This window comes from Rana temporaria, chromosome 12, assembly GCF_905171775.1.
Source record: "Rana temporaria chromosome 12, aRanTem1.1, whole genome shotgun sequence".
Classification (NCBI taxonomy): domain Eukaryota; kingdom Metazoa; phylum Chordata; class Amphibia; order Anura; family Ranidae; genus Rana; species Rana temporaria.
This window is the reverse complement of record NC_053500.1, coordinates 105,036,404-105,108,492: the sequence shown is the minus strand read 5'-3', so window position 1 is coordinate 105,108,492 and position 72,089 is coordinate 105,036,404. Positions and strand designations below refer to the sequence as shown.

The following is a 72,089-nucleotide window of genomic DNA, read 5'->3' as shown; positions in this document are numbered from 1 at the left end:
GCTCTCACAAAGATACATTTGCCAAACCCATCAAAAGCCGTTGAGGTTTAACAAGCCATAAAATGGCTGAAACCATACAAACGCCCAGGTCCAGATGGCTTTTTGGCTACTTATTACAAAATGTTTGCAGACCTTCTCACCCCTCCACTAGTGGAGGCTCCTAACTCCCTACTCCAAGATCATTCCTTTTGCCCAGAATCCCTCATAGCATCGATCTCAATTATCCCGAAAACAAATACAGATGACACCACCTGGTCCAACTATAGGCCAATTTTGATACTCAACCTAGATATAAAACTGTAGCTCAGGGTTTGACAAATTTGCTTGGAATCTAGGAGCCAGCTAAAAAAGTTAGGGGCCAGAAAACGCGCCCCGTCCCACCAAGCTCGCGCGCAGAAGCGAACACATACGTGAGTAGCGCCCGCATATGTAAAGGGTATTCAAACCACACATGTGAGGTATCGCCGTGATCGTTAGAGTGAGAGCAATAATTCTAGCCCTAGACCTCCTCTGTAACTCAAAACATGCAACCTGTAGAATTTTATAAACGTCGCCTATGGAGATTTTAAAGGGTAAAAGTTTGACGGCATTCCACGAGCGGACGCAATTTTGAAGTGTGACATGTTGGGTATCAATTTACTCGGCGTAACATTATCTTTCACAATATAAAAAAAAATTGGGATAACTTTACTGTTGTCTTATTTTTTCAAAATGTCAATACTTTCAAAATTCTCTACCTTTTCAGGGTACTGCCCATAAAAGGTCCCATCCTTTTACTTGCGTATTCTCCAACTCAGAACCTTAAATTACATATTGATTAAAATCAAGCCATCAAGCCTTGTCTACCTAAACCAACTCTATATACACCCAGAATAAGAGGTGGACTTAGCGTGCCTGACCTCGCTAAATACTACGATGCAGCACAACTCCCCAAATACCATGTCACAAAGGAAATACCACTATGGATAGCTATCGAAATAGTGGATAGCGACCCTCTCGCCACGGCAAACCTCCTATGGTTGGCCGCACTGTTTAAAAAGGGAAAAACGTCTTTACCAATTAAGTATAGACCTGTTAGTTTAACTTCTATAGTTGGGAAGATACTGGAGAGTTTAATAAAAGACCACATAGACGAGTTCTTGTTGTAAAAAAAAAAAATGTAAGCAACAGACAGCATGGATTCATGAAAGACAGAAGTTGTCAGACAAACCTGATTTCTTTTTATGAAGAGGTAAGTAAAACCTTGGACAGAGGGATGGCGGTGGACGTGGTATACTTGAATTTTGCAAAAGCATTCAATACAGTTCCCCACACACGGCTAATGTGTAAGGTAAAGTCTAAAGGCTTGGAAATATCAGTTTGTAAAATGGATAGAAAACTGGCTAAAAGACAGAATTCAGAGAGTAGTGGTTAAAGATTCTTACTCTGAATGGTCTAAGGTTATCAGTGGTGTACCCCAAGGTACAGTGCTGGGACCCTTACTTTTTAATATCTTTATAAATGATATAGGGTTTGGGATCAAAAGTAAAATTTCTGTCTTTGCAGATGACAAAAGCTATGCAGTGGAATAACGTCCTTACAGGATGGGCCAGATCCACGTAGATCGGCGTAATTTTAAGCAAGCGTAGCGTATCGTAGTTACGCTACGCCGCCGCTACTTTGAGAGGCAAGTGCTGTATTCACAAAGCACTTGCGTCTAAAGTTACGGCGGCGTAGCATAAATGTGTCAGCGTAGGGGCGCGGAATTCAAATGACAAAGATGTGGGCGTGTTTAATGTTAATTCAACTTGACCCCACGTAAATGACGTTTTTTTTAACGGCGCATGCACCCTCCGTGGGGGTATCCCAGTGCGCATGCTTGAAATCACGTCGCAAATAGTCAATGCTTTCGACGTGAATGTAATTTGCGCAAAGTCTTATTCGCAAACGTTTTACGCAAACGACGGAAAATTCTACGCTGGCCCGACGTCCATACTTAACATTGCGTACGCCTCATAGACCCAGGGGTAACCTTACGCCGGACGTACATTCTGAGAATCGGCGTATCTAGCTAATTTGGATACTCTAGGCGGAAATCAACGGAAGCGATATCTAGCGGCCAGCGTAAATATGCACCTAAGATCCGACGGCGTACTAAGACGTACGTCATTCGGATCTAGCCCCCATTCAGTCGTATCTTGTTTTGTGGATACAAAACAAAGATACAACGGGGCATCCTAGAAGTTACGCCAACGTAACTTCTTTGTGGATCTGGCCCGATGTCTCCTATTTACAAGCCGACCTCAATGCACTGTCTAATTGGGCGACTAAGTGGCAGATGAGGTTTAATGTTGATAAATGTAAAGTTATGCACTTGGGGGCTAAGAATATGCATGCATCATACATGCTAGGGAGAGTACAACCGAGGGGATCCGTAGTAGAGAAGGATCTGGGGCTTTTGGTAGATCATAAGCTCAATAATAGCTAGAATATAAGTATCCTTAAAACCACTCTCCTTCCTTAACCGGTTAAGACCCACACCAATATGCAGGTTAAGAACCTTGCCCCTTTTTGCGATTCGACACTGTGTCGCTTTAACTGACAATTGCGCGGTCGTGCGACGTGGCTCCCAAACAAAATTGGCGTCCTTTTTTTCTCACAAATAGAGCTTTCTTTTGGTGGCATTTGATCACCTCTGCGGTTTTTATATTTTGCACTATAAACAAAAATAGAGCGACAATTTTGAAAAAAAATCTATATTTTTAACTTTTTGCTATAATAAATATCCCCAAAAAAGATATAAAAAAAACGTTTTTTTCCTCAGTTTAGGCCGATACTTATTCTTCTACCTATTCTGATGATTATGATGTACTTATCACAAATTGTACTATTTTCTCGATGTACTGTACTGAACTGTTTCATCAATAAAATATTTTAACCAGAAAATGCTTAAATAGAAGTACAGCCAAAGCTCCTTTGGCTGTACTTTTCCTGTGGATCACAGGAGTGCGGTTCATTCAGCAGTCCTATGACCATTTTCAGCAGACAGCAGGCTGAAGTCCGCTTTCTGCTGACGTCACAAAGCCAGTCCAGGCTTGGGCAAGATCATGACACTGGGGTTGGAATCCACCCACATGCCTGGACCGGCACCTGGTTCAGGCTCTCAGCGAGCCGATAAGAGCATGAGCTGGCCGCTCCCAACCCCTCCACAGCCCAGTGCTCCAATGAGCAAGGAGGGGACAGAGCAGAGAGCGGTGACTGACAGTCAGCAGCTCTCTGCTCAGGGGGTTTTGAGAACCGAGCAATCTGCAGTCTTAGATCACTTGGTTCTCAGTATTATATGTAGCATCAGACCGATGCTGCACCCATCTAGGTAAGTATGAATATGAAAAAAACTCAAACCCCATACTTATCTTTTAAAAAACTAACGGCTTAATATACTATAGATAATGATATCGGGCCAGATTCTCAGAAGAGTTACGACGGTGTATCACAGGTAACACCGTCGTATCTCTGTTTCTGAGCCCGGGTATCTATGCGAGTGATTCCTAGAATCATTTTCGCATAGATACGGCCAAGATCCGACAGGTGTAAGTCACTTACACCGTCGGATCTTAGATGTAATGCGACGCCGGCCTCTAGGTGGCGTTTACGTTCAGTTCTCATTTGACTATGCAAATGAGCCTGATACGCCGATTCCCGAACGAATTTGCGTCACGTAGTCGTCGTTTCCGTAAGCGTAAGGTTACCCCTGCTATATGAGGGGTAACCTTACGCCAGTCCGCCGTATGCCATGTTAAGTATGGCGTCGGGTCAGCGTCGTTTTTTTCCGTCGGTTATGTCGTTTTACTAAGTCGTCAGCGAATACGACTTTACGTCAATGACGCTCACGTCGGCGTCATTGACGTTTTCCGTCGTGAGCTGGAGCATGCGCACTGGGCTATTTTTCCGCCCGGCACATGCGAAGTTCGATCGGCGCGGGGGCACGCTTAATTTGAATACAAGCCGCCCCCTTTGAATTACGCGGCCATACGCCGGGCAATTTACACTACGCCGCCGCAAATTACGGAGCAAGTGCTTGGAGAATACGGCACTTGCTCCTGTAAGTAGTGGCGGCGTAGTGTAAATAGCTTACGCGACGCCAAAGCAGGATGTACGGGAATCTGGCCCATCATCACTAACATAAAAGTAATTGCAACATTTAATATCTTAATAAAAGATACCTTTGAACCTCGTCCAATGTATCATATCCTTATAAAATTCCTGAACTCCTAATATGAGGAGGTAGAAAGAGACAGGGAACAGGAATATATAGGCAAAAGAATGGAGTAGGCAAGAGGGTAATGAGGAAAGAAAAAGGGGAAAAATTTAATGAAAGCGGAAACCATAGACCAACAAACATACCCCACCTAAGAATGAATGACGTATGCAATCCAGATCCATTAAAGCTGAACTCTAGGCAAACAGCTAAATTCATATATAAAAACATAGGGCCAGATTCACAAAAGGGATACGACGGCGTATATGCTGATACGCCGTCGTATCTCTGTTTCTATCTATGCGACTGATTCATAGAATCAGTTACGCATAGATATCCCTAAGATCCGACAGGTGTAATTGTTTTACACTGTCGGATCTTAGGATGTAGTACCGCGGCCGCCGCTGGGGGGATTTTGCGTCGTAAACCAGCGTCGGGTATGCAAATTAGCAGTTAGGGCGATCCACAAAAAATTTTCCCGTTGTTACGTCGCCGCAAGTGTTAGTTTGTCGTCGCAAAGATAGGGCTGCTTTTACAAAGTGTAAACTTAGTACACCATGTAAAAGTATACCCGTCTTTCCCGCGTCACTTTAGATTTTTTTTTAAATTTTTTATTTTTCCCGGCGCAAGTCTTTTTTACCCGTCGCGATTCACAAAACGTCAGCGCGTCGTAACTTCGCGCAAAGCACGTCGGGAAATTTGCGACGGGAGCATGCGCAGTATGTCCGGCGCGGGAGCGCGCCTAATTTAAATGGGACTCGCCCCATTCGATTGGGCCCGCCTTGCGCCGGACGGATTTAGGATACACCGCCGCAAATTTCCAGGTAAGTGCTTTGTGAATCAGTTACGTTACGCTGCGCCGCCTGGCTGTGAATCTGGCCCATACCTCCCAACTTTCCGAGATGGGAATGAGGGACACCTATCAGCAAAAGTATGCAGGCATAGGACATACCCCTTGCCACGCCTCCTTAAAGGAGAATTGTACAAAAAAATAAGATTGGCTAAACCCACAAGTGCTTTTTTTACCACTATTGCTTTATATTGTTTTTTGGAATTTACAAATGCAGCAATTTAGAAATCAGATGAAAGGTTTAGCTTTGGAAAACACTTTTTAATAGATAACAAGTTATAAAAGCATTTTATTTATGTAACGCTATCAGTGACCAGTCCTGGCACATTTTGCTCTACTGATGCCCAATAGGTACATGCGAATGTCCCAGACCCACTTACTTGGCGATAAATGTCCCAGGCACATTCCTTCTCAGAGTGAAAGTCCTTTTTTCGGGTGGTGGTGGATTAATTGAGGGCGCCAGTCACTTTGAATATGTTTTAATAATGAACATGCATGAAGAGTGGGAAGGAGGGTGGAGGGAACACAGGATACTTGAGGGGTTCCATTAACAGTACACAGTCTCTGATCTCATACATGGTCTTCTCACTAATAAAAATCCTTCTGTAACAGAATTCTGCTGGATGGAATACATCTCATAAATGTGGCACCTTGTCCACTGAGGTTCCTGTGTATTCTCAGTCTTGGGATACAAGGCAGGACAGCAGTGGGAAGGTTCATGTGGTGCTTTCCAGCTCAGTCGGTCACTCACCATCCCTGTGGTAGGACAAGTGCAGCTTTGCTACCCCAATGGCCAGTAGCACTTCATCTCATCAAGCAGCTTAGGGACACCTCCCATGACAGGAGATCCCTCAACACTCCATAACTCTAGGCCCTAAGGCCTGAGGCCTAGATAAGTGGATTACACAGACATCCTCTCAGGGGAATCCCTGGAGGGAAAGAGAAAGAGCAGGAAGTGACTCAGATATTTAATAGTTCTCCCAGCATGCACAGCAAGCTCCCCAGGCCTGTTGATTGGCCAGGTATTAAATATCTATAATGTGCAGTAATATCTCTAGCACACCCTGCTGGAGAACACTCACACAGCATGTGACTGAGAATAATCACTGGACACTAAAGTCCACAGCCAGCATACAGCTGAGCTGACTAATACTACACTAAGGCCGCGTACACACGATCGGTTAACGATGAGAACGGTCTGATAGACCGTTTTCATCGGTCCAAACCGATCGTGTGTGGCCCCCATCGGTTATTTATCCATAGGTTAAAAAAAGCAATCTTGTTTTAAATTTAACCGATGGATACCTAACCGATAGAAAAAAAATGATCGTTTGTAGGCACGTCCATCGGTTAAAAATCCACGCATGCTCAGAATCAAGTCGACGCATGCTTGGAAGCAGTGTTTTACGTCACCGCGTTCTGACACGATCGTTTTTTTAACCGATGGTGTATAGGCATCTGACCGTTTTCACCGGATGGACCGACCGTGTGTACAGGGCTTAACAGATCACAATACACAGCAAAAAAAAAATATATATATATATATATATATATATATATATATATATTTATATATATTTTTTTTAGCCATTCAGTTCTAAGATGTAAACAGCTCGGCCACACTGCACAGTTCTTTCTGGTAGGGTAGAATACCTGTTTTTTCTGTGCTGCAGTTAAAGTGGAACTTTAGTCAGGAAAATAAGGCCTGCTAGATCACTTCAGGCTGGCTCCTTTTGCAGGTATAGCTAAACATTAAAAATAAGTGTCTATACTGTTTAAAATCCAGTAATAAACTGTCTCCCTCTGCTCTGCACATGCTCAGTTGCTCTCCATTTTTAGGCACTGCCGAGTTTGCAGAGGCCGATCTGCTGACAACCTTAAAGCGGAATTATACCCTCCTATCCTTTACAGCTAAGGAGCTGCTTCTGTTTGATCTACAACTGCCATGATGTTGCAAGTGTGATCAGTTATGACACCAGCCATTTGATGGTTTGACAGTTTGGTCGAGGACACAAGCAAATGTGACAGTTAGCCATCCAGTGTTTCATCAGATTCTGCGATTCTGCGGTCCGTCGCGGCCATCTTGCTACACCCTGCACTCAGTCACAGTAAGTATACAGTGAGAAGGCGGCAAGCAGACATCTTGTTACACCCACTAGAGTCTTGCATTTTACACTTATTTTTAACAGTAAACAGAGCTTATACAAAAAGATTCAGTATTTGGAACCCCCTGCAGGCCTTGGAGTCCCCAGAGAAACGGGACGAAGTTGGCAGTTGTAGTAAATGTGTGGCTGCGACTGCGACCAGGATAGGTGCAGCCGCCGATTGTACTTGAGGTTGCTGACTCGGGGTTCCCAAGGAGGCCTGAAGCTGCTCGAAGTGGGAAGCCAGATCCTGGAAAAATCGCATCACCTGACTGTTTTGAAGTTGAATTTTCAAAGCAGCAGTGTTCTGTCAGATTAGCAAACCTGTGAGATCAGCAGGCTTTCCGCTGCTTTTAAAATTCAACATCCAAACTGTCAGATGGATTTCAAGATACTGAATTTCACTATATAAGCTCTGTTTACTGTTGAAATGCAAGACTCCGGAGGGTGTAACAAGTAGTCCACTTTTCGCCTTCTCACTGTATTGTCATTGTGGATGAGTGCAGGGTGTAGCAAGATGGCGGCGATGGAATGTCACTTCCGTTACAAAATTCATTTTGGTAGCATAATTATAAAGTGGAATGTATGTTCTTTGCTAAAGAACATTATTTTTTATAAGTTGTTATGGGTAAAGTTCCACTTTAAAGCAGAGGTTTGGCTTTAAAAAAAAAAAAAAAAGTCAGCAGCTACAAACAGTAGCTGCTGACCTTTAATAATTGAATAAGCACACTTACCTGTCCAGGTTGCCCGCGATGTCGGCCGCCTGAGGCAGATCCATCCCTTGGAACGGGTCCCGGCGCCACCATCCTCACTAAGGGAAACTGGCAGTGAAGCCTTACATCTTCATTACCCGTTTCCTACTGCGCATGCGCGAGTCGCGTGACTATTTGTGAATGTGTGTGTCCCAGAAGGCAGCATGCCTCCATTTCCCAGGAGGCTTCGCGAGGAGGAGAACAGAACCTCACCGCGGAAGAGGCAGATTAGGACGATCTGCCTAGTAAAGGCAATATCTGGTAAGTATAAAATATTTTTTTTTTGGGCCTTTTTAGACATTTTTTTTGGCTGGACCTCCACTTTAAGTAAACTTACAGTTCCTGTCCTTCCAACAGGTTGTGACTGGGCAGTGAAAGGAGATGTAGATAATTGAGCTCATTCTTTGCTGCTCTGCTCTTAAAGTGGAGTTCCACCCAAAAATGGAACTTCCACTTTTTGGAATCCTCTCCCCCTCTGGTGTCATATTTGGCACCTTTCAGGGGGAGGGAGGAGCAGATACCTGTGTAATACAGGTATTTGCGCCCACTTCCTGTCATAGATCACCACGGTGATCGCGTGACCTACGTCATGTCCGGCACCTACACTGTCCTCCGCTGTATTCTGGGAAACACACAGGTCCCAGAACACAGCGGGGACCAGTGAGGATGCGCAGTGCGACTCGCACATGCGCAGTAGGGAACCGGGAAGTGAAGCCGCAAGGCTTCACTTCCTGCTTGCCTCACCGAGGATGGCGTCGGGGGCAGCCAAGAGCCAAGCGATTTGATCGTCTTCGGCTGCCGACATCGCGGGCACCCTGGACAGGTAAGTGTCCATTTATTAAAAGTCAGCAGCTGCAGTATTTGTAGATGCTGGCTTTTTTTTAGGCGGACCTCCGCTTTAAATTCAGGCACTTACACTGCTTGCAATTAAAAAATAGATTTAATGGTATATTGATGACCAAAGAGCTGCAGAAATGTGTTCCTTTTATATCTGCCTGGAATTGAGCTTTAACATCTTCCCTCTTGGCATGAACAATGTAGACTTGCCAAATCTTATCACACTTCATCTCAGTGTTTTGCAATTGTGCTGATAAAAATTCCATGAGCTTTGATTTTCCAGTGTAGATCTAGAGCCAAAGGTACATCAGGGCATTTCCTATGAAAAGTATTCAGATATCTCTCCGCCTGTAGTAAAGAGACAGCTCAGACAGAGAACACCAGAAGTTATCAGCTCACAATATTTCTGGCAGAATCAGCAGATATTTTTTAACACTTTTTAACCACTTTCCGACTACCGCACAATGGCGGAACTACCACCATAGTGATCCACGCAGGCGCTATGGGGCCCGGTGAGTCGGCATGCAAGTGCATGTGCGGGCGGCGTGGTGGGTGAGCAGCCAAGCTGCCAGTCCTCTCGGAGTTCGCACAGTCAAATTGACTGTGCGAGCGGATGCAGCTGGGCAGCTTGGCGCGCAGGTGAGAGAGAGCGGACGGGAAGATGCCAGCTTGGAGGCTCGTGGGTGGACTGGCCAATCAGCGGGTGGCAAAGGAGTGAATACCCTGCGCTGCCGGTACTAGATAAATGGTAGCTGCTAACACGGCTCGTTTGAGAAAAGCAGAGAGAACAAAAACAGTAGTAAATGTGTAGCGCTTAACCACTTACCCCCCGGACCATATTGCTGCCCAAAGACCAGAGTACTTTTTGCGATTCGGGACTGCGTCGCTTTAACAGACAATTGCGCAGTCGTGCGACGTGGCTCCCAAACAAAATTGGCGTCCTTTTTTTCCCACAAATAGAGCTTTCTTTTGGTGGTATTTGATCACCTCTGCGGTTTTTATTTTTTGTGCTATAAACAAAAATAGAGCGAAAATTTTGAAAAAAATGAATATTTTTAACTTTTTGCCATAATAAATATCCCTCAAAAATATATAAAAAAACTTTTTTTTTCCTCAGTTTAGGCCGATACGTATTCTTCTACCTATTTTTCGTAAAAAAAAATCGCAATAAGCGTTTATTGATTGGTTTGCGCAAAAGTTATAGCGTTTACAAAATAGGGGGTATTTTTATGTAATTTTTATTAATATATTTTTTTTACTAGTAATGGCAGCGATCAGCGATTTTTTTTCGGTACTGCGACGTTATGGCGGACACTTCGGACACTTTTGACACATTTTTGGGACCATTGGCATTTTTATAGCGATCAGTGCTATAAAAATGCATTGGATTACTATAAAAATGCCACTGGCAGTGAAGGGGTTAACACTAGGGGGTGGGGAAGGGGTTAAGTATGTCCCTTGTGTGTTCTTACTGTGGGGGGGGTGGCCTCACTAGGGGAAACACTGATCTTCTGTTCATACATTGTATGAACAGAAGATCAGCGTTTCCCCCGCTGACAGGACCGGGAGCTGTGTGTTTACACACACAGCTCCCGGTCCCTGCTCTGTAACGAGCGATCGCGTGTGCCCGGCGGCGATCGCGCCCGCCAGGCACACGCACGGGAGTCGGAGGCGAGCGCGCGTCCCTAGTGGCGGCTCAAAGAGCCGACGTAGAATGACGTGGTCTCGCCCAGGAGAGCCGACCTGCCGCCGTAGAATGACGGCGGCTGGTCGGCTAGTGGTTAAAGTGACTATCAATAATGAAAATCAAATATCAATAAATCTAGAAATATAACATACAAAACAATTGTGAATGAATTGTGTAACAAAAATAAGAGTCCCTTTCTTTAAGGAACAAACAATGTGCTGCTAGCACGTGATTCAAGGTGAACTGATTAACCTGTTGGTTAGTGACAAAACATAAAGCTGATATGATCAACTGCTGTTGGATGAAAAAGTTCACATACATCAAAAAGTCAATCAAATGAATGAGTGAATAAGCAAAAATGAGTCCCTTTTCTTAAGGAACAAAACAATGTGCTGCTAGCACGTGATGCAAAGTGACCTGTTGACCTGTTGGTTAGTGACAAAACATAAAACCGATAAGATCGACTACTATTGGATAAAAAAAGTTCACTTGTATCAATAAGTCAATCAAGTGAATGAGTGAATGGATGAAAAATGAGTGACTTCTCCAATGTGATATTCCCACCACCGAAAGCAATGCAGGCTTACCGGAACCCGATGACTTAACCACTTCCATACAGGGCTTTTATACACACCTCCATACCGGGCCTATTCTGGCACTTCTCTCCTACATGTACAAATCATAATTTTTTTGCTAGAAAATTACGCAGAACCCCCAAACATTATATATGTTTTTTTTTAGCAGACACCCTAGGGAATAAAACGACGGTCATTGAAACGTTTTATCTTGCACGGTATTTGCGCAATAATTTTTCAAACGCCTTTTTTTTGGAAAAAAATTGTTTCATGAATTAAAAAAATAACAAAACAGTAAAGTTAGCCCAATTTTTTTGTTAAATATGAAAGATTAGGTTACACCGAGTAAATAGATACCTAACATGTCACGCTTTAAAATTGCGCACACTCATGAAATGGCGCCAAACTTCGGTACTTAAAAATCTCCATAGGCAACGCTTTGAATTTTTTTACAGGTTACCAGTTTATAGAGGAGATTTAGTGCTAGAATTGTTGCTGGCACTCTAACACACGCGGCGATACCTCACATATGTGGTTTAAACGGCGTTTACATATGTCGGCAGGACTTGCGTGTGCGTTCGCTTCTGCGTGCAAGCTACTGGGGACAGGGGCGATAAAAAAAAAATGTATTTTTTTATTTTTTTTTACATATTTATTTATTTTTTTACACTTTTTTATTTTTTTTTTATTTTTTTATTATCACTTTTATTCCTATTAAAAGGAATGTAAACATCCCTTGTAATAGGAATGTGTGTGACAGGTACTCTTTATGGAGAGATGCGGGGTCTTACTGTTGCTTAGCAGTCGCAATTGCGGCTTTGTTTACTTACGGGGACCCGGGCGTGACGTCATCACATCGCGCCCGGGTCCTCCGACGGTCATAGAGATGACTGGTGACCATCTGGTCACCAGTCATCTCTATGCTTCCTGCCAGCGCCGGACGATTCGTTCTCCGGGCCCCCGATGGCACGGGAGAGCCCGGAGAAGCACCGGATGGCGGCGGGAGGGGGGGATGTCCCCTCCCGCCGCCTGTAAGAACGATCTAGCTATGATCATTCTTACGTTGTGCAGAATCGCCGGCAGAAGTTAAGGATATCTGAATGATGCCTCTAGCTGCAGGCATAATTTAGATATCCCCCCACAAAGCCCAGGACGTCATATGACGTCCACCCGGATCGGTAGAGGTCCTTTGTGGACGTCATATGACAATGGGCCGGTATTGAAGTGGTTAAGATGACATATGCCACCGAAAGTCAGGGAAGGCTTAAAATGACTGATGTCATAAGGAATCCTTGGCAAGGTAACACGTTAGCCGGTCATCATATCCTCTGTAAGATGGATAAATGGAGACAAACTGGGATCTGTGCTGGAAATACAATCCCCAGGTAGGTGTTCTCACAGTGTGTCAATTTCCCTCCTCTGCTGTCACTTCCAGCAACGTCTTCTCTTTACTTTCTCCCGTCGGGACATGCTGTCCGTTTTCATCAGATCGCTCCATAGGAGACAGCGGTGCCCGACAAGCCCCTCCCCTCTCAGTGAGCAGAGAAGAGCTTGTCATCCGTCGGCTCAGCGGAAATCTGCGGACAGATCTCCCGCTGAGCTGGCGGGAGCAGGCACACTCCGTATCGACGGAGTCCGCCTCGTGTGAATGGGGCCTAAGTCTTTGCATTGTGTGTCTGTGTGTGCCACACTAAGCACGGACAACAGAAAGAGGCGAAGAGAACTGTCTGAGGACTTGAGAACCAAAATTGTGGAAAAATATCAACAATCTCAAGGTTACAAGTCCATCTCCAGAGATCTAGATTTGCCTTTTTCCACAGTGCGCAACATTATAAAGAAGTTTGCAACCCATGGCACTGTAGCTAATCTCTCTGGGCGTGGACGGAAGAGAAAAATTGATGAAAGGTTGCAACGCAGGATAGTCCGGATGGTGGATAAGCAGCCCCAAACAAGATCCAAAGAAATTCAAGCTGTCCTGCAGGCTCCGGGAGCATCAGTGTCGCGCGAACTATCCGTCGACCTTTAAATGAAATGAAACGCTATGGCAGGAGACCCAGGAGGACCCCACTGCTGACACAGAGACATAAAAAAGCAAGACTACAGTTTGCCAAAATGTACTTTAGTAAGCCAAAATCCTTCTGGGAAAACGTCTTGTGGACAGATGAGACCAAGATGGAGCTTTTTGGTAAAGCACATCATTCTACTGTTTACCGAAAATGGAATAAGGCCTACAAAGAAAAGAACACAGTACCCACAGTGAAATATGGTTCAATTATGTTTTGGGGTTATTTTGCTGGCACTGGGTGCCTTGAATGTGTGCAAGACATTATGAAATCTGAGGATTACCAAAGGATTTTGGGTCGCACTGTAGAGACCAGTGTCAGAAAGCTGGGTTTGCGTCTGAGATCTTGGGTCTTCCAGCAGGACAATGTTCCCAAACATATGTCAAAAAGCACCCAGAAATGGATGGCAACAAAGTGCTGGAGAGTTCTAAAGTGGCCAGCAATGAGTCCAGATCTAAATCCCATTGAACACCTGTGGCGAGATCTTAAAATTGCTGTTGGGAAAAGGCGCCCTTCCAATAAGAGAGACCTGGAGCAGTTTGCAAAGGAAGAGTGGTCCAAAATTCCAGGTGAGAGGTGTAAGAAGCTTATTGATGGTTATAGGAAGCGACTGATTTCAGTTATTTTTTCCAAAGGGTGTGCAACCAAATATAAAGTTAAGGGTGTCAAGAATTTTGACCAGCCGATTTTTGGAGTTTTGTGTGACATTATGTCTAATTTGCTTTTTTTCCTCCCTTTTTTTTTGTTTTGTTCCTATACACAAGGGAATAAACACGTGTATAGCAAAACATGTGTTACTGCAATACTTTTCTGTGAGAAATACTTGATCTTCTGAAAAAAATTCTGGGGTGCCAACAATTTCGACCATGACTGTATATGCGCACACAAGCTTTGTATTGCTGTAACCAGGGCCGGTGCTAGACTATATTTGCACCCCACCCCTCTAAAAAAAAAAAAAAAAACATTGCCCCCCTTCCTGCGACCCTGACTGTAACCCTGTGTATTGGGCCAAGGGCTGTATTATGCACACGTGCAGATTTTCAGGCATGACCATGCACACGATCATCCTGACAAAGATACAAAATCCTCATTTTTTTTATCTGGCTTTAGCAGTACAATTATTGTAGTCTCCCTTAAGGAATCTTATAATCTGCTTTGATGATGTGCCAACCTAGAAGTCTGTGCCAGTACAGGTAAGAGGTCAGTGGTGTAATTTCTATAAACTAACTGGGCCCAGGGGTTTGCCTGTTGCTTATGAATTGCCTCTTGAATTGCTTCTAACATATTGTCTGGGAAAGAAAAGTTGGTATTGAATGTATTGGGCAATCAAAACAGGTTTTGGCTTCTGATTCGTCAAGGTAAACTGAACACGTTAGCATAAAAAAAAGAAGAAAAAAAGCTTATTCAATATGTTATACATGATAAACTTTAGTATACTATTTTATAGGATATAAAACCATGAAGAATGGAAATATGACTGTCATAGAACATTCTATGACATTGGCCCAGATTCATGTACATTTGCGCGATATTTGCGGGGGAGCAGGGCAAAATCGCCCCTGCAAATATTTTGCGCTGCCCTCGATTCACGGTGCAGTAGCTCCGTGAACTGCGAGGGCGCGCCGGCAAATTTGCCCGGCGTAAGCGCGCGCAAGTTAAATGATCCCGCCGGGGGCGGGAATCATTTAAATTAGGCGCGCTCCCGCACCGAGCGTACAGCGCATGCTCCGTCGGGAAACTTTCCCGACGTGCATTGCGGCAAATGACGTCGCAAGGACGTCATTTGCTTCAAAGTGAACGTGAATGGCGTCCAGCGCCATTCACGAAGCACTTACGCAAACGCTGTGAAATTCAAATTTCACGGCGCGGGAAGGCCGGCTATACTTTAGCATTGGCTGCCCCTACTATTAGAAGGGGCAGCCTTGCGCTAAAGTTGCCGTACGGAAACTCCGTACCTGGCTTGCGCGGGGCCCGCGCAAGTTTGTGAATCAGTTGGTAGTATGCAATTTGCATACTACACGCTGATCACAATGGAAGCGCCCCCTAGCGGCAAGCACAAGAATGCAGCCTAAAATCTGCGAGGCATAAGTGCCTTATGCCGCGCAGATTTTAGGCTGCAGTCGGTGTAACGAGGTTCCTGAATCAGGAGCACTCGTTACACCCGAGCAAGTAAGCAATTGCGCCGTGTAACTTATGGTTACACGGGCGCAATTGCTTCTTGAATCTGGGCCATTGTTTATAGCACACAATGATGTCTGACAGACCTTCCACCGAAGAATCCTGTCAGGCTACATAACAGTCTAGTGTAGGAGGAAAGACATCCTAATATTCACTTAGTACCACTGGATTAGCTTAAGGCCGATGTGGTGCCTATATTTAACCACTTTCCGTCCGCTTTATGCAAAAAGACGTGGGCAAAGTGGTTTCAATATCCTGAGTGGGCGTCATATGACGTCCTCAGGATATTGAGCCGCTGCGCGCCCCCGATCAGCACAAACCCCCCCCCTGTCAGAGGAGCAGCCGATCGTCTCTCCTCTACTCATGTCTGTCAGACGCGAGTGAGGAAAAGCCGATTACCGGCGAGTGAGGAAAAGCCGATTACCGGCTCTTCCTGTTTACATCGTGATCAGCCGTGATTGGACACGGCTGATCACGTGGTAAAGAGTCTACGTCAGAGACAATGGTCCCAAAATAGTGTCAAAAGTGTCCGATGTGTCCGCCATAATGTCACAGTCACAATAAAAATCGCTGATCGTCGCCATTACTAGTAAAAAAAAAAATAATAATAAAAATGCCATAAAACTATCCCCTATTTTTTAGTCGCTATAACTTTAGGCCGATACGTATTCTTCTACATATTTTTGGTAAAAAAAATCGCAATAAGCGTTTATTGATCGGTTTGCGCAAACGTTATAGCGTATACAAAATAGGGGATAGTTTTATAGCATTTTTATTAATATTTTTTTTTTTACTAGTAATGGCGGTGATCTGCGATTTTTATCATGACTGCGACATTATGGCGGACACATCGGACACTTTTGACACATTTTTGGGACCACTGTCATTCAGTTATCACATCACTATTTAGTAACTATTTAAACTGTATGGCACCCTTAAAACCACCAAAAACCTTCCATATTGGCATAAATGCATTTAGTTACAATTGTGAAATTTTACCAAAATCTGCTGATTTTTGCCAAAATATATAGGCCCGGATTCACATACATCGGCGCATATTTCTGCCGGCGTAGCGCATCTCATATGCGCCACGCCGACGTAACACAGAGAGGCAAGCACAGTATTCACAAAGCACTTGCTCCCAACGTTGCGCCGGCGTAACGTAAAGTCGTTGGCGTAAGCCCGCCTAATTCAAAGTAGGTGGAAGTGGGCGTGATACATTTAAATGAACCGTGATGGGCGTGATACATTTAAATGAACCGTGATGGGCCGAACGAACGGCGCATGCGCCGTCCCGTGGACGCATCCCAGTGCGTATGCTCAGAATCATGTTGAAAATACTCCATAAGATACGTCGAATCACTGCCTACGATGTGACGTAACCTACGCCCAGCCCTATTCACGTACTACTACGTAAACAACGTAAAATCTGACGGCTGTTCCCTGGTTCATACCTTAACATTACTTACACCTGCTATATGAGGCTTAACTTAACGCTGGACGTACGACTTACGTAAACAGCGTATCTCCCTCATTTGCATATTCAAATCGTAAATCAATGGAAGCGCCCCTTGCGGCCAGCGTAAATATGCGCCGAAGATACGACGGTGTAGGAAACTTACGTCGGTCAGATGAAGCCTAATTTCAGGCGTATCTAGTTCTATGGGCACGGCGCATAGATACGACGGCGCACATTGACACTTACGCGGCGTATCTCGAGATACGTCGGCGTAAGTGCTACGAGAATCCGGGCCATATTGTATATTTCTATTTGTACTGTCATTTCACTTTGTTGTAGGGGTGAATTCAGTGAGTCTAATTTCTTCACAAATATGTATCAATTAACCCTGCAACCCTTTCTTCCAGAGAATGTATAATTTTTAAAGAAAAAAATACTGTTCAGTCAACAATGGAAAGGATATCATATTGGTAATTAGCTGTTGATTATGTAATAATTCTGTAATCAGGTAATAAATCTATTTTCAGTATTTTCAGAGAACATTGTTTCTTTATTACATTTGGTGTGTCTTTTAATAGCAATGCCATAAAGTCAACTGATGGTAACAAAAACAAAACATTTTGAAGGGGCTTGCATCACTAAGTTAATAATTACCCTTATGGCTATATTGATTTGTTGCTCTAGGCTAGGGTGTTAAGCAGTTTGTAATGGCTACCAAATAAAATAGCAGGAAGTAATTTTTCAAATGAAATGGTAATCACCATTCTTATCAGTGCCGGCTGGTGCTCCATTTTCTTTGGGGGGGCAAACAAAACACCCATTGGGTCAGTTGGTCGATCGGTGCTCTGCACCCCAAGCCCACCCTTTTTGAAGCCAGTTAGAGCCTCAGGCTCTAATCATGTGCTTAAAAAAAAAAACATTGAAATCCATGCATCCAGCACCCTGCATGTAGATTAGGGCCGGGCACATGGATTAGGGGGGCCCCTAATGAAGCGGCTTCCACTGATTCTTATCTACCTTGCACTTATCCACTATAATGGCAGCTGCTTGGCTGTGGAAGTGCCTATCAGGCTGTAATAGGCTTCCAAATCCTTATCCAGGGACGCACGGGGTGCGTCCCATTGGATAAGACTGAAAGGCGTCTCAGCCAATCAGGTTCACCGGTTCTGATTACCGGTAACCTGATTGGCTGAAGCGTCATCGAGGGCGGGAGAAGACATCAAGGGAACGTGGAAGGAGGGTGGCCGACCCCAGAAAGGTAAGTGCCGGGCAGGGGGGCAGCATTTTACAGGGCACAGTGGCGACAATTACAGGGCACAGTGGCGACAATTACAGGGCACAGTGGCAACAATTAAAGGGCACAGTGGCGACAATTAAAGGGCACCGTGGTGACAATTGGCACAGTGGCGACAATTACAGGGCACAGTGGCGACAATTGGCACTGTGGCGACAATTACAGGGCACAGTGGTGACAATTAAAGGGCACAGTGGTGACAATTAAAGGGCACAGTGGCGACAATTACAGGGCACAGTGGCAACAATTACAGGGCACAGTGGCGACAATTACAGGGCACAGTGGCGACAATTAAAGGGCACAGTAGCGACAATTAAAGGGCACAGTGGTGACAATTGGCACAGTGGATGCGTTTGATGGCATGGCACAGTGGATGCGTTTGATGGCATGGCACAGTGGATGCGTTTGATGGCATGGCACAGTGGTGACAATTGATGGCACAGTGGCTGCGTTTGATGGGCCCAGTGGCTGCATTTGATGGGCACAGTGAGGCTGCAATTTTATTTATTTTTTCGTTAGTTTGCGCCCCCCCAAAAAAAATTTGAGCACCAGCCTCCACTGGTAAGTAGTATGTGCACTCTACTTTCTGAGGCACCTAGGAATACAAGGACATACCCGAAAGACCGTGGACTACACTCTTTCACAGGAAATGACAATCAAATTGATCAATTTAAAGGGATAGGAACCAATTATCTGTGCCAGAATATGCACATAGATTGAGTCAGAACATAACATTAGACTTGTACAGTATGTGCTCTGCCTCAGGTTCTTGCATGCATATATAAGTGTAAGTGACATGTGGATATTTGGCCATGAGCATACACAAGAACAACTATAGATAACAGCTGCAGGAATCTAGAATTACCTACATTTATGTACGTATTTAAAGGGGGTTCCACCCGCGATTTTTTTTTAAGTCAGAAGCTACAAACATTGTAGCTGCTGACTTTTAATAAGGACACTTACCTGTCCCACTCGCCTAGCAGGATTTTATTTCCTGTCCTGCAAGCGCAACCCCCCAGTGTGAAAGCACTCAGGCTTGAGAGGTGCTTTACAGGCACTATTTTTAGTGCTAAAAACCCATGTAAAGCCCCAGTGTAAAAGGGGTCTAAGTTAAACAAAAGTCCAAAAACATATGGAAACGGACAGGTAGTTTCCATCCGACGTCCCATAGAGAAGAGCGGGCTGTGTCCGTGTCCGCTCTGCATAGCGCAGCGGACATGGACCTGTCTTAATCCTGCCCAGTGGGGATCAGCAGACCACATGCTGAGCAGGCAGATACGCTTGGCGGAGTCCGCCACATCTGTAAGAGGACTTGGACTTGGACTTTCCTATTATAAACTAAAATATAGTCTCAAGGTGGATGCAAATGCAAAATTTGACAGCCATGCAGGTCAGTGTTGCCAACCCCCTGAAGTGAAGTTTACTGGCAGGACGACAAAATGTACAAACCGTACCAATTATTTACTAAAAATCATGAAATTTACTGATGGAACAACATTGAATGACAGTTTTCAGTGCTAAACCATGCAAATATCAATATTTAAACTATAAACACATGGCTGGTGCTATTAGCAATGTGTTTAAGTTAAACAAAAGTCAAAAACATATTTCTCCATTGACATGAAGGTCAGGTTACTATAACCCAACCAGCACAGAGTTCCCCCTTATGTCAGAGTCTGCAGGATTCCCCTTTACAGTGAAGGGGAACTCTTATGTAAAGAGGAACACTGCAGATCATGATCTAAGGGGTAACTTTGATGTAAGGAGGGGGTTCTGGTGACTAGAGGCTACCGTCCGCAGAGTGAATACACTAAGGTAAGGGGGGGTTACTAATATAGGGGGGGGGACCTTTATATCAGTGCCCCTTCCATTATTGTATTCACTTCCCACTTACATCAGTAACCCCCCTCAGACTGGCCTGGGATGTCACTGACCTCCTCTCAGGTGCACCGTGCAGGGCTCAGTCAGGCAGGTCCAGCTTGGCAGCTCTGGTTTTATCCTATAGTGTCCTCTTCAAAGTCCACACACATCTGACTCCTCCTATGACCCCCATCCCAGTGGCGCTCTCCTCTCCAGACTCCCCCTCAGAGACTGCAGGCATAATAAAAGACAGAGGCTGCGGACATGATACAGGAGGTGAACAGAGGCTGTGGAAGTGATACAGGAGGTGAACAGAGGCTGTGGACATGGTACAGGAGGGGAAAAAAGGCTGCGTACGAGGTACAGGAGGTGAACAGTGGCTGCGGACATCATACAGGAGGTGGGCAGAGGCTGTGCACATGATACAGGAGGTGGACAGAGGCTGCTGACAGGATACAGGAGGTGGACAGAGGCTGTGGACATGATACAGGAGGTGGACAGAGGCTGCGGATGTGATACAGGAGGTGGACAGAGGCTGTGGACGTCATACAGGTGGTGGACAGAAGCTGCAGACATGATACAGGAGGTGGACAGAGGCTGCGGAAGTGATACAGGAGATGAACAGAGGCTGCGGACATGGTACAGGAGGGGAACAAAGGCTGCGTACGAGGTACAGGAGGTGAACAGTGGCTGCAGACATCATACAGGAGGTGGGCAGAGGCTGTGCACATGATACAGGAGGTGGACAGAGGCTGCGGACATGGTACAGGAGGTGGACAGAGGCTGCGGACATGATACAGGAGGTGGACAGAGGCTGCTGGCATCATACAGGAGGTGGACAGAGGCTGCGGACGAGATACAGGAGGTGGACAGAGGCTGCGGACATCATACAGGTGGTGGACAGAAGCTGCAGACATGATACAGGAGGTGGACAGAGGCTGCGGAAGTGATACAGGAGGTGAACAGAGGCTGCGGACATGTTACAGGAGGGGAACAAAGGCTGCGTACGAGGTACAGGAGGTGAACAGTGGCTGCAGACATCATACAGGAGGTGGGCAGAGGCTGTGCACATGACACAGGAGGTGGACAGAGGCTGTTGACAGGATACAGGAGGTGGACAGAGGCTGCTTACATGATACAGGAGGTGGACAGAGGCTGCGGACGTGATGCAGGAGGTGGACAGAGGCTGCGGACGTCATATACAGTAGGTGGTGAACAGAAGCTGCAGACATGATACAGGAGGTGGACAGAGGCTGCAGACATGATACAGGAGGTAGACAGAGGCACATGGTACAGGAGGGGAACAAAGGCTGTGTACATGGTACAGGAGGTGAACAGTGGCTGCAGACATCATACAGGAGGTGGGCAGAGGCTGTGCACATGATACAGGAAGTGGACAGAGGCTGCTGACAGGATACAGGAGGTGGACAGAGGCTGCAGACGTGATGCAGGAGGTGGACAGAGGCTGCAGACTTCATATACAGTAGGTGAACAGAAGCTGCAGACATGATACGGGAGGTAGACAGAGGCTGCAGACGTGATACAGGAGGTAGACAGAGGCTGCAGACGTGATACAGAAGGAGAACAGAGGCAGGAGAAAATGGTAGTGTCCTCCTCACCCCCTCACAGTAGCTTTCTCCTCTGTCCACCTTTACTTCACATCAGTGTCCTCCTCTGTCCCTTGCATGGCTTCACCCCCCCCCCCCCCAGTAATTTCATCCTCCTCTGCCCCCTTTTTGCTATCCCCACACACAGTCAGTGTCACTCTCCTGTCGCCTCACCCCTCCTCTGCTGACTGCTGTGGCGAGTGCACTAGGCCGGCACAGCCAAGAGGCCTGGCTTCTATTCATGCATGCACCGCCCTGCCGAGCGTGTATGAGCTTTCCCGAGCCCGGCTGGTTTTGGAACGGCACATGCGTAGTTTGCGGCCATCTTTATTCACAGGCAGTGGCGCCCGTAACAGACATTTACGGGCACCCCGAAAATGGGATTAAATTTAAGGGAAACCTGTAAATTAATGGGCGGGTGACAACACTGGTGCATTGCCATGAACACAGACAGTGTGTGATGCAAAATGCATTCGGAAAGAGGCCCTACAATAATGACTCATTTATTATTTGAAACATTGCTGCCACAACAAATGTGTTAAAGGGGGATGTACAGTGACACCTGCTGGTCATCAGAATTGGTTTGCCATTGAAATTCAGTCATCTTCTTTAGCAAAAATAGCATTTTTGAGTTAAAAAAAGTAAAAGTAAAAAAAAAAGAAAGCACCTTGTCTTTCTTAAGTAAAAAAGTTACAAAAGTTAAAGGGGTTGTAAAGGAATTTTTTTCCCCCTAAATAGCTTCCTTTACCTTAGTGCGGTCCTTTTTTACTTACCTCATCCTTCCATTTTGCTTTTAAATGTCGTTATTTCTTCTGAGAAATGCTCACTTCCTGTTCTTCTGTCTGTAACTCCACACAGTAATGTGAGGCTTTCATCCTGGTGTGGAGAAAGCCTCTTGAGGGGGAGGGGGCGAGCAGGAGTGTTAGGACACCCACTAACACACAGCTCCTTTCTCTATCTGCAAAGTAGAGAGTGTCCAGACTTGCCAGCTCGCCCCCTCCCACCTCAAGAGGCTTTCTCCACACCAGGGAGAAAGCCTTGCATTACGGTGGTGAGTTACAGACAGAAGAACAGGAAGTGAGGATTTCTCAGAAGAAATGAGGACATTTAAAAGCAAAATCGAAGGATGAGGTAAGTGAAGGAGGACTGCACTGAGGTAAAGGAAGCTATTTAGGGGGGAAAAAAAAATCCTTTACAACCCCTTTAAGAAATGAATTGCCAGTCAGGCTAGAACAGGCAGGGTCAGGCCAGAATCATAATAAAAAATTATGATTCTGGCCTGATTGTTTCTGTTTTAGCCTGACTGTGGATCTTACAAGCAAGTGATCCCTTTAACTTTTTACAAGCAGTTTTAATAAATATTTTATAAGGACAGGGCGTTTTTTTTTTTGGCGTGATTTTACAAAAGGGTCAGGGACTTTTTTGACTGCGTTTCTCACTGAAATGAATGGGCTGCCCTACCCACGCACGCATGCATAGATTTTAATCAAGGCTAATATATATAAAATGTATTGCGCTATAAACAAAAGAAGAGGGACAAGTTTGGAAAAAACACAATATTTTTTTACTTTTTGCTATAATAAATATCCAAATTTTTTTTAAACACATTTTTTTCCTCAGTTTAGGTCGATATGTATTCTTCTACATATTTTTGGTAAAAAAATCGCAGTAGACGTATATTGATTGGTTTGCGCAAAAGTTATAGCGGCTACAAAATAGGGGATCGATTTATAGCATTTTTATTATTTATTTATTTTTTACTAGTAATGGCGGCGATCTGCGATTTTTATCGTGACTGCGATATTGCAGCAGACACATCGGACACTTTTGACACATTTTTGGGACCATTCACATTTATACAGCGATCCATGCTATAAAAATGCATTGATTACTGTATGAATATGACTGGCAGGGAAGGGGTTAACACTAGGGGCGATCAAGGGGTTAAATGTGCATCCTAGGGAGTGATTCTAACTGTGGGGGGAGGTGACCGATTGGTGTCTCTATGTACAAGGGATACACCATCGGTCTCCTCTCCCTGACAGAAGGTGGATCTGTGTGTTTACACACACAGATCCACAGTCCTGCTCAGTTACTGGCCAATTGCGTGCGCCCGGCTTACATCGCGGCCACGCGCGCGCCCCCTAGTAGCTCAGAAAGGCGAAGACGTCATATGACGTACGCCCAGAACGAGAGCCTCATCGTCCCGCTGTCATATGATGGCGGGCTAGTGGTTAAACTTCGTTCCGCAAAAAAGTTTTATCCCTAATGTGGGGTCACCAGTACGGTATATGTAAATTTAAATCATATTCCGTCTCAAGCGTCTCTTCTCCAGAGATGAAGGGTTGATTTACTATAACTGGAGTGTGCAAAACTGCTGTATCATCAGATTTTTCAAGTGACTAAAATGCAGCATAGTTTTCTGAAATACACCAATAAGAACATACAGGTGCATCTCAAAAAAATTGAATATCATCAAAAAGTTTATTTATTTTAGAAATTTAATTCAAAAAGTGAAACTCATATAGATTCATTATACACAGAGTAATATATTTCAAGCATTTCTTTCTTTTAATTTTGACTATTATGGCTTACAGCTAGAGAAAGCCCAAAATCCTGTATCTCCGAAAATTTCGATATTGTGAAAAAGTTCAATATTGTAGACTCATGGGGGTTTATTTACTAAAGCTAGAGGGCAGAATTAGTCAAATTTCTGCATAGAAACCAATCAGTTCCTAACCTCGGCTTGTTCAATTAAGCTTTGACAATAAAACCTGGAAGCTGATTGGCTTCTTTGCAGAATTGTGACAAATTTTGCCCTCTCTAGCTTTAGTAAAAAAATAAAATAAAACATGGTGTCACATTCTAATCATCTAATTAAAGCGGAGCTCCGCTGTAAAAAAAAACAAAAAAAATTATTAAAAGCCAGCAGCTGCTGACTTTTAATATTAGGACACTTACCGGTCCTGGAGTCCAGCGACGTCGGCAGCAGAAGACAAGCGATTGCTCGTCTCTCGGCTGCCCACACCGCCATCCTCGGTGAGGGAACAAGGAAGTGAAGCATTGCGGCTTCACTGCCCAGTTCCCTACGGCACATGCGCGAGTCGCGCTGCGCCGTGCTCACTGGTCCCCGCGGTGTTCTGGGAGCCGTGTGTTTCCGAGAACACAACGGGGTGGACGGGAACTGACGTTCTGCCCGCAGTCTACCTGCCGGACTGTATGGCCAGAAGTGGGTGCAAATACCTGTCTTAGACAGGTATCTGCACCCCCTCCCCCTTGAAAGGTGTCAAATGTGACACCGGAGGGGGGCAGGGTTCCGATGAGCAAAAGTTCCACTTCAGAGTGGAGCTCCGCTTTAACGCAAAACACCTGTAAAGGTTTCTTGAGCCTTTAAAACGGAAAATAGAATTCAAATATTTACCGTAATTTTCCTTTCCTGACAAGCTCCATGTCAGCACAGCTGGGTGAGGCCCCACCCACCCACACGTGATCAGGACTTAACTATACATTTTTCACTCACCTCGGCCTCAGCGTTTCATAACTATTACTACTTAACTGGGCGGGTTCTGTGCTGACATGGAGCTTGTCAGGAAAGGAAAATTACGGTAAGTATTTGAATTTAATTTTCCGTTTTCCTGATGGCTCCATGTCAACACAGCTGGGATTTAACTAGCCAAAACAGGGGAGGGATAATGCTACACACTCCACAACTCTGACTAAAACAGTAACAGAAGCCATGATACCCAAGACAAACTCAATAGTCATTAAGCCATGAATATGACTATCTTGGTGTCCACATAGCTGCATTGTTTGAGACACCCACCTGCTGTCACTCTCAAGGTCCGAACCCTTCTAGTGAGAGTGCCGTGATTCTCCTGCCACAGCCAGCCCTATAACCCGCATGGCCAAGGAGATGAGGTTACCAACCAAGAGATAATGATCTTGCTGAAAGCCATGAAATCATTATGTGTTCCACCTGAAAATGACAAAAAGATGCACAGACTTCCTGATGGCAGGAGTCACCTTGATTAAATACTTTAGAGCTTAGCCCACAACCGATGGGCTAACTTCTTGAATACTCCCCAAAGGGAACGTAGGAGGAAAAACCTCTCGTGTGATATGGATTCTGAAGGTCAGTTCAGGCACAAATTCGAGCATTGGCATGAGCACCATCCTGTCTGGGAAGTATGCGAGTATAGGTTCTCTAAACCCCAAGAAAAACCAATGCTGATGTCATAGCCACAAGTAAATAATTTTCAGTGAGAGGCACCGCAGGGTGATTGAAGGCATCTGATCAAAAATTAAGCGTTGGAAGCTCACTGAATGCCGGTGAAGACAGAAATAGCCAAAATGCATGCCTATAGCATGCTTGCTCAAAGAACTCAAACCTCGCCTGTAGGCATTCGGAGCAGGCTTCTGAAGAGTCCAGAAGGATATCCCATATCTTAACAAGCCATGGCGGATTTCAAGTGGACACTCCAGGTGACTCCTCTACCTTCTTTAGAAATGCTGGTCTTTGGAGGAGTTTGGCATAATGGCATGACAGTAAAGCAAACGTGAGAAGCCACCAACAGATTATTGCCATGTGTGAACAGACAAATTGGTAGATTCACAAAGATTTAGGCCGGCTTATCAGTAGATAAGCCGGCCTAACTCAGAATCTACGCCGGCGTATGTTTAAGCGTATGCTCAAACAGAGATACGGTGGTATTTGATCACCTCTGCGGTTTTTATTTATTGCGCTATAAACAAAAAAAAGGGACAAGTTTGAAAAAAAACACAATTTTACTTTTTGCTATAATAAATATCCAATTTTTTTTAAACAAATGTTTTCCTCAGTTTAGGCCGATGTGTATTCTTCTACATATTTTTGGTAAAAAGAAAAAAAAAAATCACAGTAAACGTATATTGATTTGCGCAAATGTTATAGCGGCTACAAAATAGGGGATAGATTTATAGCATTTTTATTATTTATTTTTTACTAGTAATGGCGGCGATATGCGATTTTTATCATGACTGCGATATTGCGGCAGACACATCGGACACTTTTGGTACCATTCACATTTTATACAGTGATCTGTGCTATAAAAATGCATTGATTACTGTATAAATATGACTGACAGGGAAAGGGGTTAACACTAGGGGGTGATCAAGGGGTTAAATGTGTATCCTAGTGAGTGATTCTAACTGTGGGGGGAGGTGACCGATTCTTGAAACCACCAATGCTCCCCGCTGAAGCCACCACCTGTGGAAGGGAATGCCACATCCTTGCCGCTCAGTAAAGAATCCGCTACGCAGTTTAAGGTTAAACCTCTTTTCTTCCAATTTTAATGAGTGGCCACGTGTCTTGTTAAACTCCCTTCCATGAAAGTTTTATCCCTCTTGTGGGGTCACCAGTACGGTATTTGTAAATTGAAATAATATCCCCTCAAGCGTTTCTTCTCCAGAGAGAATAAGTTCAGTGCTCACAACCTTTCTTCATAACCAATATCCTATTAGTTTTGTTGCGCTACTCTGGACTCACTTCATTTCCAGTACTGGGACACGTTCTCGGGACATTGGATGGCGTAACCGTTTGCCTACCCCCTACCACCATCTTTCAAGCAACCGTGCTATAGCCAAAGTATTTTACCTTCATGTACAACGGTGTTTTAAAGTACCTAACACATGCCCAAAGGCTGTTTAGGTAACAGCGCTGTATATACCATACCTTACTATTAACGGTCTGATCCACATACTTTTGCGGAGACCTGTTTAACCTACCTCTATGCTCCTGATGAATCGTCCTGTACGCGAAACATGTCGAGAGTAAAAGCAAGACCTACTGTTCCGCATATCAAACTCAGTTTCAAGGATTAAAAGTTTACATATACTCTCTTGTGCCATATGTTCTCATGTCATAAGTATAAGCTTTTTTGTAGTATGCTTTATATCAGGGATATGCAATTAGCGGACCTCCAGCTGTTGCAGAACTACAAGTCCCATGAGGCATAGCAAGAGTCTGACAGCCACAAGCATTATACCCAGAGGCAGAGGCATGATGGGACTTGTAGTTTTGCAACAGCTGGAGGTCCGCTTATTGCATATGCCTGCTTTATATGTACTGAGATAATATGCTGATAATGTACTGTTTTCACGAAGTTATGTATATTTTTCTGCATATTTTTTTATGAATAAATGTTTCTAGATTTTTATACTAATCACTTGTACCGCCAAAAGTCCATTCTATTAGCCCAGATTAATTCCCATTTCCATAGTATCAGGACGTTGGTACACTCTAACAGTTGCATTCACAGTTAATAGTCGCCCTGTGTTTTATGAATTTTTTGGCAAGGTCCACTTAAATTTACAACCACTTCAACTGAGCATACACTCAGTGGGCTGCCTCACCTCTTAACTATTTTGAGCCCCCAGGGAGAAAAGAGCTATAGCAATACTAATTAAAAGTAAAAATAAATAATTAATAATAATAGAGAAGAACAAAAAGGTAGACATATTTGTAGTTCAGCCCAAGGAGAGCCATGGCTGCCTTTATAGATACAATGAAGAGGTGTGTGTAACCATAAAGGGACATGTAACACTGTAAACCCTCCCCAACCCCTCAGTCCTAGCTGTATTAACCTCTGGCAAAGCTAAGCTCTCAGTATTTCCTGCAGTTGCTCCAGCAGGCCCGGGGGTTTCAAATGTCCACTCTTCTGTGTAACATTTCCAGGTCCGGTCCCGGAATTGCTGCACAGAGAAGTGGGAGAAGAGCAGCGATTTGTAATCTTGGACCACTGGAGTGGCTACAGGGAAACTCACAGCTCAGCCGGAGTGGTGGGGGTTAGTACACCTCTACATTTCTTTTGTAAAAGGTGAACACTTGGTAGTAGAGGAAAGACAAGAGCCACACCAATAATAATCCTGTGGACTTTATGCTGTCATAAAATGTCATTGTAAAAAGCCAACACATTTCTGGGGCTATAAACACACCTCCTTCATCAGGCCTTAGAATACGGATAGAGAAAGGACGCAAGAAAGCTGAATTAATCGTTTATTGCGCTGCAAACAGGCTTTAGCAGCGGACTTCAAAACTAGTAGTGATGCACTTGTCTTTCCTAAACAACCTGGGTACCGTCCAAAGCACCATTTAGAGCCCTCTTTGTGGTTCGAGGCTGCCATTGTGCTCTTCAGCACAGTCCCTACTCCACTTAGTTCAGTTTCACTAACTTTGGATCCAGTGACCCGCATTCATACCTTCTGAATTATTTTAATGGCAAGTCCGCCTTAAAGTATGCAAGAACCAACAGGTGTGAGTAAAAGTCGGTGCAGCGGCATAGTATTATCACGCTAGATACCTTCATACAAATATATTTTATCTCTCTGTTATCTACTGAAGCTTAAAGAAAAAATGATTTCATCATTGAGTAATTGCAGTGTGCTGACCTCTTCCCTTTTCAATATCATAACAAAGATATGCTTTTTAGATACAAATAATGTATTGTACTATGTACAGGCATACTGCAAACAGATTAACTTGGCAGCCACAGTTAAAGGTAGGAGAGGAGTGTAGGAGAGAGATGACACATTCAAAATTACAAACTAGCTTTGGCAATGAAACAGTTCTTGCAAGACAAATTTTTACATCCACATCAACAACATAAATTACTTGGCTCCACATCTTTTCTCTGTACAGAAGGAATGTTAAGAAAGTTTGTGCTTTGCTCAATGAAAAAGCAGCCTGAGGCTGGCAATCCAAACTGAGACAATATCCACAACCCTGCTTGCAAACTGGACACAATACCATGCTACGTACTGTAAGTATATGCATGCACTGTAGATACCTTATATATGCTCCCTTAATAAGAATTGCTGAATAGTAACCATGGGGGGTATAAGCAGCATTCTGTGCTGTAAAAATTATCATTTCAGTAAAAGTCCACAATTGTCGTAATTTTGTTTCTTGAGATCCAGCTGTATGTAGAACTGCATGTATCAAACATGAGTCTCTAGGAGATGGTTCCTCGATAATAGCACAGCCGAGGACAAGACTGCCCTGTAAGCAGCCCTAGAGACAGGAAACAGAAAGACTTTTGGCAACTGTCAGAAAGGAAGAGATTTCAATTGGAAGGCCAGAGAATCCACTATGAAGCAGAAAGGCAGTGAACATGCCAGGTTCCGGCAAGTCCTTGGAGCACAGCAGAAAACGATGACAGGCCACAGAAAAAGGACACAAAAAAAAAAAAAAAAAATACACATGTAGCTGCAAACAAGCAGATTTTAACCTCCCACCCCAAACACTTGCACCCCACAATAACTGACATCATTCCTACATAACCTGAAAATACAAAGCACAGGCCCACAAGAGAAGACAATGTCTGTGTTACTATGTTCACAAGGTTCCCCTCTTTATTTTGGGGGTGTTAAGGCCTGCTGAGGACAAGGGGATCACTGAGGAATACAGCGCATGAGCTCGGCCGGCAGTGAGGGCTTTGGTTACAGTCTGGACAGAGCTGATAATTAGATTCCAGTCCATGTTCTTCCTTACATCCGAGATCCTCGTTCCTGAAGAATCTGGAAACACAGAAACAATGAAAACCTAAAACAGCTATGGGGCAATAGCATTCAATGTAATGCATAGACATAAAGCAGTGCTCATCATCCCTGGGAACTATCTTACAACAGATCACTCCAAAAAAAGTGTCTTTTAAAAATACATTTGAAACAATGTCACTTTATATTCACATGATGTTACCAGGTATAGGAAATGTATATACAGTACGTCTTGTGTATGATCATTACATTATCTTAAAGCCCAAATATCTATTTACCAGCAGTTATTAAAATAACTATTATTAAAGCGGGAGTTCACCCATACATTTTTTTTTACCCTTAGATTGATGCTTGTTTTGTCTAGGGGAATCGGCTAGTTGTTTTAAAATCTGAGCAGTACTTACCGTTGTAGAGAGCGATCTTCTCCGCCGCTTCCGGGTATGGGTCTTCGGGACTGGGCGTTCCTTCTTGATTGACAGTCTTCCGACAGGCTTCCGACGGTCGCATCCATCGCGTCACGAGTAGCCGAAAGAAGCCGAATGTCGGTGCGGCTCTATACTGCGCCTGCGCACCAACGTTCGGCTACTTTCGGAAAATCGTGACGCGATGGATGCGACCGTCGGAAGCCTTTCGGAAGACTGTCAATCAAAATAGGAATGCCCAGTCCCGCAGCCCATACCCGGAAGCGGCGGAGAAGATCGCTCTCTAAAAAGGTAAGTACAGCTTTGATTTTAAATAAACTAGCCGATTCCCCTAGACTAAATGAGCATCAATCTAAGGTTAAAAATAGCAATTTCCGGGTGAACCTCCACTTTAAGCACCACTCTACAATATTCATCAACCACAGACTCACTTCTCCAAGTGATTATATCCAGCCCTATCCAACCCACTTACTGGGAGTCCAATGCATCAAATACATACCCCCTGAGCAGAAATGGAATCACCTGGGAGGTCACAAAATGTTGTGTTCTTTGAAGGGAGGACTGCAAGCAGCCAGAGTTGAAAAAAAGCTCTAATACATCACTTAAAGTGATACTAAACCCACAACAGTAAAATCAGTCTGTATATGCAGTAAAGCATGCTTGTTATACTCACTGTGGAACCTAAGGGGTTAATCCTCTGCAATGTGTAAAAAGGCTGCTTGATCTTGATCACAGATCCTCCTCATCTTCCACTGACTCCAAAACATGTCCGGATAAGACAGAGCCTTTGGAGTCAGGCTGCACATGCTCAGTTTGGTTTGTATTGCTAGAGTTTTTTTTTTGTCTTGGGAAAGTGCATGTGATCAGCACAGGGCCAATCAGCATTGTTCAGATAGAGGGGCAGGGGTCCTACATCCTGAGTGGGCGATACTGATGCCCAAATATTTTTCTACCTTAAAATGATTTTTAGGATTGTAATAAAAAAATAAAAAATAAATAAAAAAACATATTATACTTACTTGCTTGCTTGCGCAATGGTTTTGCAGCCCAGACCGTCTTCTTTTTGGTTCCCCTGTCAACGGTCCTGCCCCCTCCTAAATGACTGTGCCCAATAGCAAGCCTCCAAGAGCCACGCTCCTGTAAATGGACATTGTCCATTCACACAGAGCGCAGCTCGGCCCTGGCCCCGCTCTTTCCTCAATGGCTCCCACTGTTGTGTGAACCAATGAGAAGAGAAAGACCTGATGCTCTAATGCACATTGCTGGATCAAGATTGGGCTCAAGTATAAGGGGGGGGGAGCTGCACCCAGAAGGTGCTTTACATCTTAATGCATAGAGGTACATTTGGAACCATTTGAATGCATTAAGATAAAAAAAATAGTCTTTATGACCACTGCAATACTCAGAGCAAGCACCAAGGAAGCAAAAGGTCATTAAAAGGCTAAGTTAACTTTTTTTATTATTAATTTTTTTAAGTAAAAGTACATTTTGCAGGTAAAAAAAGGTGCATTTATTATTTTTTTAATTGAATCCTGTAAAGCATTGCACCCACAATCAGCAGACTGCAAGTAAAATGCCTGGATAATGCAAGCTATGGTGGGTGGAAAGGAACATATTCCACCCCAAATATGTGTGTAGCATGCTCCTTAAGGTAAACGTAACTCAGAAGAAGCAATTGGAACAGGACAGAGTCACTGGTGCTCAAAAGAAGCAGCTGAGGTTTTAGGAGTTCAAATCCATTTTAAATGTAAAAATCTTCAAAATGTAGCATATAGCGATCTGCATGTCCTGATGAACTGCTTGAGAACAAGGTTTCCCTATAAACAGTTTTTTTCTTTGGCAGCAGCATGCTTTTTGTAACTTTAAAGACAAGCTTACATACATACTGTATACAGCACACACAGTTCACCAGATGCACTCACTTTCGCCTTCTCACTGGGTTCAATGACCAATCCATTAGTAGAGTTGTTCAGCTCTCTGGAAACGACACAAAGAAACTCAGCCTGGTCTTCATTCCCATAGTTGTAGGAAGAACCAATATTAATAAGCTAAAAAGAAAAATAAATTACATTATTACTCTAGGCAGAAAAGAATATTCACATTTACGTTGTAAACATTACGTTGTAACATAAATCAAATATCCTAAATATGAACTCCATCTCAAGGTCATTAATTATGGTGTAAAATTATGTTCTAAAATGTTATATAGAAGCAGTAAATAATAGTGTAGTGGGGCGCTATGGAGGAATATGTAATTATACAACTTATCCTATAATATGCAACAAGTAAATTAATAAAAATGTGTCCTGTTGTACGTGATAAATCAATAGTAAATAATAAAGTCCCATTGGGGCAAACAAAGATATAACATCAATGCTGGCGGCTGGTACGCCGCCACGGAGGTGGGAGAGCCAGTGTTTTTTTTTTATCAAAGCTTGCAGTGCCGGGAGAAGGGCACTTTTTATGTGAGTAGCCAATTTGCTGGTGTTTTTATTCCATTTGAATAAAATAGCGTTGCACTATGGAAGCTCTGTTTGTATCCCATGTTCTAAAATCTCAACATTCCGAGGGTGAGATATCGTACATGCTCCAGTCGATTTATATGTCTGCAGGCATTATCCTGCTCATGCGCATCTGACAGTCTTTCATTTATGAGGTCAACCAGGTCTGGTAAGCACAATTTACTACTTGTGCAAATTGGGTGTCGTACTAATTATCCAGGTGGTGGAAGATCAATTAAGTTTGCACGACCGGAGACGGTTTTTGTATCACAGCAAGAATATCTAGAGGATATTCGAGCATCGATATTGCATCTTTGTTTGCACCAATGGGACTTTATTTACTATTGATTTATCACGTACAACAGGACACATTTTTATTAATTTACTTGTTGTTGCATATTATAGGATAAGTTGTGTAATTACATATTACTCCATAGCGCCCCAGTACACTTTTTAGCACGTATCACATAGAAGTCACATATACTTCATCACTTTCTAGGGGAGCAGCTTAGCACACATTCTGTGTTTGGGACCTTTACATGGGCACCCAAATTATTGTTATATATATATATATATATATATATATATATATATATATATATATCGCGGAATTGTTTTTTATATTTGCACAGAAGCAGTAAATACACTGATCAGCCATAACTTTTTGACCACCCACCTAATATTGAGTAGGTCCCCCTATGAAACCAAAACATCCTTGACTTGACAAAGCATAGATGCCACTATACAGTACTGTGCAAATTAGTTGGGACAAACAAAATACAGGCGGTCCCCTAGTTACAAAACGGAGGGAAACAGGAAGTGAGAGGAAATCTACCCCTGGGAAGGGAAATTCTCTCCTGTAAGAGTCATTATATATATATGCTCTTCCACAAGCAGTGGTTTCATAAAAATCACACGCATAGTTTGGACTTGATAGACTTGTGTCTTTTTCCAACCTTGTCTACTATGCAACTACCACTTCTTCATAGTGGGTGTCAAGAGCTGCTTCTTAACTGGGCATCTGGCTCTGCAACCACAATGGAGGTGTATATGGCGCACAGTGGAAGCATCCACAATAACGCCATTAGATGCAAGCTCCCTTGTCCCCACTTATCGTCTTTGGGTTTATGATGCTTAGTCTTCTGATTAGACAATCATCCCTCGGCATAGTCTTTTTCTTCCACAACGTCCTTCCTGAGAAGCGGCCACAGACTCTCTGTCTCTTGATACAGGTTCACAATCCTCAAAACACTTTAATTTTCCAACATCAACTGCATTTGCCATCTTCTGAACCGTTAATTCAGTATTTTCTCTCAAAGCAATTATTTTCTATTGCTTTCGGCGAGTGATATACCTTTACACTACACAAAAATAGGATTTTTATTACAGCTTACCTGGAAAATCCTTTTCTTGGAGTACATAATGGGACACCGAGCCTTAGGTATTTACTTAATGGGTAATAGACCACCTTCAGGTGTTGACACTGGTAAACCCCAATTAAGGAAGTTTACTCCCTATATAACCCCTCCTCCTTCCAGGAGCACATCAGTTTTTGTAGCAAAAGCAATGTGTCTAAATCCCAAAAAAGGGGGGGGGGACCTCTGTGTCCCATGATGTACTCCAAGAAAAGGATTTTACAGGTAAGCTGTAATAAAAATCCTATTTTCTTTATCGTACATCATGGGACACAGAGCCTTAAGTATTTACTTAATGGGACGTCCCATAGCAATGCCACTTGGGGTGGGAGAAACAACCCGCACGGTACACCCAGACTTGAGGATCTATACTGCTGCTTGCAGCACACATTGCGCCCGAAGGAGATATCCTCATACCTCCTTACATCCACCTCATAACATTTTGTGAATGTATGCACTGAAGACCAAGTTGCAGCCTTACAGATCTGAGCCATGGAGGCCTGATGACGCACTGCCCAAGAAGCACTAACTGACCTGGTAGAATGCGCCTTAACTTGAAACGGGGGAATCTTGCCCCTTAGATCATAAGTTTGAATTATCACTGGCCGAATCCACTTAGCGACAGTGGATTTCGACGCTGCCTGACCCTCCGGCAGAATAAATAAGACATCAGTCTTACGAATCTGAGCAGTTTTCCTTAAATAGATTTTCACTGCTCTCACCACATTAAGACAATGTAGTAACCTTTCTTCCCTGGAACATGGTTTTGGAAAAAAACGATGGCAGGACAATATCTTGATTCAGGTGAAAACCTGAAATTACTTTTGGCAAAAAGCCTGGACGAGGGCATAGCACCACTCTGTCCTCATGAAAAATTAAATACGGCTCTTTACAAGAAAGAGCAGCCAATTCTGAAACCCTCATTGCTGAGGATATAGCAACCAAAAATACCAACTTCCTTGTCAGAAGGACTAGAGGAATGTGTTGCATCGGTTCACAGACAAAACCAAGTTTAAGTCCCAAGGATTCAAGGGAGGTTTGACGGGCAGATTAAGCCGCGTTACCCCTTGTATAAAGCCTCGGACTAAAGAATGAGTAGCAAGTGGTCTTTGAAATAAGACCAATAAAGTTGTGACTTGGCCGATAATAGTACTTAAGGCCAACTTCATCTCTACCCCTATTCTGCCTATGATATATCTCCGAGGGTGCCAACACCTTTAGACAATAGACACTGGTGAAAAAACTGATGTGCTCCTGGAAGGAGGGGTTATATAGGAAGTAAACTTCCTTAATTAGGGTTTACCAGTGTCAACACCTGAAGGTGGCCTATTACCCATTAAGTAAATACCTAAGGCTCTGTGTCCCATGATGTACGATAAAGAAATAATAATTAATACAGTGAACCAACTTAAATCATGTCCTTACTCCAAGTACGCTCAATTCAGACTGAAGTAAAAACATTAAAAACACAGAGAGCACCTTATCAACCAAGTTTAGACATGCAGAAATCAATCTGCAGCATGTTTAAACTTGCATAGGTCCAACAAAGAGTCTTGAAACAGTGCTTGCATGCTTGTCCCAACTAATTTGAACAGTACTATACCTTTGAATATATGCTGTCGTATCTGGCACCAAGCAGTCAATAGTAGATCCTTTAGGTCCTGTAAGTTGTGAGGTGGGGCCTCGATGGATTGGACTTTATATTTTTTATTTGATCACATCCCACAGATGCTCTAGAGAATGGAGATATGGAGAATTTGTAGGCCAAGTCAACACCATGAACCTCAAACCATTTTTGCAGTGTGGCAGGGTGCATTACCCTGCTGAAAGAGGACACTGCCATCAAGGAATACTGTGCTTGGTCAGCATCTTTAGGTAGGTGGTTAGTGTCAAAGTAACATCCACATGAATGCTAGGACCCAAGGTTTCCCAGCAGAACATTGCCCAAAGCATTACACTTCCTCTGCAGGCTTGCCTTCTTCCCAAAGTGCATCCTAGTATCATATCTTCCCCAGGTAAGTAACACACATGCACCTGGCCAGCCACATGATGTAAAAGAAAAAAAAAAAAAAAAGTGACTCAGACCACCTTCTTCCATTGCTCCGTGGTCCAGTTCTGATGCTCACATGCCCATTGCAGGCACTTTTGGTTGTGGACACGGGTCAGCATGGGCACCCTGACCGATCTAGGCTACACAGCCCCATACATAAACTGCGATGCCCATTATTTGTGCTATAAACACATAGTCTTCAGGGACATCATGTTTACTTGCTACCCAATAAATCCCACAGACTTTCAGATACAAAATAATCAAGGTTATTCACTTAATCTGTCAGTGGTCACAAAGATATGGCTGATCGGTGTATATACACAACAACAACAACGCAAATGGGACACTGGTGAACTTTCTGTATTTGTTTTTGCAACAGTTTTCTAGATCTGTTCTAGAGGATAGCCATATTCCACATACAGTCATGTGAAAGTGCATCATATGTACAGTGTTGACATTTTTACATATTTGAACAGGCTACAATTAGATCTTCAAACAGTGTCTTCAGACAAAGGTAAGCTACTTGAACTAATTACACTGAACATTGCAAAACCACTTAAAGTGGAGGTTCACCCAAAAACTTCTTCTCCGCCGCTTCCGGGTATGGGCTGCGGGACTGGGCGTTTCTATTTGATTGACAGGCTTCCGACGGTCGCATACATCGCGTCACGATTTTCCGAAAGTAGCCGAACGTCGGTGCGCAGGCGCCGTATAGAGCCGCACCGACGTTCGGCTTCTTTCGGCTACTCGTGACGCGATGTATGCGACCGTCGGAAGCCTGTCAATCAAATAGGAACACCCAGTCCCCAAAACCATACCCGGAAGCGGCGGAGAAGATCTATCTCTAAAACGGTAAGTACTGCTTCGATTTAAAAAACAAAAACACCCGATTTCCCTTGACAAAATGAGCCTCAATCGAATGTTAAAAAAAACAAAAAAAAAAAAAACGGATGAACTCCTGCTTTAAGGGCCAGGCTTTCTTTTTTGACAGTCTTTATTTACAAGTAAAAATCTGTATCTTTTGCTAGAAAATTACTTGGAACCTCCTCATACACACACACACACACACTATATTATACATATAATTTTTTTTATCATTAGAGCTGCACGATTAATCGGCAAGAGTCGTTATCGCAATTTTTTTCCCGTTGCGATCTTGACAAAGCATTTCCCCATCTTTCTATGCACAGAATTCTCTCTGCTCTGCTGAAACCACAGCCATCAAAAGAAAGGAAGAAAAAAATCCGGGCAGTCTGCCAAGTATCACAACATTCTTTAGCAGTGGAACCGAGTCTAAACACTAACAATTTGTCCTTTACATCAAAGGAATACACTTCGGTGTGTAAATGAGGAAAGTTTAACGACTAAACCTTTTTCTGACATTTGTTGGTTTCAAGTTAAGATCATTTTTTTTTTTTTGCTAGAAAAACAGCCAAACACACACACTATATATATTTCAGCAGAGACCCTAGAGAATAAAATGGTGGTTGTTGCAATATTTAATGTCACACTGTATTTGCGCAGCGGTCTTTCAAATGCAAAAAAGTTAGCCCAAATTTTTGTTGTATAATGTGAAAGATAAGATTTTAAGCCTAAACAGAAAGAAATCTCCATACGCGACACTTAAAAAAAAAAAAAAACGAACACTACAGGTTGCATGTTTTGAGTTACATAGGAGGTCTCGGGCTAGAATTATTGCTCTCGCTCCAATGCGGCTATACCTCACGTGTGGTTTGAACACCGTTTTCATATTCAGGCGCTACTCATCGGACAGATGGGGCGAGTTTACATTTATTTTACCCTTTATTTTTACAGTGTTCTTTTTTTGTCACTTTTATTCCTATTACAAGGAATGTAAACATCACTTGTAATAGAAAAAAAAAAAAGCATGACAGGACCTCTTAAACATTGAATCTGGGGGACAGAAAGACCTCAGATCTCATATTTACACTAAAATGCAATAAAAAAAAAATAATAAAATAAAGTTTTTTTTTTTCCCTTTTTTCAAACAAAAGGAAGGTTGCTTTAAGAGCTATGGGCGGAAGTGACGTTTTAACGTTGCTTCCGCACTGCAATGGTATGGAGCCAGGTGGGGTGCCATCTTCCCCCGCGGGAGGGACCTTCTCCCACAACCGATAAGTCATTTTGCGGCACAGCCGCTGCAGAGACCACTTTTATCTGAAAGCGGACCGCCCGCTCAAGAAGGATACCGGGGAGGCAGCTCTTCAAAGTGCCAACAAATAACAATGGCGAGCAGTTCGTAAGTGGTTAATTTGCTAGTACAACATGCAAAATCAAAGGAAAAGTTCACTCTTCTCATACGTGAAGGCTACAAGACATGTAATAAATCGGTTATCCCAGTTGAAATCTAGTGGCCACACCTGGTTGGCGACAGCGATGTTACATCGCTATACACCATTATCATGCATAACTTGGGGCCATCTGCAGTTAAATATTATTTGGATAGTTTTTCAAAAATACCTCAACAACAACAGACATTTATAATGGATTTACTGCAAACCATAATTATTTTTGCTTTGACCATAATTTTTACAGGCAGCAGCATGGTGTGGCCATGGGGGCAAAATATGCCCCTAGCTTGGCCAATCTTTTTATTGCCAAGTGGAAGGAGGACGTCATCTATATGGACCACGGCCCACATTTAACTTTTTGGACAAGGTACATTGATGACGTCCTCCTCCTATGGATATTACAACAAAAGGTGAAGGCAGTTTCAAGACAATTTCCTTTTTCAAACAAACCGATCGCAATGCCTTTATACCCTTAGGCAGCTGTCAATGATTCTTGGTTTAAATCAGTGCCAACGAGTCAATTTGTTAGGATGAGACAAAATTGTACAGAGATGAAGGATTATAAAATTCAAGCTGGTATTTTGAAGAACAGATCGCAAGAAAAAGGTTATGATACGGGCTCCTTGGAGGCTACCATAGAGAAGGTGGCTAAAATTGATAGATCAACTTTGTTGGATGGAGGCCCAAGAAAGGTTAAAGGTAGTTCTTTCATTACAACTTATTCGACTCAACATTATTTGATTAAAATAGGGTGGCCCCCAATGTTGTAGATCCATCTAAAAAGGTGTGCTTTTTTCAGACCCCTTCAGGTTATCAATGTCGCAGGTGTCAAGTTTGCACATTGAAAAAAGGAAAACTAGAAAAACTGAGTCCTTTATCTCAACTAGCACATCCAAGAAACACAAAAGACCCTTTTCCTGGGAATTGACAGATATAGTGCGCATTGGAGGGGCGGCTCTTTGGTTAGGGAGTAATCCAGGCTAGAGATGGCCTGGATCCATAGGGTACATAGTTACACCCCACATGGCCTCAACATAGATACAGATGTCAACGCTTAGGCACTGTTTATGTGAACTAGATCCGAGTTTCAGGATGACCCCATATCTAAAGGGAAAGGCCACCTTCCACCTCATATCACTATGGTGGATAATGCACATTATTCATCCATTTGAATTTTATGTTGGGTGTTTAACACCATCAGTCTTTTTCAGGTAGGATCATTTTCAACTGGAAGTGTTGTAGATTTGGATCGCCATTTTTGGGTCAGACTAGATATTGAATTTTAGTCATTGGAGAATCTTAGTCGTTCTCCTTGAGAGGGATCCCGCTCGTCTCTCTTCAGGAGGATAATAAAAAGAATAAAAATTAAATGAAATAATTTTTTGTATTTTCTCTTTTTGTACTAAAAATGAGATTTAGAATTTTATTCATCAATTTTTTGTATTTTTCTCTTTAATAACGCATATGAATTATTTTAGTCTTTTAATTTTTAAGGAGCAGATAGCAATAACATCGCAGGTCAACTACTGCCTTGCTAAGTGCCGTTTTACCGCTAGTAGCCACTGGGGGGACTTGGTTTGGAATCTCCTTACCAGGGATATTTAAGTGACCCCACACAGTGAAATTTTAATTATGACCCCTCAACTTGGGTGGCACATCCAGGACCATATCATGTCAGTAGATCCCAGGATGTTCAGCCCTTCTTTTTAAGCACATATTTGTACCATATTAAAGTATTAAAGAATAGAGTGGGGCGCAGTCCATTATTTTATACAGTAGATTCGGTTGGAATTACATATATTGTCAGTATGTTAGTACCATCTTTTATCTATTAAGTCAGGGGATGTTTAATATGTGGATACGGTCCCAATTAGGATTGGCAAATTATTTTTTAAACCGACGGGATTTAGTGTTCCGCAGTGTATGGGCAGTTGGTGATTTCCGCAAGGGGGACACTTGGAGCTCAGAGCTGGGCTTTCCCTTAGTTGAGGTAGAGTATAATTGGCGTTGGGTCAGCACGCTGCCCATGCCCCAGAATGACGTCATCTGTGATGAAGCAGCGTAGGGAGGAGCTGCGTGTTGACGTCACCACGAATAACGAAATGACACGCTGAATTATCTACTACTTATCCACCTAACCAACCACTCTGTCTCTGCTACTCCCCTCTGTCAATCCCACCACTGGCTTCCACTCGCCCAACAAATTAAATTTAAAATACTAACAATTACCTACAAAGCCATCCACAACGCTGCCCCCAGCTACATCAATTACCTAGTTTCTAAATACCAACCTGTACGCTCTCTTTGTTCTTCTCAAGACCTCCTACTCTCTAGCTCTCTCATCACCTGCTCCCATGCTCGTCTCCAGGACTTTTCTAGAGCCTCTCCAAGCCTATGGAACTTCTTACCCCAATCTATCTATCTCCTTCTCTATCAGCTTTTAGAGGATCCCTGAAAACCCTCCTCTTCAGAGAAGCCTACCCTCCCACACCTAACTGTATTTTCATTTGAGTACATCTGATCATCCCCCACAGCTAACTACCCTTTGTTCCACTTGACCCTCCCTTCTAGATTGTAAGCTCTAACGAGCAGGGCCCTCTGCTTCCTCCTGTATTGATTTGTATTGTGACTGTACGGTCTTCCCTGATGTAAAGCGCTGTGCAAACTGTTGGCTCCATATAAATCCTGTTTAATAATAATAATAATAATAATACTTATTGTAAGTGCAATTTTGTTTTTTAATCCATTAAATTGTTTTATTGAATTACACTATGGGAGCCTTCTTTCATTTAACATGAGGAAATATTGACTGCGGGCTGCATCAAGGATGCCTGTAGCAGTGAAGCTGGGACACCTTGTTGACAAGCATAGAGACCCGGGCTAGGGGAATAATAGGAGATTGTGATCTCCCTAAAAATAGATCAACACAGCTGGTAAGCGGCAGTAATTGCTCAGGTGGAGGAACTTTATTTCTATTTCAACTTATCACTATTCCTTGGGTGTTTTTTTTTTTTACGTTTGAAGTCACCAATTATAAAGTGAACTGTGGATTTCTTTTATGAACTGATTCCTGGAGTGTTGCAGAATTGTGGAACTTTTCTGGTTTGGTATTGTGGACTATATTGAATATATGGCCCTAAAGTATAAGTGATACCTTTTTGCCAACATCCGAGTTCACTATTCATTTAGGACTCGCATGCAAGTTCGGCAATCAGTTTAAATTATTGTTCATCATTAACTTCAGGTAATTAGGGAGTATGAGTAACTAATGTTGATGCACGTTTTCAATATTACATACATAAATTGTTGATGTATGGTATATGCACATATAGGTCATTATATTCACTATTTATATAGCGCAGCTTATTTCTTTTAAATTACATAAGTGTGATAGCCTGGTACAGGTATAAAAGATGATACAACATCACTGGGGAATGCTTCAAGCCTTGCTGCCCTCTAGGACTGGGGATGTCCTGAAGCCACCACGAAAAAACAAAAGAGGGCACACCAGCCTAGTGTATTATCCCACAGCATTTATTTAAGATCAACAAGAATAATACTCACAAACATGTGAATTAAAATTGCTCATCGATCCTTAATGTCTAGCGTGTTTCGAAGGAAATCCTCTAATAAAAGGTGCTTCAAAATGCGTTAGCCACTAAGGAGCCCAGTGAGCTCCCCCCCGGAGTGTGGCAAGTTTAGGACTAATTGCCTATAGAGGAGTAGCTCGATAAGCATATTTAATTCACATTTGTGGGTATTATTTTTTTTAAATAAATGCTGTGGGATAATGCACTAGGCTGGTGAGCCCTCATTGGTTTGTTTTTTGTAGTACACACTCCCATAACACAGCACACAGGAATAGAGTTGAGGCTGTAAATCACAGGGTATGTGCTGGAGCTCTACCCGTCCCCTTCTTTCTCTTGGTGTCAGGAAAACTTGTCAGAAGTGACTCATGCAGATAGAAGAACAGGGGAGCAGACAGAAATGACACTTAGTGCTCTGGATTGAGACAAGTGAGGGGATATGCTTCATTCATATTCCAAGTCATAGGTTTACCACCTCTTTAATGGTATTACATCCACGCTCACATAGGGGAATACGAATTTGTTGGTATAGAAATAGGAAATTCTTAAGTACAGAGGCCTTTCACATCAAACAAAAAATGAATAAAGCTTTTATTGTATACCAATATGACAAATCTTTATTTCATGCAGTCACTCACCTGTTCAAACTTCCACCCATCAGACATGGTGGACACCATCTGTGTAAGCTCCTCCTCCTGGCACTGTAACACTCTGTATACATGTTTTACAGGACCCTGGTAAAAGGTGTTAAAGCCATTAGCACTGTTAGTTTGAATATACCCATGTGTACAACCTAACAAATACAAGGGTCGTTAGACAAAGTACTAAGCCAAACAAATGTACGCAGTGATCTATGTACTTTTGCATGTCATAAAAGTTCATTCCTAAAGTCACCATGTCACCTAGAATTGATGCTGAACTCCAGCCTTTCCTGCAGTGTCAAACACAACAAGGAGAGAGGCGCCTCTAAGAGTAGACGTTTCGGCAAACACTAATAGGCATACAGTTTATGCACTCACATTTAGAAGTAGTATTAAAGGGGTTGTAAAGGTAAAAAAAAAAATCCCTAAATAGCTTCCTTTACCTTAGTGCAGTCCTCCCTCACTTACCTCATCCATCGATTTTGCATTTAAAATGTCCTTATTTCTTATGAGAAATCCTCACTTCCTGTTCTTCTGTCTAACTCCACACAGTAATGCAAGGCTTTCTCCCTGGTGTGGAGAAAGCCTCTTGATGGGGGAGGGGGCGAGCAGGAGTGTCAGGACGCCCACTAACACACAGCTCCTTTCTCTATCTGCAAAGTAGAGAGCGTCCTGACCCTCCTGCTTGGCCCCTCCCCCCTCAAGAGGCTTTCTCCACACCAGGGAGAAAGCCTTGAATTACTGAGTGGAGTTACAGACAGAAGAACAGGAAGTGAGGATTTCTCAGAAGAAATAAGGACATTTAAAAGCAAAATCAAAGGATGACGTAAGTGAAGGAGGACTGCACTAAGGTAAAGGAAGCTATTTAGGGAAATTTTTTTTACCTTTACAACCCCTTTGAGAGCAAATCGTTCCTAAAAAAAAAAAGTCGAGTTCCTCCACAGCAGCCGGCATCCATCTACATGGAGCGATACCATCTCAGACAGCGCCAGACAATATGGACGAAGGGGGCAGTCTGCAGGAGGGCCCACCTCAATGTTTTTTTGGGACCGATTTGCTCTTAAATACTACTTCTAAATTTGAGTGCAAAAACTGTATGCCTATTAAAGTGTTTGCTGAAACGTCTACTCTTAGGCTCTATTCACACCTAGGCGTTTTGACGCCCGACGATATTGCAGCCTGAAATACGCTGGAGGGGTGATTTAACATTGTCGGCTATGGAGATGGTTCACATCTCCACGCCAAACGGCAAAACGCCTGAAGCTCAAAACAAGTCCCTGACCCTTTTTTTCAGGCGGCTTTGGCGTTCGGCTATAGCCGACAATGTGTAAATCACCCCTCCAGCGAAAACCGCAGTAAAAAACGCTGCGTTTTGTCGCGGCAAATCGCGGGACAAAACGCAGCAATTTGTTGTGGCAAATCGCGGTACAATACGCCGCGTTCAGGTGTGAATGGAGCCTTAGGGCCGGTTCACACTGCTGTGAATTCTATTGCGAATTTGTTTTTAAGCACATTAGCCAACAAGCAAATGTTAAATTTAGAAACCAAAACTGCATCCTTAAAGCGGGAGTTCACCCAAAAATCAACTTTCTGCAGTTAGATCCAGCATACTGCCGACATCTGCAGTATGCCGGTCTTTTTTTGTTGGTACTTATCGTTATAGCAGTATTTCTTCTATGGCTCCGAGCGGGGAATCCTTCGGGGAATAGGCGTTCCCGAAGGCAAGCAAGTTGATTGACGGCCTTTGATAGCGCGTCACGGCTACCGGAAAAAGCCGAGGTGACACTTGGCCGTTTACGGCGCCTGCCGTGTAGAGCTGACTGCGCAGGCGCCGTAAATTGCCGAGCGTCACTCGTGTGCATCTTCGGAAGCCGTGACGCGCTATCAATCAACTTGCTTGTCTTGAAGGGAACGCCTATACCAGGAAGTAATCCCCGCTCGGAGGCATAGAAGAATTACTACTAAAACGATAAGTACCAAAAAAAAAAAAGACCAGCATACTGCAGATGTCAGCAGTATGCTGGATCTAACTGCAGAAAGTTGATTTTTGGGTGAACTCCCGCTTTAATACAATTTGCAATGTTTTTTTCTGACAAATATTGACACATTTTTTGCCAGCTTATTGCTATTTACCAATCCCTGGCACACACAGTACACAACATTGGTCATTAAAAAAACAGCATGTCAGAATCATTTTGTACTTGGAATAAAAGAAGTCTTCAGGTTTAAAGGTGATGAGTATAAAACACCAAAGAAATAAGACGTCAAGTGGCAAGATTTACCTGTGAAGTTCGATTCTCATTGTCTCGAATGCGCTCTTTTACTAGCCGGACCAATGACGCAATGTTGTAGAACTCCGCTTCTTCTAACACACCTGCAGTGGAATGATAAACACAGTTTCAGAACGGAATGGGCATCAATAAATTAGAATTTAGGGTTTTAAATGTTTCCCTGTATTTAGAAGACACACTTGAACTTGATTATTTAATATGGTACACACTGAATTATTGCAGCTTATAATTTATGATTGTTTTCTATTGCATAGTAAAACAATGTAAGCAGGCATGTCAAACAGATGGCCAATTCTTCAAGGGCACTGTATTATGTCTACTGTGGGCACCAGCTATTATTGGCATGTCAAGGGAAAAAAATATGCAGTACATCTCTGCAAAACATGCTCATTTCCCTGCGTTTTATCTCTTACACGCTTAGAAAATACCCTCTATAGACCCAGGGAGAACAGAAAAAGACCTGTTTATCTGCCAGAAATGCACTTGGTTCCTTAGTGCTGCTGTGGGCTGACAACACTAGTGTTGCCACCTCATCCCATTAAACACATATGAATTACACATGTTCTGAGGCCAATTTAAAGAGGAACTAAAGCCTCCTGAAAAAAATAAAATTAAAAAAATAAAATAAACCCTGCAATACAAAGGCATAATGAGCTAGTATGCATAACATTATGAGGTACTGAGATCGAAGCCCCCCCCCTCGTTCGCCTCCTCCGTCCATTACTACCGGATATCACGGCTCCGGCGCTGCGATTGGCCGGAGCCGCGTGGGAGTCATCAGTGACGGCATGATCGCCTTCACTAACAGCACGCTCAGTGCGCCTGCGCCGTTATCTACGGCGCGCATGCGCCATAGACATCGGTGCAGTCTTTTCTGCAAATATCTCCTAAACCATGTAAGTTAAGGAGATATTTCTTGTACCTACAGGTAAGCCTTAATCTAGGCTTACCTGTATGTAAAAGTGGTTTGTAAGGGTTTACAACCACTTTAATGCAGATACGGCACCAAGTGAGTTTACTTACCTCCTTAAGTCAGCCACAGAACCTGTGTAATTAATATATGTTCAGTTTTAAAAGGGATGAAATGGCAACCCTAGACCACACACCGCTTTATTATGAAAAGAAAAGTAACCCATCTGCGCTCAGACACATCAGAAATTATTTCTTATAGAGAATAATGATGATAATAGTGGTAAGTGTGCAAATTGATAAGATATCTGAAAAAGGACTTGGTAATGGTAGGGGGAAGAGACTCCAGGACTGATGCAGCTGAAGAGTCAGGTGCAGCTGAAAGGCCAGGGATCCAGCTTTTCTGAAATAGCCAGCAGCCTCATTAACCACGAGAGCGGGATATCCCGCAGGGAGGTATGGGTGGAAAGGTGAGTGAGAGCTTGAATTACAGCGCAGCAGTGTTCAGATTCGGTAAAGATCCTTGGGGGTATGCAGAAGACATGAATTTGGCCACAGCGCACATCAATAAAAGCATATATCCATTTATTGCACAACGTAAGTAAACACTTTGAGCCGGTTCACACTGGGGCGACTCGTCCATGCAATGGAACCGCTCTAATAGGAGCGACGCAAGTCGCTCCGACTTAGAAAAAGGTTCTTGCACAACTTCGGGGGCGGCTCTGGGCGACCTTCATTGACTTCTATACAGAAGTCATTTTGCAGGTCGCCTCTGAAGTCGTGCCGTGGAAGTGTGAACTGGCTCTTACATTCAAGTAAACGCAGGTCTGCTTGAGCTTGGAACAGTGTACTTGATAAATGAGGAAGGGCCTCTGAAACGCATTGTACATGCCCCTTTACTTCCCCATGCCTGCTGCCCTGGTCCTAGGAGTTTGTAGATGGCGCTTTCTTCACATCCCTTTAGCCCGTCCGGAATCTTGTGCATGGCAGACACTGCACTCAGCTTTCCTCTGATTCATGTTCAAGCAGACCTTTGTTTACTTATGTTGTGCAATAAATGGATACATGCTTTTATTAACCACTTCAGCCCCGGAAGAAGTGGCTGCCCAATGACCGGGCCAATTGCGCAGTCGTGCGACGTTGTACCCAAACAAAATTGGCATCCTTTTTTTCCCCCCACAAACAGAGCTTTCTTTTGGTGGCATTTGATCATCTCTGCGTTTTTTTTTTTTTTCCGCTATAAACAAAAAAGTGCGACAATTTTGAAAAAAAAAAAAACAACACACAATATTTTTTACTTTTTGCTATAATAAATATTAGGCCAATATGTATTCTTCTACATATTGTTGGTAAAAAAAATAGAAATAAGTCGCAATAAGCATATATTGATTGGTTTGGGCAAAAGTTGTAGCGTCTACAAAATAGGGGATAGATTTATAGCATTTTTATTATTGTTATTTTTTTTTTTTTTACTAGAATGGTGGCATTCTGCGATTTTTTATCGGGACTGTGACATTATGGTGGACACATCGGACACTTTTGGGACCATTGGCATTTATACAGCGATCAGTGCTATAAAAATGCACCAATTACTGTAAAAATGTCACTGGCAGGTAAGAGGTTAACACTAGGGGGCGATCAAGGGGTTGTCTTCCCTAGTGCGTTTCTAACTGAGGGGAGGGGACTGACCTAGAGGAAATTACAGATTGCGAGTTCCTAATGGCTAGGAACCCACTATCTGTCTTCCCTCCGCTACAGAACAGGGATGTGTGTAAACGCATCACAACCGCCAATCAGGAGCATCGCCATCCCGCTTAAAGGGACCAACTTACACCTACGGCGGTACGCAGGATCGTGTTGACCTACAATGACGGCGGGTGGTCGGGAAAGTGGTTAACGTGTGTGCTGTGGCCACTTTCATGTCTTCCACAGCTTTACTATGGACTGAGTGTTATCACCCCTCCCGGTGTATTTTGCTAAACTAATCACCCACTCCTGCTCTCAGATCACTACAACATAAAGTCTATATTTTTTCTGCAGCCATAAGATAAGAACTAGGAGGGTTAAGCCTTAGGCCCCGTACACACCATAGAATCCATCCGCAGATAAATCCCAGCAAATGGGTTTCAGCGGATAGATCCTATGGTGTGTACACGCCTGCGGATCTTTTTCCGCGGATATATCTCCCCTGGGATAGATTCCAGCAGATCGAATATTTGCTGACATGCACAACATATCCATCTGCTGGAGTCCATCCCAACGGATGGATCCGCTGGTCTGTACAGACTCACCGAATCCATCCGTCCGAAGGGATCCCCCGCATGCGTCGCAATGATTCAACGCATGCGTGGAATTCCTTATATGACAGCGTCGCGCACGTCGCCGCGACACGTCATCGCCAGAGGATTTCGGCGCGGATTTCAATGCGATGGTGAGTACACTCCATCGCATTAAAATCTGCTGAAATCCTCGAGAGGATTTATCCGCGGAAACGGTCCGCTGGACCGTATCCGCGGATAAATCCTCCCGTGTGTATGGGGCCTTATACAAAACTACTAGTTTTTTTTGTTCAACCTAAGAAGCTGAACGAAAAAAAAAATGACAGCTCAGGAGGAGCCGCTGTACTAACTATGGATGTTAGTAAATCGATCCCCTCTGCTGTGCTATTGTGTTCTGGCGGGTGGTGGCCCCCCTGCCAAAACACTCTGGTCATTGGCTGAGAGTGCTCATCGGGAGCCAATCAGCAGACTTTTTTCTGTCATGCCCCCTGCCGTACACACCGGCCGAATGTTGGCCAGTTTCTATTAATCTGGCCAATGGCACCCAACATTCGACCCGTGTACACTAGGCTTTAAATAGACTCAAATTCTGACAATAACATATTTGCACAGATATAACAAAGTTCTTCCAGTGGTATTTTTAGCAGACCAAAAGGAAACAATTAAGAGGAGCTCATTATTAGGATTTACCTACATTTTATTTCCAGAAAAAGAGTTTGGCACTTCGGAATGTATTATAGAAAAACTTGTAACTTTCAATATTTATTGACAAAGAATGGGGTCATTAAACATCTTTTTACTAGGGTTGTCCCGTTACCACTTTTTTAATACCGAGTACAAGTACTTTTTTTTTTTAATGTCATGCGACAGTGGCACATGTGTCAGTATTTTTTTTTTTGTTTTACAATGCTTTCTTAAGGGGGGGGGGGGGGGGGTGGATGTGTCGGTGTGTTTTTTATTTACATTTTTATTATTTTTTTTTAATTTATTGCAATTTTTTTTTTAGCCCTGTTGGGGGGCTTTGGTGAGATATCGGGGGTCTTAACAGACCTCTGACATCTCCTCTTTGAGACATAGAAAGGACACGTATTCCCCAGTCCCTTTCTCAGCCGCACTGAAAATGAATGGACGGGAGACAGAGGCTCCTCTCTATTCATAAACTGAAGCATCGTGAACACAGGTTACGATGTTTCAATTATATGAATGGACAGTCAGTGATCACTGACTCTCCTCATTTGGAAAAGGTAGGAGCCGGGTTTACCGGGGGGGGGTTCCGGGGAGAAGCTGTCAGGCTGTATTGAAATCTATATAGGAAGATCGGTGCTCGTAACTCCCCTCGCCACACCGATCATTCCTGGATGCCCAAGTATCGGGTGAAGCATCGGAGCATTCCCAGCCCCCCCCCCGGGTTCAAGTACTCGGGGAAATGCTTGGTATCGGTACCGAAGCCGGTACTAGTATCGGTACAACCCTACTTTTTACAGTATCTTTTTACCAATGTATTTATAAGGAAGTGGTCCAAAACACTGGAGCTGATAACGGATAGCTGATTGTCTTAGGTTGAACAAATTGCAGAATTAAAAAAAAGTGTTGTTGTGAGCTCATATTTTACGGATTGTTGGATACATATATCTATGAGAGCTTGCTTAATGTGGTAGAAGGGTCTTTTTAACAAAAATGAGTCAGTCTAGAGCATTAAACGATATCTGGGAAATTTAATAAAATCTTGACAGTTTTCTGGAGGGGGTTTTCTTAACTACTAGCCGACCAGCCACCGTCATTATACGGCGGCAGGTCGGCTCTCCTGGGTGAGAGCCCGTAGCTATACGGCGGCTCTTTGAGCGGCCACTAGGGGCGCGTGCGCACCGCCGAAGGTGCGCGCACGCCCCCGACTCCCGTGTGTGCCCGGCGGGCTCGATCGCCGTCGGGCACCCGCGATCGCTCATTACAGAGCGGGGATCGGGAGCCGCGTGTGTAAACACCCAGCTCCCGGTCCTGTCAGCGGGGGAAATGCTGATCTTCTGTTCATACAATGTATGAACAGAAGATCAGTGTTTCCCCTAGTGAGGCCACCCCCCCCCCACAGTAAGAACACACCCAGGGACATACTTAACACCTTCCCCGCCCCCTAGTGTTAACCCCTTCACTGCCAGTGGCATTTTTATAGTAATCCAATGCATTTTTATAGCACTGATCGCTATAAAAATGCCAATGGTCCCAAAAATGTGTCAAAAGTGTCCGAAGTGTCCGCCATAATGTCGCAGTACCGAAAAAAAAAAAAAATAATAAATCGCTGATCGCCGCCATTACTAGTAAAAAATATATATTAATAAAAATGCCATAAAAATACCCCCTATTTTGTAAACGCTATAACTTTTGCGCAAACCAATCAATAAACGCTTATTGCGATTTTTTTTTACGAAAAATATGTAGACGAATATGAGGAAAAAAAATATGTTTTTTTATATATTTTTGGGGATTTATTACAGCAAAAAGTAAAAAATATTAATTTTTTTCAAAATTGTCGCTCTATTTTTGTTTATAGCGCAAAAAATAAAAACCGCAGAGGTGATCAAATACTACCAAAATAAAGCTCTATTTGTGGGAAAAAAAGGACGCCAATTTTGTTTGGGAGCCACGTCGCACGACCGCGCAATTGTCAGTTAAAGCGGCGCAGTCCCGAATCGCAAAAAGTGCTCTGGTCTTTGGGCAGCAATATGGTCCGGGGGTTAAGTGGTTAAAGCAGGGGTTCACCCAAAAAAAAAATTTTATATTACATCTAGCAGAGCCAGTATACTAAGGACATTACATTTCGGCAGGTCATTATTTTTTTTTCTCTGTACATACCTTTATATCCTGATGTTGTCCAGGGCTTCCGGGTTCCGATAACTGCAGGACTGGGCGTTCCTATACTTCCGTTGGATGATTGACGGCTTGTGAAACAGGTGACCTGTCGCACAACGCGCATCACCAGATGTCGGGAAACAGCCGAGCTGCGAGTCGGCACTATACGGCGCCTGTGCAGTGAGCTCTACACTGCGGGCGCAGGCGCCGTATAGTGCCGACTCGCAGCTCGGCTATTTCCGGAAATCTGGTGACGCGCGTTGTGCGACAGGTCACTTGTTTCACAAGCCGTCAATCATCGAACGGAAGGATAGGAACGCCCAGTCCCACAGTCATCGGAACCCTGAGGCTGGGATAGGAACGCCCAGTCCCGGAGTCATCAGAACGCGGAAGCCCTGGACAAAAATCAGGATATAAAAAGGTAAGTACAGAGGAAAAAAAATAAAAAAAACCTGATGAAATGTCCTTACTATGCTGGCTCTAATGTAAAAAAAGTTTTTAGGGTGAACCTCCACTTTAAGAACTACCTGCACCCAATTCAAACAAGCCGTTGTGCCAGGCTCGGTACCATTACCAACACGTGCAGCTAATTCAGGTTGTTCTTTCCTACTGCTGCTTTAAAAACTTGTCCCTATGCCAGCAATATTCCTAAGGGATAAGTTCACCTTTAGTGACATGTTACACACATATTTAGGGTGAAACATTTTACTAACTGATCAGCCCCTGCACCTTCCTCAAGTCGCCATTGTGAATGGGGGCCGGAGATCTTCTCCCCGCTGTCACAATTAAAAAAAACTTGGTAATGCGGGGGGTCCGCCCACCCAGCTTTTTCATTCATTCACAGGAGTTCTATAAAATGGGAGAAACACCACCGTCAGCCATTGCTGCTGACCACTTGTAATTCTCAATGAACTACCATGGTGCCGATGAGTGCTCTTTATGGAGTCTTCCCGTCATTCAGTAACTTCCTGCCCATACGAGGTACTGGCAGACAGCTACAATGACAATCTGCAGGAGCCTGAGATTGCACCCACGATCTGCTGATCACGGGAGCAATGCTTTACAGGCTCCTAATAAAAAGGTTTAAAAAAGGCGAACTCATCTTTTAAAGAATTATCCCCAGTTTGCAGATAAGAAAACTTGTGGTAATTAGGATCACCTCTGATCTGGTATACAGAGGTACTGTATTTTAGTGCCCAAAGTGGGGCATGTCTATACATACAGTCAGCATACACTGTCATGTATGTAACAGCTTCCCACACAGTATTGCATCCCCGCCCCCATACAGCTGTCACCCTGAGGTCAGGGACACTGGTGAGGTCATGGCTTGTTCCTGGTTGGGTGAAGCCACATGCAGTTTGATGGGGAACTTAGAGATTAGTTCCCATCAGGCCTGCTTAAAGGGGGGGGGGTTCACCCTAAAAAAAAAATTCTAACATTACATTGAGCTGACTTCTGACACTGACAGTATGCTGATCTTTTTTTTTTTTTTTGCCGTACATATCGTTTTATCGCCATTTCCCCCCCTCCCCGGCTTCCGGGTAGTGAATCCCGCGGGAGTGGGCGTTCCTATTCACAGGCTAAGTGATTGACGTGATGACAAAAGCTTCCCACCGGCGCATACGGCACGTCACGAGTTGCCGAAAGAAGCCGAACTTCGGTGCGCATGCGCCGTATAGAGCCGACTCGCAGTCCGGCTTCTTTCGGCAACTCGTGACGTGCCGTATGCGCCGGTGGGAAGCTTTTGTCATCATGTCAATCACTTAGCCTGTGAATAGGAACGCCCACTCACGCGGGATTCACTACCCGGAAGGCGGGGGGAATAGCGATAAAACGGTATGTACAGCAAAAAAAAAAAAAAAAGATCAGCATACTGTCAGTGTCAGAAGTCAGCTCAATGTAATGTTAGAATTTTTTTTTAGGGTGAACCCCCGCTTTAACCTCCGATTGGCTTCACACAGCAGTGGGTGGATTCAAAAGCTGCCATTGGACTGAATTGCAGCCATTTACCTGCTGCCATGTGCGGTTAATCAAAAGTAAAGCGGACCTAATGGAGAACTAGTCTCTACCATCCCCTAGTAGAAAGCTTCTTGGTCATGTGCCCGTTAGTGTGACACCATTTGTGAACTCCCCTGTGTCTTTATTCCTCACCTTCCTCTGCTAATTCTTTGCCGAGTATTAGCTTCCCATGTCGTAGATAATTCAGGATTGGCCCAAAGTAGGTAGGGTCACGGTCAATCAGATAGGCTCCAGTTTCATCCTAGGAAACAACCAGCAAAGTACTGCTTTTAGCTGAGTTTTAAAATACACAGACCAATTATCCGACAATACATAAGCTGCCATTACCATCTCTATCCATTACTTCACATTTATAAAGAAACACTGAAGAATTCATGTAAATATAATGGTTTACTTACTGAAGGCTAATAGACTGTTCACTTTGGAAGGGAATTTTCCCCCGAGCTTATAGAATGTGGTGAAATTTCACTTTGCAAAGAATAGCCAATCATGTGCAAGGAAAATAAAAACTACAAAATGTTTGATTTCTTTGCTTGCACATGATTGGATGATGGAAGTCAGCTGAGCTTCATCTCATTTACTAAGCTTTGGGGAAAATTCCCTTGGAAAGTGAAAATTCTGTTTGCCTCCTCGCTGAGCTATTGTGTTCAGATAGAGGGAATGCCCAGCCCCTCAGCCAATGAGATTCCCCCTCCTGATTGGCCGAGACACAGCAGTGGCGCCATTGGTTAACTGACTGACAGCAGTGGGAGCCAATCAGGAGGGGGAATCTCATTGGCTGAGGGGCTGGGCAGTCCCTCTATCTGAACACAATAGCTCAGCGAGGAGGCAAACAGAATTTTCACTTTCCAAGGGAATTTTCCCCCGAAGCTTAGTAAATGAGATGAAGCTCAGCTGGATTTGCACAAAGCAGCCCGGGTTCTCCTCTTCTCGGGTCCATCTTTGGTGCTCCTGGCCCCTCCCTCCTGTCGAGTGTCCCCACAGCAAACGGCTTGCTATGGGGGCAACCGAGCAAAGTCATAGCTCCCTGTGTCCATTCCGACAAGGAGCCGTGGCCCAGCCCTGGCCCCCCGATCTACTGATTGGCTGAGACACAGCAGTGGCGCCATTGGCTAACTGACTTTGACAGCAATGGTAGCCAATCAGGAGAGGGGGGGGGGCCCGGGCAGGGCCACGGCTTCTTGTCGTAATGGACACAGGGAGCTATGACTTAGCTCGGTTGCCCCCATAGCAAGCCGTTTGCTGTGTGGACACTTGACAGGAGGGAGGGGCCAGGAGCACCAAAGATGGACCCGAGAAGAGGAGAAACCGGGCTGCTCTGTGCAAATCCACTGCACAGAGGAGGCGAGTAGAAAATGCTTGTTATTTTATAGAAAAACAAGACTTTACAATCACTTTAATACACACATACTGGCTAGGCAGTTGGAACAGTAAATGATGCTCATCAGCTGGAGGGTTCTTTTAAAGCCGAGTTCCACCCAGAAATGGAACGTCCGCTTTTTGGATTCCTCCCCCCTCCAGTGTCACATTTGGCCCCTTTCAGGGGGGAGCAGATACCTGGTATTTGCTCCCACTTACAGCGATAGATCGTTGCAGATTCCGCAGCGATCTACTCTATGTCCAACCCCTCCTCCCAGCTGTCTTCTGGGAAACACACATGTCCCAGAAGACAGCAAAGACCAGTGAAGATGCGCATGCGCAGTAGGGAACCAGGCTATGAAGTCGCAAGGCTTTACAACCTGAAGATGCCGACGCCTCCACCTGGGAGCCGAGGGACTGATCAGCTTCAGGTGAGGACATTGCGGGCGCCCTGGACAGATACCTGTCCTAATATTAAAAGTCGGCAGCTGCAGTATTTGTAGCCGCTGACTTTTAATCACAGGCAGTGAGACATTTCATGATCTGTGCAGTCGCGGACTGGGAAGCATCTCACTGCCTGCAATTAGCGCTGCACAGTGGCGGTGACTTGTCCTTAATGTTCCCCTAACGGGAAAGTTCCTGTAAGGACTGCGCAGGCGCAAACTCGCCGACGGAAATCTCCGAACCTCGGCCGGCATCCAGGCTCATTCCTTACAGCGGAGGGTCACCCAAAAATCAATGTTCTGCCATTAGATCCAGCGTACAGCTGACATCTGCATCTTAACGTTTTATCAGCGTTGTTATCCGGCTCCGGGGATTTCTGCGGGGAATAGAGCGGGGATTTCTGCGGGGAATAGGCGTTCCTAAGCCAAGCGGATTTGATTGACGGGCTGCTAAAGCGCGTCACGCCTTCCGAAAATACCCAAAGTGACACTCGAGTGTTTACGGCGCCTGCGCAGTCAGCTCTACACGGCAGGCGCAGGCGCTGTAAACACTCGAGTGTCACTTCGGGTATTTTCGGAAGGCGTGATGCGCTTTAGCAGCCCGTCAATCAAATCCGCTTGGCTTAGGAACGCCTATTCCCCGCAGAAATCCCCGCTCTATTCCCTGCAGAAATCCCCGGAGCCGGATAACAACGCTGATAAAACGTTAAGATGCAGAGGTCAGCCATACGCTGGATCTAATGGCAGAACGTTGATTTTTGGGTGAACCTCCGCTTTAAGGAATGAGCCTAGATGCCGGCCGAGGTTCGGAGATTTCCGTCGGCAATTTTGCGCCTGCGCAGTCCTTACAGGAACTTTCCCATTAGCCGGAACCATATCGGCAGATCAGCGGCCGCGGGCATGTGGGATTGCGAACACGCCGAGCCCATCCTTCGTGGGGAGGATTCCTTCATCCACCTGGAATGTGTGGAACAGAGTTTATTTTTGTGCATTCAGCTTGTTGAACGCAAAAACAAAAAACACTGAATGGGCTACACACATAGGGTAGTCACTTTTTTGCGCTTCATGTGGCGGTTTTTGCAGATTTGGGGTGCCATGAACAACGAACCCACTGCAAGCGCCGCACACAATTTGTAAGAGAGAATATCCTCAAGGAAACGCTCTACATCTAAATGTATACACTATATGTGTGTATAGGAGACAGCGTACTCTCTACATCTAAATGTATACACTATATGTGTGTATAGGAGACAGTGTACTCTCTACAGATAAATGTATACACTATATGTGTATATAGGAGACAGTGTATTCTCTACAGATAAATGTATACACTATATGTGTATATAGGAGACAGTGTATTCTCTACAGATAAATGTATATACTATATGTGTGTATAGGAGACAGTGTACTCTACAGATAAATGTATATACTATATGTGTGTATAGGAGACAGTGTACTCTCTACATCTAAATGTATACACTATATGTGTGTATAGGAGACAGTGTACTCTCTACAGATAAATGTATACACTATATGTGTGTATAGGAGACAGTGTACGCTCTAGAGATAAATGTATACACTATATGTGTGTATAGGAGACAGTGTACTCTCTACATCTAAATGTATACACTATATGTGTGTATAGGAGACAGTGTACTCTCTACATCTAAATGTATACACTATATGTGTGTATAGGAGACAGTGTACTCTCTACATCTAAATGTATACACTATATGTGTGTATAGGAGACAGTGTACTCTCTACATCTAAATGTATACACTATATGTGTGTATAGGAGACAGTGTACTCTCTACATCTAAATGTATACACTATATGTGTGTATAGGAGACAGTGTACTCTCTACATCTAAATGTATACACTATATGTGTGTATAGGAGACAGTGTACTCTCTACATCTAAATGTATACACTATATGTGTGTATAGGAGACAGTGTACTCTCTACATCTAAATGTATACACTATATGTGTGTATAGGAGACAGTGTACTCTCTACATCTAAATGTATACACTATATGTGTGTATAGGAGACAGTGTACTCTCTACAGATAAATGTATACACTATATGTGTGTATAGGAGACAGTGTACTCTCTACAGATAAATGTATACACTATATGTGTGTATAGGAGACAGTGTACTCTACAGATAAATGTATACACTATATGTGTGTATAGGAGACAGTGTACTCTCTACAGATAAATGTATACACTATATGTGTGTATAGGAGACAGTGTACTCTCTACAGATAAATGTATACACTATATGTGTGTATAGGAGACAGTGTACTCTACAGATAAATGTATACACTATATGTGTGTATAGGAGACAGTGTACTCGCTACATCTAAATGTATACACTATATGTGTGTATAGGAGACAGTGTACTCTCTACAGATAAATGTATACACTATATGTGTGTATAGGAGACAGTGTACTCTCCACAGATAAATGTATACACTATATGTGTGTATAGGAGACAGTGTACTGGGGGGGACCATGGCGGCTCCAGGTCAGCACCTTGTCTGAATCCAGGTCCGGGTCTTCTTGGCACAGGCGGTACAGGAAGGATTTGGGCTCCCGGCACAAGGTCTGTTTGGTGGTCTGGAAGTACGTGCCGCCCACGTTCAGGCGGACCCATTTTCCGGCCGTTTTACCGGTAATTTCTTGATGTCCGGGACTGCGGGGACTTCGGGGTCCGGAGCAGGAGAGGCCCGGGCTGGGGGGTCCGCTCCGCGCAACCGGTATGGTCAGACTACACGGGGATTCCCGCGGTGGTTCCGCCATGGCTGGTCAAACCGGACAGAACCGGGATAGCGGCGGTGCCATAATACCGATAACAGCAACGTGTAAGGCTTCCGGGGCATGGAACTGTCACTTCCGAGGCCGTCAGAAATCCCGCTCCATATTGCTACACCCGGTGTAGCAGTAAATTCTGTATGCCATGAAATCTGTATCCATGGCATCAACTGCGCATGTGCCGATTTCAGTCAATTGAAATCGAGCGCAGAGCTACTGCCAACGAACACAGCGGAGTTTTATTAACCCTTCACTCGCCGAGAAATACTGCCGACGAACACTGCAGAGTTAAAGGGGTGTTCCAGCCAATATTTATGTTTATTAAAAGTCAGCAGCTACAAAAAGTGTAGCTGCTGGCTTTTAATAAACAGACACTTACCTGCTCCAGCGTTCCAGCGACGCGCCTGCCGGGGCTCCGCTCCTCTCCCCTCCCCGGCCGGCGTCTTCATTGTCACTGTGGGCACCCGGCCGTGACAGCTTTCGGCTTCAGGGCCGGGCACCCACTGCGCGAGCGGCCCGGCGCTGCGCTGTTTGATTGGACAGGCGATCGCCTAGGACCTGTCACGTGTCCTAGGCGATCGCCTACAGGGAGGGGCTGCTGTAGGCGATTAAGCTTAATCGCCTTACCAGCCCCTCGGCGGAAGTGGGACAGGAAGTCCCACTCCTCCTGAAGCCCCCACTACCCCCCCCCCCCCAAAAAGATTTACATGCCAAATGTGGCATGTAAGGGGGTGAGGAGTGGGATAAGCGGAAGTTCCATTTTTGGGTGGAACTCCTCTTTAAACTGGACCTGGCTTCATCTGGATGACCCCCGGGGGGGAGATAGTCTGTATGTTACGAGGGGGGGGGCTGTCTGTATTTCATGGCGGTCAGTCTGTATTTCACAGGGGTCAGCACCGCCTCCATATTGCTACACCCGGAACATAGGTGGCAAAACCGCGAGCTAGGCCGGGACAAAGTCTTCGGTACTGCATCACTTTAACTGACAATTGCGCAGGTGTTCGAAGCTGAACCCAAACGAAATTTGCGTCCTCCCCCCCCCCCCCCACAAATAGAGCTTTATTTTGGTAGGCTAGATCACTTTAAGGCCAGGGTTCATACTAGTGCAATGCCAGACATTGCATGCGATTCGCACTGCATTGCTGTTCAGATCACATGCAATGCGATTTCAGCCATACAACCTGTATGTTTAAAATCACATCTCATTCGCACCAAAATGGTGCAGGACTCTTTTTTTTGGTCCGCACTGGAATTGGAACGCATGGGTGTTCACACTTATGCGATCGGATTCCTGCACCGTTTTACAGTTCGCACTGCGATCTGATCTGGGGGGTGTCGTTAACTTTACATTGATACCCACAGCGGTTCACAGATCTCAGTGTGAACCACTATGCGATTCAGGTGCGATGCAAGAACCTGCACTGGATTTGCAGGGTTCTCGCAGCACACTAGTGTGAACCGGCACTTAAAGCGGAGGTTCACCCTAAAACAATTATATACCATTACATCCAGCATACTTCCGACATCTACAGTATGCTGTTTTTTTTGTTTTTTTTTTGCCGTACATACCGTTTTATTGTTATTTTCCCCCCGGCTTCCGGCTTCTGATTCCCGCGGGACTGGGCGTTCCTATTCAGAGGTTAGATGATTTACGTCTGGTGAAAAACTTCCCCTGGCGCATAAGGCGCGTCACCAGTTTTCCATAACTAGCCGACCTGCGAGTCGGCTCTATATGGTGCCTGCGCAGTCAGCTCTACACGGCGGGCGCAGGCGCCGTATAGAGCCGACTCGCAGGTCAGCTAGTTACGGAAGATTTACATGCCAAATGTGGCATGTAAGGGGGTGAGGAGTGGGATAAGCGGAAGTTCCATTTTTGGGTGGAACTCCTCTTTAAACTGGACCTGGCTTCATCTGGATGACCCCCGGGGGGGAGATAGTCTGTATGTTACGAGGGGGGGGGCTGTCTGTATTTCACGGGGGTCACTCTGGGGGTAGGTCAGCCTGTATTTCACAGAGGGTCAGTCTGTATGTCAAGGAGGGGGGGTCTGTCTGTATTTCACAGGGGTTAGTCTGTATTTCACAGGGGTCAGCACCGCCTCCATATTGCTACACCCGGAACATAGGTGGCAAAACCGCGAGCTAGGAGGGGGCGGGACAAAGTCTTCGGTACTGCATCACTTTAACTGACAATTGCGCAGGTGTTCGAAGCTGAACCCAAACGAAATTTGCGTCCTCCCCCCCCCCCACAAATAGAGCTTTATTTTGGTGGTATTTTTGATCACCTATTTTTTGCGCTATAAATCAAAAAAAAAAAAAAAGCGAAAATTAAAAAAAAATATATATTTTACTTTTTGCTATAATAAATATTGGGGGATATTTAAATTTAATTAAAAAAACAAAAACAAATTACAATAAGCGTATATTGATTGGTTTGCGCAAAAGTTATAGTGTCTACAAACTATGGGAAAGATTTGTGGCATTTTTAATTTTTTTTACTAGTAATGATGGTGATCTGTGATTTTTAGCGGTACTGTGACATTGCGACAGACAGATTGGAGACTTTTTAAAAATAAATTGGGACCATTGGGGGGCGCCCTCTGGTGGCCGCGAAAGGAATGGACGATTTTGCCCAGGAGAGCCACTCTGCCGCAGTTTTTCTGTGTGAGCCCATCAGGAACAGGGTAAAGCATCAGTAATTGGAGATTTTGATGAGTTGCTGTCTTGGCACAACACCGGAGCGTGCCTACACCCCGGTACACGGTATTATGAGCGGACGTAGTTAGTCCGCTTCAATGCTAACCACCTAAATGGGCACCTTCATGGCGGCGACAACTTTTTTACTCTCTATCCACTGTTGTGTAGACGCTTTCCGGTGTCCTGTCAAATTAGCCAACTTGTCAGAAACTCCAGCCACCTCAATTCAGTTTCTTTAACTACTTGCCGACCAGCCGCCAGGGGATAAATGCCTGACCGTCTGTTCATACAATGTATGAACAGCGATCAGTCATTTTTCCTAGTGAGGCCACCCCCCCCTACAGTTAGAACACACCCAGGGAACATACTTAACCCCTTCCCCGCCCCCTAGCGTTAACCTTTTCCCTGCCAGTGGCATTTTTATAGTAATCCAATGCATTTTTATAGCACTGATCGCTTTAAAAATGCCAATGGTCCCAAAAATGTGTCCGAAGTGTCCGCCATAATGTCGCAAAAAATCGCTGATCGCCGCCATTACTAGTAAAAAAAAAATATTAATAAAAATGCCATAAAACTACCCCCTATTTTGTAAACGCTAGAACTTTTGCGCAAACCAATCAATAAACGTTTATTGAGATTTTTTTTTTTTTTTTTTGCGAAAAATATGTAGAAGAATACGTATCGGCCTAAACTGAGGAAATTTTTTTTTTTATATATTTTTGGGGGATATTTATTATCGCAAAAAGTAAAAAATATTAATTTTTTTCAAAATTGTCGCTCTATTTTTGTTTATAGCGCAAAAACTAAAAACCGCAGAGGTGATCAAATACCACCAAAAGAAAGCTCTATTTGTGGGAAAAAAAAAGACGCCAATTTTGTTTGGGAGCCACGTCGCACCACCGCGCAATTGTCAGTTAAAGTGACGCAGTGCCGAATCGTAGAAAAGTGCTCTGGTCTTTGACCAGCAATATGGTCCGGGGGTTAAGTGGTTAAACCATCAGTAATTGGAGATTTTAGATGAATTGCTATTTGGACACAACACCGGCAACCGAATACGCTTGAATGACTCACAATAATGAAAATCAAATACCATAAAATATAAAAATATAACACACACAACAAAGATAAATAGGATGTGCATAAATCATATATGAGTCCCTTTTTTAGGAGGAACAAATAAATGTGCCAGCTGGCACGTGATGCGAGGTGATCTGTTACACCTATAAATTGGTGACCAAACACAAAACTGTAGTGATTGCTGATTAATGGGTAAAAAAGTTCATGAACATCACAGAGTCAAATAAGCGAATGGATGTCTCAGGACAAACTTCCTGTATCTATTCGGCCAGAAGGAGAATGTCTCCTGTGTGTTCGCTGAAGCGGCCTGGCTCTTCCTTCTCCCTGCCTCAAGGTAAAGCAGCCTCTCGGGTGACTGCCGCCAGGGGGTTTTCATAATCGCCAGCGTCTGTCTCCCGTGGGCGGGGGTTGCTGTTTCGGATGATCTGCCGTCCGTCTACCGCGTGGGAGTTTACAAGATCGCCTCCGTCTGTGTCTCCCGCTGGAGTTGCTGTTTTGGATGACCTGCCATCCATCTGCCGTGGGGGGGGGGGGAATTGTGAGTGTTGGTTGTGCCACCCCCCCAAAATAGTGAGCACCAGCAGCCACTGGGCAGGAGGAACTGGTTGTTGTCAAGAATAAAGTAAAGCATTGTAAGCCAAGAATGTGTTAATAAACGTACATGTAGTACTTATTGTGGGTATACAAAAAAGGTAGGTTATTGGTTGCTAGAGCGGAGTAGTAAGGCAAGAAGGGGATCAGAAACATGGGAAAATCACTATGCTAGCCACCAAACTGTCACCGACTTACCGCACATTCTCTCTCCCAAAAATTAAAACTCAGGACGGGACTACAACCCTTAACCCTGAACGCATACTAAAAGCATTCCAGGGATTCTATTCTACATTGTACCGGTCTGATGACTCAGCTGAGATTTCTGAGATTCGCTCCTATATTGACAAATTACCCATTCCTAACCTCCACACGGGTCATGTTGATCTCATGGAAGACCCCATTTCCACGAAGGAAATCTTGGAAGTAATCAAAAATTTGAAGGGGGGATCAGCACCAGGGCCAGATGGCTTTTCGACCCTGTACTATAAAACTTTCGCGGAGGCACTAGCCCCATACCTCACAACACTTTTCAACTCCAAAAGAACGGGAGAAGCCCTACATCCTCATTTGAACGAGGCTTTCATATCGGTTATCCCCAAACCCGACAAGGATACGGAACAGGTAGAAAACTACAGGCCCATCTCCTTGATCAATAATGATCTTAAAATTCTCACAAAAATTTTAGCTAACAGAATAAATTCATTTATTACCCATTATATTCATAAAGACCAAGTAGGTTTTATGCCAGGGAGACAGGGCCCAGATCAAATCAGGAGGGCAATTGATATTATTTCGGTATTACAGTCAAGGTGGGATGGGGGTCCATCCCAGGAAGGTTTTCTCCTATCACTGGACCTTCAGAAAGCCTTCGATTCTATTTCATGGCCATATCTTTTTGAGGTTCTAAAACGATGGGGGTTTGGAAAGAGCTTCCTGGGGCTACTGCATTCCTTATATTCTGGACCACAGGCAAAGGTCAAATTGCAGGGGTATTACTCAGACCCTATTAAGATCACCAGAGGCACCAGACAGGGATGCCCCCTGTCTCCCTTGATCTTTGCCATATCGATAGAAACCTTGGCTATCGCCATCAGATCCAATCAAGATATTATTAGGGTCTGTTGCGGACAGCAAACCCATAAGTGTGCTTTGTTTGCAGACGATGTTCTTCTTTTTGTTGCCTCCCCGGGGACCTCTTTACCCGCCATTTGCAAGGTGCTTGAATCATTCGGATATGTCTCGGGTTTGAGGGTTAATATGAAAAAATCACAATCTTTGAACATAACTCTGCAACCTACAATTGTAGAACAACTGAAGACTTCATTCAAATTCCAGTGGGCTGAATCCTCTATTCATTACCTTGGGATAAATCTAACTAATACATTTGAAAACCTTTATCAAGCTAATTTCCCTCCCATGTTTCGCAAACTTGAAACTGACCTACAAACATGGGCTACTCATTAAATCTCCTGGTTAGGACGAATCAATTCTGTCAAAATGACACTCCTACCTAGACTACTTTATTTGTTTAGGTCCCTTCCAATTGCTATAAAAAAAGACCAAATTAAAAAATTCCAGGGCAAAGTGATTAAATTTGTTTGGGGAGGTAAAGGATACAGGCTAGCCCAAAATGTACTATTTAGTCCCACTACCAAAGGAGGTCTAGGTCTCCCTCATCTATTTCGGTACTATCAGGCAGCTAGGTTGGCCCAATTATCGTCTGTCTATTCTGGAAGAGAAAAACCTGATTGGATAGAGATGGAGGGACGGGCTATTCCTAACCGTCCATTAGATGACCTACTCTGGTACCCACAAAAATTAAGACCTGCTATATTGTCTCTGACACTATCTCAGGCCTTTAAGCTTTGGGATGACCTACGGAATTCCCCTGCTTTAATTTCCAATATGCGTCCGTTAGCTAACCTCTTTCAAATTCCCCAATTCAACCCGAATATGGACACTCAAATTTTCCATTGGTGGATGGATAAGGGACTCTATAGGATTGGACACTTTCTTTCTTCATCAGGCCCAATCACATTGGGTCATTGTATGGGGACATTAGGGATGCCAGACTCTGAAAGGGATCGGCACTCCCGGATATCCCAATTCATCTCTTCAATATGGAAAAATAAGCCACACCCCCCTGATTTCACTCATTACGAGCGATGGTGCATTCAAACAACGGAACAAAGAGGTGGCATTTCCATCATATATAACTCACTTTCAGAGCCTGCATCCAAATTCTCTTACATGGAGGCGTGGGAAAGAGATCTGCAGATGACCTGGGGCTTGGAGGAGTGGCAAAAGGTAGGGACAAGAGCCTCTAAAGGTCTCATCAACATTTCCTTGATAGAAGCTAACCTTAAGGTTTTCATGAGATGGTACTTGGTCCCCTGTAGATTGGCAGCAATGTTCCCATCTACATCCCCATTATGCTTTCGAAACTGTCAAGCCCAGGGTTCCATGTTGCATATCTGGTGGGAATGCCCTAAAATCAGGGGTTTTTGGAACAAAATCTTCTCTCTCATCAGGAAGGTGACCGGTATGCCGGCTGAAAAATCTCCACAAATAGCTTTACTAGGGGCCAGAGTTCCACAGACCTCTAAAAATACTCAAAAATTAATAGCCTTCATGCTTACAGGTGCTAAAATTACGTTGGCCGGAGCCTGGAAACAACCATCAGCTTCAGTCCAAATGGCCAAGAGGAAAATCTCCTGGATTATGCACCAGGAGAAAATGGTCAGTTTGATACATAATTCATCCCAAACCTTTGAGGCAGTATGGGAACCCTGGGCTAGATATGTAGGCATTTCCATTATATAAAGACGAAGGGAGGCGTGAAGATTTGTCTTTAATTTTTTCCATGTTCTTCTTTACTTTTTTGTATCGGAAACCGTGGACTAATTTACACAGTCTGTAGTTGGCAACATCAATATATATTCTCTCTCTTTCTCTTTCTATTTCTGTCTCTTTCTTCCCTCTTTGTTTTTATTTTTATATCCTACTTTTTCTTCATATAAATTTGAAGTATAAGCAATCAGTCTCATCTTTTTTAATTACATTAGAGATTTCTTGCTTTGGTCTTCTTAGTATTTTTTTCCTTCTGGAGTCTCCGGTCCTCGCCGAGACAGGGTAATGAGTTGGGGTTTTCCCTACTCCAAGGTTGCCCCACGGCCCAGGAAACCTCAGTCATTCCGGGGCTAGGGGTGCATCCTCGCCGTTATTAAGCACATTCTATGAGCTTAATGTTTTCACTGATTCCTAGGCACAGTATGACCCCATTGAGGGTGCCGGGAATGCTGTCAGTATTGAGTGCTATTGTTTCTTTTATCTTTATTCTTTTCCGTGTGACAACTTTTTAAAAAGTGAAGAAGAATACCCTGTTTATGTAGAGTAATGTTTCTGCTCTGAGCCGATTGTCTGATTTTGATTTTGAATTGTATGTATATCATTTAGCCCCAGTCTGTTCTGGTGGCTCTTGAAATGTACTGCACTGCTTTTCAATAAATTTATTTAAAACCGAAAAAAAAAAAAAAAAAAAAAGAAACATGGGAAATCGGCACCATAGAAGACAAAGAGCAGAAGAAAACTATTAATGCTGGGCTTACTGTAGCTATGGTAATGTAAACCATCTTGCACCCTAAATAAATTAGGTTAGTCACAAGAAAGGCATCGCCTACATTTTTACTTTCCTAAAGCTGTAGTATGGCAGGCTACATGAGATTTTACCAATCACAAGGGCAGAATAATGCATTTGTAGGAAAAAATTGAGGCAACATAGAGCTTGGTAGGCTAGATCACTTTAAGGCCAGGGTTCATACTAGTGCAATGGCAGACATTGCATGCGATTCGCACTGCATTGCTGTTCAGATCACATGCTATGCAATTTCAGCCATACAACCTGTATGTCTAAAATCACATCTCATTCGCACCAAAATGGTGCAGGACTCTTTTTTTTGGTCCGCACTGGAATTGGATCGCATGGGTGTTCACACGTATGCGATCGGATTCCTGCACCGTTTTACAGTTCGCACTGCGATCTGATCTGGGGGGTGTCGTTAACTTTACATTGATACCCACAGCGGTTCACAGATCTCAGTGTGAACCACTATGCGATTCAGGTGCGATGCAAGAACCTGCACTGGATTTGCAGGGTTCTCGCAGCACACTAGTGTGAACCGGCACTTAAAGCGGAGGTTCACCCTAAAACAATTATATACCATTTCATCCAGCATACTTCCGACATCTACAGTATGCTGTTTTTTTTTTTTTTTTTGCCGTACATACCGTTTTATTGTTATTTTCCCCCGGCTTCCGGGGGACTGGCCGTTCCTATTCAGAGGTTAGATGATTGACATCTGGTGAAAAACTTCCCCTGGCGCATAAGGTGCGTCACCAGTTTTCCATAACTAGCCGACCTGCGAGTCGGCTCTATATGGCGCCTGCGCAGTCAGCTCTACACGGCGGGTGCAGGCGCCGTATGGAGCCGACTCGCAGGTCAACTAGTTATGGAAAACTGGTGATGCGCCTTATGCGCCAGGGGAAGTTTTTCACCAGACGTCAATCATCTAACCTCTGAATAGGAACGCCCTGTCCCGCGGGAATCAGAACCTGGAAGCCGGGGGAAAATAACAATAAAACGGTATGTACGGCAAAAAAAAAAACAGCATACTGTAGATGTCGGAAGTATGCTGGATGTAATGGTATATAATTGTTTTAGGGTGAACCTCTGCTTTAAGCAGATGTGTTTAAATAGTGCAGGAACGGCACAATACATTATAAAGCCCCATACACACAGTAGGACTTTTTGACAACAAACTTCAAAACTAGCACGTTTTCAAAAAAATCCTACCGTGTGTACGCTCCATCGGACAAACTTTTTCGGTTTTCATCAGACAAAAGTTTGCTCTGCAATTGGACAAACTTTTCGGCAACAAAAGTCCTATGGTGCAAGGTCCTATCGTGTGTACAGAAAACCATCGGACTTTTGTCCGAAGTACAAACACACATACTCAGAACCAATGTTAAAATCAACCAACAATAGCAGAAGTTGACCAAAGGGTGGCGTGAAAGAGCAAAAAAAACATGTGATGTTGGGAAAGTTTGCAGAAAAGTCCTGCCGTGTGTATGCTATGGGTGTGCCCGGCCAACTCCCTTCAAACAAAAATCCATGGAAAAGTTTGTTTGAAGTCTGATCGTGTGTATGAGGCTTTACCAGCCAAATAAAAGAGCCACAGGTGTACGATTTACCGTACACATAGCATGGGGTACTATGTTTTGTAACAAGCACATATGGGTTATAATATCTTAAACCAGGGATGAGATTAGAAGCACAGGTGCATGGCTCTCCTATAGGTATGTTGTGAAAAAGTAAAATTTATTGAGCTAACATCTAGAGAAGTCGGCACAGAAAGTGTGTTGTAGTCCAGGATGGAGGGCAGACAACTGGGAGCAGGGTTAAAAACGTGTATACTTTAAAGGGTATAGCTAATTAAAATAAATTGTAAATGGGGAATAGTAAAATGCACTGTAAATTAGCAGTTTGGTTTAGACAGCTGTGGACTATAACTTACTCTTCTCAGTCTGCTGTCTCTCAGTGAGACCTTCCACTCCTCTCTCTTACTTTTTCTCCCCTACACACAAGATGGCCCTGGAGGGGTGGAGACTGGAGAGGAAGAGACCAAGGGGCTGATTTACTAATATCAATGCGCTGCGCCGGTTCATGGCTTAATTAGTACTCCGGATGAATCCCTAATTAGGCGCATGAACCGGCGTAGCAGCAACCGGCGCAATGCAAGTAATATGTAAAGCCGCCGCCGAACTCCCTATAGAAGTCTATGGGAGAAATCAAAAGTGTTCATTTTAAAGGTTAATATGCAAGTTTTGTCCTAAAAAGTGTTTGGGGACCTGAGTCCTGCCCCAGGGGACATGTATCAATGCTTTTTTTATTTTTTAAAACTGCATTTTTTTCGGGAGAAGTGATTTTAATAATGCTTAAAGTGAAACAATAAAAGTGAAATATTCCTTTAAATTTCGTACCTAGGGGGGGTGTAAAGTCAGCCTGTGAAATAGCGCATGTTTCCCGTACTTAGAACTGTCCCTGCAAAAAATGACATTCTGAAGGAAAAAAAGGCATTTAAAATTCACTCACGGCTATAATGAATTGTCGGCTCCTGGCAATTCTGAGAGGATTCGTTCTTAAAAAAAAAAAAATGCGTGGGGGTCCCCCAAATTCAATTACCAGGCCCTTCAGGTCTGGTATGGATATTAAGGGGAACCCCGCCGTAAAAAAATAAAAAAATTACGTGGGGTTCCCCCTAAATATCCATACCAGGCCCTTCAGGTCTGGTAGTGGATTTTAAGGGGAACTCCACCCCAAATAAAAAAAAATGGCATGGAGTTCCCCCAAAAATCCACACCAGACCCTTATCCGAGAACGTTAACCTGGCTGGCCGCAGAAAAGAGGGAGGGACAGAGTGCGGGCCCCCCCCTCTGGGGACAAGGGCCTCACCCCCACAACCCTTGCCCGGTGGTTGTGGGGGTCTGCGGGCGGGGGGCTTATCGAAATCTGGAAGACCCCTTTAACAAAGGGGACCCCCAGATCCCGCCCCCCCCCCTGTGTGAAATGGTAATGGGGTACATTGTACCTCTACCATTTCACCAAAAAAAGGGTCAAAAATGACAATAGCCGGTTTTTGACAATTCCTTTATTAATATCTTCTTTCCGCGCTTCTACTTCTTCTTTTCTTCTTTCATTCGGGTTTCTTCCTCCATCTTCCTCTGCTTCTTTCTTGGGTCTTCTTGTCCGCATCTTGCCCGGCGTCTTCTTCCATCTTCTTCTCCTTCCATCGGCCTTCTCGTCCCGCATCTTTTTCTTCCCCGGACGCTGCGCTTCAAATTGAATTCCCCGCCGTGTGCCGCTCCTGGGACCCCGCCCCCCTCTGACGCCATGGGTAAACTCATAAGAAAGTCATGTGCATCAGAGGGGGCGGGGTCACAGAGCGTCACACGGCAGGGAATTCAATTTCCAAGCGCAGCGTCCGGGGAAGAAGAAGCCGCGCAAGATGCGGACGAGCTTCCATTTGAAGATCCCACTGTGTGACGCTCTGTGACCCCGCCCCCCTCTGACGCACATATACCACACGCGGACTTTCTTATGAGTTTACCTGTAGCGTCAGAGGGGGGTGGGGTCACAGGAGCGGCACACGGCGGGGAATTCAATTTCAAGCGCAGCGTCCGGGGAAGAAGAAGATGCGGGACGAGAAGGCCGACAGAAGGAGAAGAAGATGGATGAAGACGCCGGGCAAGATGCGGACGAGAAGGCCCAAGAAAGAAGCAGAGGAAGATGGAGGAAGAAATCCAAATCAAAGAAGAAGCGGAAAGAAGATATTAATAAAGGAATTGTCAAAAACCGGCTACTGTCATTTTTAACATTTTTGACACTTTTTTTGGGTGAAATGGTAGAGGTACAATGTACCCCATTACCATTTCACACGGGGGGGCCGGGATCTGGGGGTCCCCTTTTTTAAAGGGGTCTTCCAGATTTCGATAAGCTCCCTGCCCGCAGACCCCCACAACCACCGGGCAAGGGTTGTGGGGATGAGGCCCTTGTCCCCATCAACATGGGGACATCCTCCCCATGTTGAGGGCATGTGGCCTGGTACGGTTCAGGAGAGGGGGGGCCGCACTCTGTCCCCCCCTTTTTTCTGCGGCTGGCCAGGTTAACGTGCTCGGATAAGGGTCTGGTGTGGATTTTTGGGGGAACTCCACGCCTTTTTTTTTTTCAATTTGGGGTGGAGTTCCCCTTAAAATCCACACCAGACCTGAAGGGCCTGGTATGGATATTTGGGGGGAACCCCCACATAATTTTTTTTTTTACGGCGGGGTTCCCCTTAATATCCATACCAGACCTGAAGGGCCTGGTAATTTAATTTGGGGGGACCCCCACGCATTTTTTTTTTATGAGCAATGACTGTATTTTTTATAGCCATGATTACTTTTAAATTACTTTTTTTTTTCACTTCAGAAATGACATCTTGTACGGGGACAGTTCTAAGCATGGGAAACATGCACTACTTCACAGGCATGTTATACCCCCTCCTCCCCCCCTGTATGAAATTTAAAGGAATATTTCACTTTTATTGTTTCACTTTAACCACTTCCATACCGCGCCTATGCTGGCACTTCTCTCCTTCATGTAAAAATTATATTTAGTTCCTGGGAAATTACTCAGGACCCCCAAACATTATATATATATTTTTTAGCAGACACCCTAGGGAATAAAGTGGCAGTCATTTTTTATTTTATTTCCAACGGTATTTGCGCAAAAAAATTTCAAACGCCTTTTTTTTTTGGCCACAAAAAAAAAAACGGTTTCATGAATTAAAAAATAACAAAGCAGTAAAGTTAGCCCAATTTTTAGGGATAATGTGAAAGATGATGTTACACCGAGTAAATAGATACCTAACTTGTCACGCTTTAATATTGCGCACACATTCTGAATGGTGCCAAACTTCGGGACTTAACAATCTCCATAGGCGACGCTTGAATTTTTTTTACAGGTTGCCAGTTCAGAGTTACAGAGGAGGTCTAATGCTAAAATTATTGCTCTCGCTCTAACGCACGCGTCAATACCTCACATGTGTGGTTTGAACGGTGTTTACATATGTGGGCGGGACTTACATGCGTGTTCGCTTGTAAACATCCCTTGTAATAGGACTAGTGTGTGACAGATCCTCTTTATGGAGAGAGGCAGGGTCAATAAGACCCCACATCTGTCCTCCAGGCTGGAAAGCATGAGATGGGAAAAAAAACACTGATCTCATCCTTTCAGCCGCGATCATGTTCATTCAGCACAGTGGTGTAGTGGATAGTACTTTCACCTAGCAGCAAAAAGGGTCGCTGGTTCGAATCCCGCCCGTGACACCATCTGCCTGGAGTTTGCATATTCTCCCTGTGCCTGCGTGGGTTTCCTTCCACAATCTAAAAACATGCTGTAAATCGGATCCTGTCTAAATAAGCCCTAATATGCAGTAGTATATTTAGGTTTTGTGCTGCCCTAGACCTGACATCCCGGGGCATGATGGGAATGTGATGTCACAAAGGTTGGGGTCGCAGGGTGGCATCACCCGGTGACCACGCCCTATGCCTATATAAGTCGATGCGGTCCGCTCAGACGCCTTAACAGCAGGAGGGCTCGTCATGTCAACATCGAATGGAACAGAAAAAGGAAGAAGATAGGGGAGAGAAGCCCTGGGCCCCGCGGAGGAGACAGGCAGAAGAGGGAACAGAGAAGAAAGCCAAAAGAAGCCCTGGGCCCTGCGGAGGAGACAGGCAGAAGAGGGAACAGAGAACACAGCGGAGAGAAGCCCACCCCCCCGGCAGAAAACTACGAAGCCCGGGGCCCCGGCGGAAGGCAGCGGAGGAGTGGCGCACCCCCGGCAGAAAACGGCGAAGGCCGGATGCCCCCCCCCCCGAATCAAAAAGAGCTTAAAGGGGGTGGGGGGCCCCGGTGGAAGACAGTGGAGAAAAACTATGAAGCCCGGGGCCCCGGCGGAAGAGAGAAGACCGGGCCTACACCCCCCCTTCTAAAAGAGCTTAAAGAAGAAAGGGGGGGGCCCCGGCAGAAGACCCCTCAGCTGTCTAATAAATTACTACAAAAATCTGTGTAGTGTTTTTTTTTCCTTTACATTTTCCCCCCAGGTGAATGGGTAGGGGTACGATGTACCCCATACTCATTCACGTAGGGTGGGGGGCCAGA

General features: G+C 44.2%; 1 protein-coding gene across 1 annotated transcript; it reads right to left on the bottom strand.

The window, feature by feature from the left end:
• Positions 1 to 28,566: 28,566 nt before the first annotated feature.
• On the bottom strand, positions 28,567 to 58,126 carry KCTD2 (potassium channel tetramerization domain containing 2). Its single transcript, XM_040330071.1, has 6 exons — positions 57,686 to 58,126; positions 53,481 to 53,589; positions 45,289 to 45,380; positions 43,004 to 43,099; positions 32,423 to 32,548; positions 28,567 to 30,099 (listed from the first exon to the last, which is right to left on the bottom strand). The coding sequence occupies exons 1-6, from the start codon at positions 57,950 to 57,952 to the stop codon at positions 30,070 to 30,072; spliced, it is 720 nt and encodes a 239-aa protein (XP_040186005.1). The 5' UTR covers positions 57,953 to 58,126; the 3' UTR covers positions 28,567 to 30,069.
• Positions 58,127 to 72,089: the final 13,963 nt, after the last annotated feature.

What these genes read in the sequence shown, in the direction of transcription:
- KCTD2 (XM_040330071.1), bottom strand. Translation starts at nt 57,952, where the DNA reads ATGGCGGAACCACCGCGGGAATCCCCGTGTAGTCTGACCATACCGGTT. An exon ending in ATGGGTGGAAGTTTGAACAG is followed by an intron (nt 32,549 to 43,003) that starts GTGAGTGACTGC and finishes TTTTCTTTTTAG; the next exon opens with CTTATTAATATTGGTTCTTC. An exon ending in AACCCAGTGAGAAGGCGAAA is followed by an intron (nt 30,100 to 32,422) that starts GTGAGTGCATCT and finishes CTGTGTTTCCAG; the next exon opens with ATTCTTCAGGAACGAGGATC.